Here is a 72,089-nt window from a genome sequence, read left to right as displayed (position 1 = left end):
CAGTTAGTACTGCACTCCTACCCTGTAGCCGCCATCTTCACATTGGCTCCCTGCTTGTTAGGGAGCCGATGACTCACTCGCCATACTTTAGCTCTGCAAGGGGGTGGCGGCATGCTGCTGGGGTGAGCGTTCCCCTGCGGCGGGGAGCGATCTGTCCTCTCTGGAGCTCAGTGTCCAGTCAGCGGAGACAGTGGCTCAGACCCCACAGGGTGGACACTGCTTCCCCCCCTCAGTCCCTCGATGCAGGGAGGCTGTTGCCAGCAGCCTCCCTGTAAAATAAAAAACTCTAAAATAAAGTTTACTAAAGAAGCTCTGTAGAGCTCCCCTAGCTGTGACCGGCTCCTCCCGGCACATTTTCTAAATTGAGTCTGGTAGGAGGGGCATAGAGGGAGGAGCCAGTCCACACTGTTAAATTCTTAAAGTGCCAATGGCTCCTGGTGGACCCGTCTATACCCCATGGTACTAAAATGGACCCCAGCATCCTCTAGGACGTAAGAGAAATGTAATCTTACTGAATGAAGAATTCGACACCGAAAAAAGCAAAGGTGGGGTACGGAACAAAATTTGTCCATGAGCAAGAGAGTTTCCATCAAGACCACAAACTGAAACTGGAGCCTCAAGGGGTTCAAAGGAAATATTCAAAGAAGAAGCAAAAGTGTAGTCCATAAAATTTCCTGCTGTTCCACAGTACAAAAAGGCTTGTACAGGGAACTTCTTTCCACCTGAAAAAAGTTCCACGGGAACTAAAATTGAATTTGAGGGGGTAATAGTGGAGATACCCAAATGATCCCCTCGGACTTCACTCAGGCCAGATCTTTTGCCGGTTTCTTAGGACAAATGCCCACAAGTGTCCTTGCACCTCACAATAAAGGCAAAGACCTTTGGCTCGTCTTTGCTTTTTTTCATCCGGAGTCAGCCAAGTAACCCCGATCTGCATGGGTATGGGCTGTTCTTCCTGAATCTCTGAACTAAATGGACGAGTAGGGAGTACCCCAAACTCCCTCTCGTGTTTCCGCTCACGGAAAAGATGGTCAATTTGAATGGCCAACTTCATTAGAGCATCTAAGGACTTAGCAGGTGAATAGTGCACAAGACTGTCCTTAATTTGCTCAGATAGGCCAATTCGGAACTGGCTCCAAAGAGCTACATCATTCCAACCGAAGTCTACAGCCCATCTTCTAAATTCAGTGCAGTTGGATGCTGCGGTCCCAGCATCCCTGCCTGAGAGAACAAAGATAAGCCTCGGCCGAAACAGCACGATCCAGGTCATCATATAACAGGCCCATGGCCTGAAAAAGGAATTGACTGAGGATAATGCCTCAAACTCGTAATCCAAATGCCCAAGTCTGGTGATTCCCTTGAAGCTAAGAAAAGGAGATTTATGGTAAGACTTATCATTGTTAAATCTCTTTCTGCAAGGTACACTAAATTCTACAGGGAATAACATCTGGGTGTAGAGTTGGATCTTGATCCGAGGCACCAACAGGCTAAAGCTTTGACTGTTCTCAAGATGCACTGCACCGCCTCCTCTATATCCCCGCTTCCAGGCACTGGAGCTCAGTTTTGTTAACCAGTCCAATGCAGTAGCAGGTAAAAGAGATGGTAGATGTTAGCCAATAGAAACACAGTCTCACGACAGGAGAAGGTACCAGCGGCTAATGCCATACAAACCCAAAGAAGCTAACTGCGTCAGGGTGGGCGCCCTGTGGTATCCAGTGTACCCTGCAGAAAGAGATTTAACAATGGTAAGTCTTACCATAAATCTCCTTTTCTACAGTGGGGTACACTGGTATTCCACAGGGAATAACATCGGGGCTGTCCTAAAGCAGTTCCTCATGGGAGGGGATGCACTGTAGCGGGCACAACCTGGCGTCCAAAGGAGGCATCCTGGGAGGCGGAGGTATCAAAGGCATAGAACCTTATGAACGTGTTCACTGAGGATCAAGTAGCCGCCTTGCACAATTGTTCTAGGGACGCGCCACGGCGGGCCGCCCAAGAAGGACCAACGGACCGAGTAGAATGGGCCTTGATAGCAGCAGGAGCTGGAAGTCCAGCCTGTGCATAAGCATGTGCAATCACCATTCTAATCCATCTGGCCAAAGTTTGCTTATTCGCAGGCCAGCCACGTTTGTGAAAACCAAAAAGGACAAAGAGAGAATCAGATCTCCTAAGGGAGGCGGTTCTCTTCACATAGATACGGAGAGCCCGTACCGCATCCAAAGACCGCTCTTTGGAGGACAAACCAGGAGAGATAAAGGCCGGAACCACAATCTCTTGGTTAAGGTGGAAAGATGACACCACCTTAGGTAGATAACCAGGGTGAGTTCTAAGAACCGCACGGTCACAGTGAAAAATCAGAAAGGGTGACTGACATGATAAGGCACCCAAGTCTGAAATCCGTCGAGCAGAGGCAATAGCCAGCAAAAATAAGACTTTAAGCGTAAGCCAGTTAAGGTCCACAGACTCAAGAGGCTCAAATGGAGACTCTTGCAGGGCATTCAGAACAACAGACAAATCCCATGGAGCCACGGGAGGTACATAGGGAGGTTGAATCCGTAAAACACCCTGAGTGAAAATGTGAACATCAGGAAGAGACGCAATCTTTCTCTGAAACCACACCGACAAGGCAGATAAATGAACCTTAAGGGAGGACAGACGACAGACGAAGGCCTAAGTCCAGGCCCTGTTGCAGAAAAGCCAAAAGTTTGACAGTACTGAACTTGTATACATCATAATTCTTAGCCGCACACTAGGTGAAGTAAGAATTCCAGACCCTATAATAAATCCGAGCCGAAGCTGGTTTACGGGCTTTAAACATAGTTTGAATGACCGCCTCAGAAAATACTTTGGCCCTCAGGAGTAAAGCTTCAAGAGCCACGCCGTCAAAGCCAGTGGAGCCAGATCCTGGTAGACACAAGAGCCCTGAACAAGGAGGTCTGGATGTTGAGGAAGTAGAAGAGGACAATCTATCGAGAGACCCTGCAGGTCTGAGAACCAGTGCTGTCTGGGCCACGCTGGAGCGAGTAGAAGTAGTATTCCTCCTTCTTGCTTGAACTTCCTTATTAGCTTGGACAGAAGTGACACCAAAGGGAACACGTACGGCAGCAGAAAGTTCCATTCTATTTGACCCTGACATATTTGTAATTATTTATATGGTGTGTTTGGGGTGCGGTGCCCCCTGTGTTGGCATGGCTGGGCTGATTTAGGTCAGCACACTCTAACACTTTATTAACTTATATTTTTCCCTATCACATTTTGTATATTTTTGTATTTTAATCACACCCATCACTTACATAGCACTTATGAGCTTCTTATAACCCTTACTAATTTTTACCAGTGTCCTGCCCTGGGGTGTCCAGACTGTGCTGACATGATGGGGTCCCTTACCCCACACCCATACCTAGTGTTAGGGACCCCCAGTGACAGAGACACCTTGCCGTTTGGCCTGGGGTCTTAGCCCTATATCTGCAGATATTCGCAACCAAGATCTCTGTATTATCTGATTATTATGTAGTGTTGTTTTTCAGTTAGTGTGCATTAGGAATCTGAAATGAACTGGAAACATGACAAGCTGATCCAATAGAAACAGATCATAACGTCTACTAGGAACTAGTGATAACACTAAGGCATAAGGGCCCTCATTCCGAGTTGTTCGCTCGCTAGCTACTTTTAGCAGAAATGCAAACACAAAGCTGCCGCCCTCTGGGAGTGTATTTTAGCATAGCAGAATTGCTAACGAAAGATTAGCAATTGCTAACGAAAGATTAGCAATTCTGCTAATATTAGCAGAATTGCTAACGAAAGCAATTTCCTTGCAGTTTCTGAGTAGCTCCAGACCTACTCCTAGATTGTGATCACCTCAGTCCGTTTAGCTCCTGGTTTGACGTCACAAACACGCCCAGCGTCCGAACAGCCACTCCTCCGTTTCTCCAGACACTCCTGCGTTTTTACCTGGCACGCCTGCGTTTTTTAGCACACTCCCTGGAAACGGACAGTTTCCGCCCAGAAACTCCCACTTTCTGTCAATCAGCAGAGCGATTGAAAAGCTTTGTTCGCCTGTGAGTAAAATAGCATAGTTTTGTGTAAATTTGCTTAGCGCGTGCGCCCTGAGCTGCATACGCATGCGCAAAATTGCCGGATTTTAGCCTATTAGCAATTCTGCTAAAATTAGCAGCGAGCGAACAACTCGGAATGAGGGCCAAGGTACGCAGACAACAATGCTGAGTATTATTTTAGCGCATAAAATGGCTTCCTCCACGGAGTCTAGGCAAAGTATGCTGCAATTTGTTTTCTTGCCCAAAATATCATTTTAAAATATAATGTAAATAAAAACAACAGGATTTTAATACCTAAATCCTTTTCTTCTAGTCCGTAGAGGATGATGGGGTCCACTTCAGTACCATGGGGTATAGACGGTTCTGCAGGAGCCATGGGCACTTTAAGACTTTTAAAGGGTGTGAACTGGCTCCTCCCTCTATGCCCCTCCTCCAGACCTCAGTATAGGAACTGTGCCCAGGGAGAGGGACATTTCGAGGAAAGGATTTACTTTTAATTTAACAGTGAGATTCATACCAGCTCACACCTCAACCATGCCGCACAACATGGCATTCAACATAACACACGCCAACAGGCATGAACCATTTGCAGCAACATGCTGAAAATAATTGTAACACAACACTTGTGTAACTACAACAAAGTAACTACTGCAGGTAAATTACGCACTGGGTTGGGTGCCCAGCATCCTCTACGGACTAGGAGAAAAGGATTTACCGGTAGGTATTAAAATCCTGTTTTCTCATACGTCCTAGAGGATGCTGGGGTCCACTTCAGTACCATGTGGTTATACCAAAGCTCCAGTACGGGCGGGAGAGTGCGGATGACCCTGCAGCACCGATTGACCAAACTTGAGGTCCTCATCGGCCAAGGTGTCAAACTTGTAGAACTTTGCAAACGTGTTTGACCCTGACCAAGTAGCTGCTCGGCAAAGTTGTAATGCCGACACCCCCCGGGCAGCCGCCCAGGAATAGCCCACCTTTCTAGTAGAATGGGCATTTACCGACTTCGTTATCGGCAATCCTGCCGTAGAATGAGCGTGCTGAATCGTCCCTCTGATCCAGCGCGCAATAGTCTGCTTAGAAGCAGGACACCCAATCTTGTTGGGAGCATACAGGACAAACAGAGCCTCTGTTTTCCTTATCCGAGGTGTTCTTTCAACATAAATTTTCAAAGCTCTGACCACATCAAGAGACTTTGACTCAGTGAAAGTGTCAGTAGCCACTGGCACCTCAATAGGTTGGTTCATATAGACGAAACCACCTTTGGAAGAAATTGTTGGCGAGTACTCAACTCTGCCCTATCTTCATGGAAGATCAGGTAAGGGCTCTTGTGAGACAAGGACCCCAACTCAGACACCCGCCTTGCGGATGCCAAGGACAAAAGCATCACCACTTTCCAAGTGAGAAACTTCAATTCTATCTCCTGTAGAGGTTCAAACCAATCCGATTGAAGGAACTGCAACACCACATTAAGGTCCCATGGTGCCACTGGAGGCACAAATGGAGGCTGGATGTGCAGCACCCCTTTCACGAATGTCTGAACTTCTGGAAGGGCAGCCAATTGTGTTTGAAAGAAAACTGACAAGGCCGAAATCTGAACCTTGATTGAACCCAATCTTAGGCCCGCATCCACACCAGCCTGCAGAAAATGGAGAAAACGTCCCAACTGAAACTCCTCCGTAGGAGCCTTCTTGGATTCACACCAAGACACATATTTCCTCCAAATACAGTGGTAATTTTTGTACGTTACTCCTTTCCTGGCCTGAATAAGAGTGGGGATGACTTCTTTGGGAATACCCTTTCGGGCTAGGATCCGGCGCTCAACGGCCATGCCGTAAAATGTAGCCACGGTAAGTCTTGATACATACATGGCCCTGCTGCAGCAGGTCCTCGCGAGGAGGAAGAGGCAGATGATCTTCTATAAGCAACTCCTGAAGATCTGGATACCAAGCCCTCCTTGGCCAGTCTGGGGCAATGAGGATTGCTCGAACCCTTGTTCTTCTTATGATTTTTAGAACTTTCGGTATCAGTGGAAGTGGAGGGAAGACATATACCGACCGAAACACCCACTGGGTCACCAGTGCATCCACTGCTATTGCTTAAGTGTCAGGAATCGACTTACCAGGCTGACATCCGTCCGCCGCTGCGGACTCCGTCCTGGCTCCCTGCGGTCACCTGTCACCTATGCCCCTGCCATGGGACATCATCAAGGGCCTGGGAACACTCCTGAGACAGCGGGCGTGTAGCGCGCCGCGTCCCCGCTAGGCCGCAGCGTGGGCGCCGCCATGACAGTCTGCAAACAGCCAGTATGCTGCGGCCAATCCGGTGCTTGGCCGCACCCACTTTCCTTCACTCACCCAATCCCTGTGCACCATGGGGTACATAAGAGACTGCAGGATCAGTCTGCAGGCATCCTGGACTTTGTGTCATTTCTGCGACCCATGTGAAAGGATCTGTTCCTGTTCCTCCTGTGTTCCTGGTTCTCTGGTTAAGAACTTGTACTCCTGGTTACTCTGCACAGCTCCGTGGAACTTCAAGGCCCAGCAATACCTGCAACCTGCAACAAGGCTTCACACTCATCACCACCTTGTGTGCTTCAGCCTGCAGTTGAGACTGACTCCAGGTGTGTTTCATTCCTCCACCTGTGATACAGCTTGCTGCTGCCAGTGCCTCATCACCTGCACTGTGAAGTCAGACTCCTGCCTCTGCTCAGGTTTGCCATTCTACACCTTGCTGCCTAAGTTTCCTGTTTTAAAACCTGCACTGGTTTCCAAACCAGAACCATTTCACAAGCACTTGTTCTTCTGTTTATATATTACCGGTTATTATTTTCTCAAGTCATCTGTCATCCATTGCCATAGACTTTCAGTTATCATGCTGAGTGATTGACTTTATTCATCTGTTATTATTGTTTCTGCTACCATCCTGTATAATATCATCTGCCAAATAAATACCATTGCGCTCATGCGCAGGAACGTTATCCAGCCTCCTCGTTTTCTCCCATCTACCTCCACTGACCCACTAGCGCCCCCTCCGGGGACACAGCCCAAACACAATCTGACAGTAAGTCCAGGATCGATGGACTCGGATGGTGGACGGAGTGTGGGGTCAGAGGCCTTGCAAAATCTGGTCTCCCGTCTGGATGGTCAAGAGGTTGCGCAGCAGCAGATGCTTCAATTCCTGCAAGGGATGTCCTCCCGATTAGATACACTACAGCAATCCCTGCCTAGTGTACTCTCTCCTACTGTTCCTGTTACTCCAGCACCTGCCAGTGCTGTGAGTTCTTCTATGCCGGCTGCATCAGCTCCAGTGTCACGTCTGCACCTGCCCGTGCCGAGCAAGTATGATGGCAGTCCAAAGTTATGTCGCGGGTTTCTCAACCAATGTGAAATACAGTTTGAGTTATTGCCACATAATTTCCCCACGCCAAGATCCAAGGTTGCCTACATCATCTCCTTACTCTCTGGATCTGCTCTGAGTTGGGTGTCTCCTCTGTGGGAACGTGCTGACCCTCTGATTAACAACTACACAGACTTCGTGTCAACCTTCAGACGGATCTTTGACGAGCCTGGTCGTGCAACATCAGCTTCGGCAGACCTGATCCAACTTCGTCAAGGTACCCGAAGCATGGGACAATATGTCATCCAGTTCCAGACGTTGGCTGCAGAGATTCAGTGGAACAACCAAGCTCTGGTAGCAGCTTTCTGGCACGGACTCTCGGATCGGATCAAGGATGAACTGGCGACCCGTGACATTCCTGTTCAACTGTCTGATTTGATCTCCCTGTGCATTAAGTTGAACTCTCGCATCCGCGAACGCAATAATGAACGCGCTCGGAGTGAGCCACGCAGATCAAGGTTCATACCTTCTGTACAGTTCCAGTCTCCCTCTTCTGACGAGCCTATGCAGATAAATAGGTCCCGCCTAACTCCTGAAGAGCGGGCAAGAAGAATACGTGAGAGACTCTGTCTATACTGTGCTGCTGCGGGCCATCAGATTAACTCCTGCACGGTGCGTTCGGGAAACGCCAGATCCTGACTTGTAAGGGAGGAGTCAAGTTAGGATCTTTCAGTCAAGCTCCTTCTCAACAAGACCTCATCCTTCCAGTGACGCTAGAGACTTCAGTTGGGCTCCAGTCTGCGTCAGCATTAGTGGACTGCGGTGCTGCAGGAAACTTTATCACCCAAGCTGCGGTAAATAAATTTTGCCTATCTACCTGTGAACTTTCTTGTCCAGTTTACATTACTGCTGTGGATGGTAGTCGAATCTCCAAGGGGAACATTTCTCATCAAACTGCCCCAGTGGTTCTGGGAGTTGGATTTCTCCATTCTGAACTGATTAAGTTCCTGGTCATCCCTCAAGCCACCCAGGAGATTGTCTTGGGCATGCCCTGGCTCCAGCTACATAATCCACAGTTTGACTGGTCAACGTTGCAGCTTACCTCATGGGGTTCACATTGTCATCAATCCTGTTTAGCCCAAGTGTGTCCCATAAAGTCTACCGAAGTAAAGACACAGTCAAGTCTCCCAGCAGCTTATCAAGACTTCTCAGACGTCTTCTGTGAAAAGGCTGCTGATATCCTGCCGCCCCATAGGGAATGGGATTGTCCCATCGATCTCCTTCCTGGCAAGAAGCCACCTAGGGGGCGCACCTACCCGTTGTCTGTTCCTGAAACTGAGGCGATGAGTGATTACATCAGAGAGAATCTTCAGAAGGGATTCATCCGTCCGTCATCATCACCCGCTGGTGCAGGTTTCTTCTTTGTTAAAAAGAAGGATGGAGGACTGCGTCCATGCATTGACTATCGGGGTCTCAATGACATTACCATCAAGAATAGTTATCCATTACCACTCATTACCGAATTATTTGACAGAGTTAAAGGAGCCCGCATCTTCACCAAGTTAGATCTCCGCGGTGCCTATAATCTCATCAGAATCCGGAGTGGTGACGAGTGGAAGACAGCTTTCAACACTCGAGATGGCCATTATGAATACCTGGTAATGCCATTTGGGTTGAGTAATGCTCCAGCAGTGTTCCAACACTTTGTGAACGAAATCTTTCGTGATGTCCTGTATAAGTACCTCGTTGTTTACTTAGATGATATCCTTATCTTCTCCCAAGACCTTCCATCTCATCGTCTACAAGTCTGTGAAGTTCTCCGACGTCTTCGTGAGAACCGGCTCTACGGGAAACTATCTAAATGCACCTTTGAAGTTCCCTCTATACCCTTCCTGGGTTATATAATTTCCGGATCGGATCTTCAGATGGACCCGACAAAATTGGAAGCTATTGCCAATTGGTCCATTCCAAACTCTCTCAAGTCTATCCAGCGGTTCCTGGGTTTCGCCAACTACTATAGAAAATTTATTCGAGGATTCTCCACTCTCATCGCTCCTATTACCAACCTGACTCGGAAAGGGGCAGACCATTCCAACTGGTCAGAAGAAGCCTTGGCAGCCTTCCAGAAGATCAAGCTAGCCTTTGTCTGCTCCAGTGCTGTCTCAGCCAGATGTTAACAGACCGTTCGAGTTGGAGGTAGATGCCTCTACAGTTGGGGTTGGAGCTGTTCTCTCCCAGAAGGGATCCGATGGGAAAGTCCACCCTTGTGGATTTTATTCTCGCAAGTTTCTTCCTGCAGAAGCTAACTACTCCGTGGGAGATCAAGAACTACTGGCGATCAAGCTGGCTCTCGAGGAATGGAGATATCTCCTAGAAGGGGCCAAACATCCGTTTAACATCTACACGGATCATAAAAACCTGCTATATTTAAAGGCAGCTCAGTGCCTTAACCCTCGCCAGTCCAGGTGGGCTATGTTTTTCTCACGTTTTAATTTCAAGCTTCATTTCCGCCCAGGTTCGCAGAATGTGAAAGCCGACGCGTTGTCCCGATCCATGGAATCTGAAGAAGGAACATCTGACTCAGTGCCACATTCCATCCTGAGTCCCGTGGTTTTCGCTGCATCTCAAGTCTCCCCAGCTCCTCCTCCTGGTAAGACTTTTGTTTCCCCAGAACTCCGTCCCAAGTTGCTATCTTGGGCCCATCAATCCAAGTTCACTGGTCATCCTGGTGTCCTGAAGACCTTCAAGTTCCTTTCTGCGACATATTGGTGGCCAAAGATGAAAATGGACATCCAGGATTTCGTGGCATCCTGTCCTAAATGTGTGCAGCACAAGACTCCTCGTCAGTCTCCAGCAGGTCAGTTACAACCATTGTCTGTCCCTAGTCGTCCCTGGTCACACCTGTCCATGGATTTTATCACCGACCTTCCTCCTTCTCAAGGACATAATACTATTTGGGTTGTAGTGGACAGATTCACCAAGATGGCTCATTTTGTTCCTCTCCAGGGTCTCCCTTCTGCCCCGAAACTTGCCCAAATCTTCCTACGGGAGATTTTCCGCTTACATGGTTTACCCTCAGAAATAATATCTGACCGGGGGGTACAGTTTGTAGCGAGGTTTTGGAGGGCCCTCTGTTCTGCCATGCAGGTCAAACTGAAGTTTTCGTCATCATACCATCCTCAGACGAATGGGCAGACAGAGAGGGTTAATCAAGAACTTGAGACTTTTTTAAGATTATATGTTTCATCTTCCCAGGATGACTGGTTCGATCTGCTCCCATGGGCCGAGTTTGCCCACAACTTCCGATACCATACTGCTACTGAAACGACACCATTCTTTGCAGTATATGGGCAACATCCCCGTGTTCCTGATTTCCAAGAACTCCCTCATATGGATGTTCCTGCTGCCACTACTGCTCTGACTCAGTTTTCATCTATTTGGAGAAAAATTCATGTTTCTCTCAAAAAGGCCTCCAGTCGGTACAAGTTCTTTGCCGACCGCAAGAGACGTGCGGTTCCTCATTTAAAACCTGGGGACAAGGTTTGGCTATCAACCCGTAACCTCCGTCTGAGGGTCCCATCCATGAAGTTTGCACCACGCTTCATTGGTCCTTACCCTGTCGAAAGAGTCATCAACCCAGTGGCCTACAAATTGAAGTTACCATCTTCCCTTCGTATACCTAACGCTTTTCATGTTTCTCTCCTCAGACCTCTAGTCCTAAACCGCTTTCAGAACACTCTTCCAGTAGGTCCCAAGGTTCGAACTCAGCGGGGCGTGGAATTCGAGATCAACAAAATTCTGGACTCTCGTTGCCGGTATGGACGTCTCCAGTACCTGGTCGATTGGTCCGGTTATGGCCCAGAGGAGAGAAGTTGGGTGAATTCGTCCGATGTCCATGCTCCTAGGTTGGTCCGTGTCTTCCACAGCACTCATCCCTCCAAGCCACGTGGGTGTTCGGTGTCCACCCCTAAAGGAGGGGGTACTGTCAGGAATCGACTTACCAGGCTGACATCCGTCCGCCGCTGCGGACTCCGTCCTGGCTCCCTGCGGTCACCTGTCACCTATGCCCCTGCCATGGGACATCATCAAGGGCCTGGGAACACTCCTGAGACAGCGGGCGTGTAGCGCGCCGCGTCCCCGCTAGGCCGCAGCGTGGGCGCCGCCATGACAGTCTGCAAACAGCCAGTATGCTGCGGCCAATCCGGTGCTTGGCCGCACCCACTTTCCTTCACTCACCCAATCCCTGTGCACCATGGGGTACATAAGAGACTGCAGGATCAGTCTGCAGGCATCCTGGACTTTGTGTCATTTCTGCGACCCATGTGAAAGGATCTGTTCCTGTTCCTCCTGTGTTCCTGGTTCTCTGGTTAAGAACTTGTACTCCTGGTTACTCTGCACAGCTCCGTGGAACTTCAAGGCCCAGCAATACCTGCAACCTGCAACAAGGCTTCACACTCATCACCACCTTGTGTGCTTCAGCCTGCAGTTGAGACTGACTCCAGGTGTGTTTCATTCCTCCACCTGTGATACAGCTTGCTGCTGCCAGTGCCTCATCACCTGCACTGTGAAGTCAGACTCCTGCCTCTGCTCAGGTTTGCCATTCTACACCTTGCTGCCTAAGTTTCCTGTTTTAAAACCTGCACTGGTTTCCAAACCAGAACCATTTCACAAGCACTTGTTCTTCTGTTTATATATTACCGGTTATTATTTTCTCAAGTCATCTGTCATCCATTGCCATAGACTTTCAGTTATCATGCTGAGTGATTGACTTTATTCATCTGTTATTATTGTTTCTGCTACCATCCTGTATAATATCATCTGCCAAATAAATACCATTGCGCTCATGCGCAGGAACGTTATCCAGCCTCCTCGTTTTCTCCCATCTACCTCCACTGACCCACTAGCGCCCCCTCCGGGGACACAGCCCAAACACAATCTGACATTAAGGGTCTTTCGACCTGGAACAATATCTCTGAAGCTTCTTGTTGAGACGAGATGCCATCATGTCTACTTGAGGAACTCCCCAAAGACTTGTCACCTCTGTGAAGACTTCTTGGTGGAGGCCCCATTCTCCTGGATAGAGATCGTGTCTGCTTAGGAAGTCTGCTTCCCAGTTGTCCACTCCCGGAATGAAAATTGCTGACAGAGCTCTTGCATGCCTTTCTGCCCAGAGGAGGATCTTTGTCACCTCTGCCATTGCCGCTCTGCTTTTCGTTCCGCCTTGACGGTTTATGTACGCGACTGCTGTTACATTGTCTGACTGGATCTGCACGGGTTGATATTGAAGAAGATGTACCGCTTGTAGAAGGCCGTTGTAAATGGCTCTCAATTCCAGAACGTTTATGTGAAGGCAGGTTTCCTGACTTGACCATTTTCCTTGGAAGCTTTCCCCCTGTGTGACTGCTCCCCAACCTCGGAGACTTGCATCCGTGGTTACTAGGACCCAGTCCTGAATCCCGAACTTGCGTCCCTCTAGTAGGTGAGAATTGTGTAGCCACCACAGGAGCGAAATCCTGGCTTTGGAGGACAGGATTATCTACCGGTGCATGTGTAGGTGGGATCCGGACCAGTTGTCCAACAGGTCCCACTGGAATACTCTGGCATGGAATCGGCCAAACTGTATGGCCTCGTAGGCTGCCACCATTTTCCCCAACAACCGAATGCATTGATGTATTGACACTCTTGTTGGTTTCAAAATCTGTTTGACCATTCTCTGGATTTCCAGAGCCTTTTCTACTGGAAGAAATACTCTCTGTACTTCTGTGTCCAGTATCATCCCCAGAAAGGACAATCTTGTCGTCGGTTCCATTTGTGACTTCGGAAAATTCATGATCCAACCGTGTTGTTGGAGTACTGACAGGGAGAGTGCAATGTTCTGCACCAACCGTTCCCTGAATCTCGCTTTTATCAGGAGATCGTCCAGGTAAGGCAATATATTGACTCCTTGTTGTCTAAGGAGGACCATCATCTCTGCCATCACCTTGGTGAATACCCTCGGTGCCGTGGAGAGCCCGAACGGCAACGTCTGGAATTGGTAATGGCAATCCTGTACTGCGAATCTCAGATAAGCTTGGTGAGGAGGATAAATGGGAACATGCAAGTAAGCATCTTTTATGTCTACTGACACCATGAATTCCCCTTCCTCCAGACTGGAAATCACTGCCCTCAGAGATTCCATCTTGAACTTGAACCTATTGAGGTAGAGATTCAGATTTTTCAGGTTTAAAATTGGTCTGACCGAGCCGTCCGGCTTCAAAAAGGCGAAAGGCTTGAATAAAAACCTTCTCCTTGCTGTGACAAGGGTACCAGGACAATGACTTGATCCTGACATAATTTTTTAATTGCAGCTGTTACGCATTCTCTGTCTGGAAGAGAAGCTGGCAAGGTCAATTTGATCTTGAAACTCCAGTTTGTATCCATGGGACACTATTTGTAAGACCCATGGGTCCAGGCCAGATTGAAGCCAGATCTGACCGACAAGTTTCAGACGTGCTCCCACCCGAGCGGACTCCCGCAAGGGAGCCCCAGCGTCATGCTGCAGATTTGGCAGAAGCAGGGGTTGATTTCTGCTCCTGTGATCCTGGAGACGCTGCAGATTTCTTTCCTCTTCCCCTTCCTCTATCTGCAAAGAAGGGGGAACCTTTGGTCTTTTTGTATTTGTTGGGCCGAAAGGACTGCATGTGAGAGTGCTGTGTCTTTTTCGCCGGTGCACGAGCATAAGGCAAGAATGTCGACTTACCTGCGGTAGCTGCAGAGACTAACGCATCCAGGCCATCTCCAAACAAGGCCTCACCTTTATATGGGAGAGCCTCCATATTTCTTTTGGAATCTGCATCAGCATTCCACTGGCGAATCCACAACGCCCTCCGAGCTGATACTGCCATGGTAGCGGCTTTTGAACCCAAGAGTCCAATATCTTTCATGGCTTCTAGCATGTATACAGCAGCGTCTTTGATATGATCTAACGTTAGGAGTATCTTGTCTCTATCTATCAAGTCAATTTCCGATGACAAGTTATCTGATCATTTTTCGATAGCCCTACTCACCCACTCGCAAGCAATGGTGGGCCTGAGCAACGTACCATTGGCCACATAGATTTTAACGTAGTCTCCAACTTGCGGTCTGCCGACTCCTTCAGTGAAGCCGTCCCAGGTGCAGGGAGAATCGCCTTTTTAGTTAACCTTGACAGGGCACTGTCTAATACGGGGGGTGACTCCCATCTTTTCCTGTCCTCTGCCAGGAAAGGATAAGGAACCTGAATCCTTTTGGGAATCTGAAATTTCTTTTCAGGGTTTACCCAAACTCCCTCAAATAGAGTATTAAGCTCATGAGAAGGAGGGAAAGTTACATTATTTTTTCTTTCTTTATAAAAATAAGCCTTCTCCTGAGGTACAGGAGGGGCTTCCGTAACTTCCAAAACTTCCTTTATAGCAACAATCATATGTTGAATGCTTTTTGCCAATTTAGGATCTATTCCCCTGGAATCACTATCGTCGACACAGGAATCAGAGTCCGTGTCGGTATCAGTATGTACTATTTGTGCAAATGGTTTCTTATGTGACCCAGAGGGGTCGCCTGCGGATGAAAAGGCAGAACTATGAAAAATCACATCTTCCACTGATTTTCTCCAGCTCTCTGCATGAGACTCAGACTTATCTAATCTCTTACTGATATGATTCACACTATCACGTAATTCTTTCACCCATTCAGGCTCGTGGTGTGCCGGCAGCGCCACCACATTACAACTCTGTGTCCCTAAAATGGCTCCCTCAGGGGAAGAGTTCCCTGCCTCAGACATGTCACACACGTGCACAAGCACACCACAGGTGTATAGGGGACAGAACCACAGTAAAATCTGTCAGAAGGACACAGATAGGATTTGGCAGTTCACAACCCAGCGCCAGTAATAAATTGTCTGTGAAACACAAAATGCCCACTGACATGCAGCGCTTTTATAATGGTAATCACACAATATATAGCACCAAATTTCACTGTGCCCCCCGTTTTGCACCCTGATACTTGGTTCAGCAGTGGAGGACCAGCGTTCTTCTCTGCAGCCTGGAAGGAGAGAAAATGGCGCTGAGCAGTGTGCTGGCTGACTGAGGAGGAAGCCCCGCCCCCGTAATGGTGCGTTTCTCCTCAGCATTTATGAGGTAACTTTTTATACTGGCGGGGGTAGGACTGTGCCTCAGCATCTTATGCCCCTTTATTTGCCAGTTTTCCTAGGTTTCATGCTGATCAGGGCACCCCCCCCCCCCCCCTGCAGTGCTTGTGTATGTGTGGGTAGCATGCCGCGCAACGTTCCCGCCCGCTGCGCGGTACCTTTTAGCCATCACGATGTCTGAAAGTTTCTTCTTACACTCACCTGTCTTCTGACTTTTGGCTCTGTAAGGGGGGTGACGGCGGGTTGTGGGAGCGAGCACATAGCTGCAGCTAGCGTTCAGTTGTCAGTCAGAAGCAGAGCCATAAAACTATTCAGGGAGTTGGTTCCTACTTCTGCCCTCTAAGTCCCACGAAGCAGGGAGTCTGATGCCAGCAGTTCTCCCTAAAAATAAAAAACCTAACATAAGTGTTTTCAGAGAAACTCAGTAGAGCTCCCTTGGAGTGCATCCAGTCTGCCTGGGCACATTTTCTAAACTGAGGTCTGGAGGAGGGGCATAGAGGGAGGAGCCAGTTCACACCCTTGAAAAGTCTTCAAGTGCCCATGGCTCCTGCAGAACCGTCTATACCCCATGGTACTAAAGTGGACCCCAGCATCCTCTAGGACGTATCAGAAAAAAAAGGTCCTAAATTTGCCATTTTTAACCTAAGAAAATATGTTCCCTGTCATTCTGCCTAGCTACCAAGGGGGGTTTAGTAATTATCTCATAGCAACACAAATTTTTTTATTTTTCTGTTTTTCTGGTAAGTATAAAATAAAGTACATCTGTCACAAGTTATGGAGTCAAGCTACCAAGTAGAAGACACTGTCCCACCATTTATGCCCTTAACATGTATCCATAATCTACACTAGAGGCGGCCACGGGATACAAATGGTATTCCGGCAGACGGGATGTCGGCTGTCACTATAGCAACAGTGGCATTCCACCTGCCGGAATCCCGACAACGAGTCCCGTCGTGGGCTGGCAATAATTGTGGTCACATATGATGAAACATACAAAATGACACCCCAAAAAAACTTTAAACCTTGTGTCGACCATTTCCTGTGTCGACATTTTGACCTGTGGACCATATGGGGTCAAACTTAAGGGGCGGACTAGATGGGCCAAGTGGTTCTTATCTGCCGTCAAATTCTATGTTTCTATAAACTAATGACTGTCTGTGTAATTACTGTGTAATCGCCCTATGTAAGAAACCGCTCTGGAATGCGGTTGTCAGATGAGTGCCCAATAGCGCAGCAAATGGAAAGTAAGCGAGATTTGGCAGGCCCCAAGGCAACCAGGCAGAGTACGGTCTGAGGGACAGGAAGGAGGGTTTAGGATTAGGGTGGGAGGAGATAGGGCTGGGCTCACCTGGGATTGGAGATGCTGGTTGAAGATAATTGGGCTATCTTCTCTGTTAACCCTTTGCTGAGCAGTGGGGTTGGGTTAAAAATGCAGAAACACTCCTTGCCACATTTTTTATGAGAGATTGAAAGTCCTGAATAGAGTCCAGTGTACACACAGTATAATAGCTCCTACCAGGACATAGTTTAGATGTATATTCCATGATTAGACACATATAAGCTAACACATCCTTCCCAGGCGATATCGTCCTGTCACACCACTATTCCGTAAGTTTAGCTGTGATCAAAGTGTGTATAACTCTGCAAATCCACATTTGCGCATGCCTACTTTCTGGCGCAAATGTACACTAGATGCACTTTGCTGAAGGGCGTACAGTATATTAGGGTGATCATAATATCAATTTAATCTGGTACACATATGATTTACACAGGTTCTGTGGCTGGCTAAAACCAGGTGAAATTCAGGCTAGAGTATAGCCAGCCACAGAACCTGTGTAAATCATAGGTGTCCCAGATTAAAGGGATATTATGGTCACCCTAGCGTATATTAGGGGTCATTCCGAGTTAATCGCTCGCTGATGATTTTCGCAGCGCAGCGATCAGTTAAAAAAACAGCAAAACTGCGTATGCACCGCAATGCGCACGCGCGTCGTATGGGTACAAACAGCATCGTTGCTGTGCAATGCTTCTAGCGAAGAATCCATTCGCACAGCCGATCGCAGGAAGATTGACAGGAAGAAGGCGTTTATGGGTGTCAACTGACCGTTCTCAGGAAGTGGTTGGAAAAACGCAGGCGTGTCCAAGCGTTTGCAGGGCGGGTGTCTGACGTCAATTCCGGGACCAGACAGGTTGAAGTGATCGCAAGGGCTGAGTAAGTTCAGACCTACTCAGAAACTGCAAAAACTTTTTCGTCTTGCTCGGCTGCACAAGCGTTCGCACACTTGCAAAGCAAAACTACACTCCCCTAGAGGCGGCGACTATCTGATCACTGCTCTGCAAAAAATAGCTAGCGAGCGATCAACTCGGAATGAGGGCCATTGTACTTTGCATCAGCCTCGAAGCATCTATGAACAAGAGAGAAAATGAATCATTAAACCAATAACAGATAAACTTCTAGTTGCAGAATTCTCATAAAAATCCACTGTCTCAAAATCATAGGATCATGGTATATATTAATTTAGTTTTTACGTAATACGAATTGAAACCAGGACGTGCGATATTAGAGGTCTTGAGTGAAAAATTCTAGGGTTGTTTTCAGGACCCATTTAAGGAGAGGTGTTAAAGTTTTGGTTTGGTCATTAACGCAATTAACATAAGGCTCAACGAGGACAAATAGAGAAGGCTGCTCTCTACTGGTCACTCTTGGGACACGCACCCTTGTAGCAGACGTTCACCTCTCACATCAATGGCACGTGGTGCTCTGCAGTTTCCAAGTCGGTTATTTGCAATGGTGCCATTTGTCCAGTTACAGTACACCTTGACCGCAGCAGCACGCGAACACTTCACAAATTGCGCTGTTTCAGATATACTGCCACCCTTGGCCCGAAAGCAGATAATCATCCCTTTTTGCAACTCGATTTCAAATGTAGGAGGTGGTCATATTATTGTGACTTGTCCGTATATGTCGGAATACATACATACCATAATGAGATATCAAGTAAATACATGAAATGCATTGGTTTCATATATACCATATACACATAGCCTAATAAAATGTGTAATCATTTTGTGCATGAAACAGTTTGTGTACATTGAACCATCAAAATGCAAAAGTACCACTACTGTATCTGTCACATTGGGGGGAAAAATAAGATTTTACTTACCGGTAAATCTATTTCTCGTAGTCTGTAGTGTATGCTGGGGACTCCGTAAGGACCATGGGGAATAGCGGGCTCCGCAGGAGACTGGGCACTCTAAAGAAAGATTTAGTACTATCTGGTGTGCACTGGCTCCTCCCTCTATGCCCCTCCTCCAGACCTCAGTTAAGGAAACTGTGCCCGGAAGAGCAGACATTATAAGGAAAGGATTTTGGAATCTCGGGTAAGACTCATACCAGCCACACCAATCACACCGTATAACTTGTGATACACTTATCCAGTCAACAGTATGAACAACAACAGGGCATCAACAATGGATGCCAACATAACATAACCCATTAGTAAGCAATAACTATGTACACGTATTGCAGAAAGTCCGCACTAGGGACGGGCGCCCAGCATCCACTACGGACTACGAGAAATAGATTTACCGGTAAGTAAAATCTTATTTTCTCTGACGTCCTGGTGGATGCTGGGGACTCCGTAAGGACCATGGGGATTATACCAAAGCTCCCAAACGGGCGGGAGAGTGCGGATGACTCTGCAGCACCGAATGGGCAAACTCAAGGTCCTCCTCAGCCAGGGTATCAAACTTGTAGAATTTTGCAAATGTGTTTGAACCCGACCAAGTAGCAGTTCGGCAAAGCTGTAATGACGAGACCCCTCGGGCAGCCGCCCAAGAAGAGCCCACCTTCCTTGTGGAATGGGCTTTCACTGATTTTGGATGCGGCAATCCAGCCGCAGAATGAGCCTGCTGAATCGTGTTACAGATCCAGCGGGCAACGGTTTGCTTTAAAGCAGGAGCACCCAACTTGTTGGGGGCATATAGGATAAACAGCGAGTCAGTTTTCCGGACTCCAGCCGTTCGGGCTACATAAATCTTCAAAGCCCTGACTACATCAAGCAACTTGGAATCCTCCAAGTCACGAGTAGCCGTAGGCACCACAATAGATTGGTTCAAATGAAAAGATGACACCACCTTTGGCAGAAATTGGGGACGAGTCCGCAATTCTGCCCTGTCCATATGAAAAACCAGATAGGGGCTTGTACATGACAAAGCCGCCAACTCTGACACACGCCTAGCCGAAGCTAATGCCAATAGCATGACCACCTTCCACGTGAGATACTTCAGCTCCACGGTCTTAAGTGGTTCAAACCAGTGAGATTTTAGGAAACCCAACACCACGTTGAGATCCCAAGGTGCCACTGGTGGCACAAAAGGGGGCTGAATATGCAGCACTCCCTTAACAAACGTCTGAACTTCAGGAAGAGACGCCAGTTCCTTTTGAAAGAAAATGGATAGGGCCGAAATCTGGACCTTTATGGATCCCAACTTCAAGCCCATAGTCACTCCAGACTGTAGAAAGTGCAGAAATCTGCCCAGTTGGAATTCCTCTGTAGGGGCCTTCCTGGCCTTACACCAAGCAACATATTTTCGCCATATGCGGTGATAATGCTTTGCTGTCACGTCCTTCCTAGCCTTTATCAGCGTAGGAATAACTTCCTCCGGAATGCCTTTTTCCGCTAGGATCCGGCGTTTAACCGCCATGCCGTCAAACGCAGCCGCGGTAAGTCTTGGAACAGGCAGGGCCCCTGTTGCAACAGGTCCTGTCTGAGAGGCAGAGGCCATGGGTCCTCTGTGAGCATTTCTTGCAATTCCGGGTACCAAGGTCTTCTTGGCCAATCCGGAACAATGAGTATTGTTCTCACTCCTCTTCTTCTTACTATTCTCAGTACCCTGGGTATGAGAGGAAGAGGAGGGAACACATAGACCGACTGGAACACCCACGGTGTTACCAGGGCGTCCACAGCTATCGCCTGAGGGTCTCTTGACCTGGCGCAATACCGTTGCAGCTTTTTGTTGAGACGGGACGCCATCATGTCTACCTGTGGCAGTTCCCATCAACTTGTAATCTGAATGAAGACTTCTTGATTAAGTCCCCACTCTCCCAGGTGGAGGTCGTGCCTGCCGAGGAAGTCTGCTTCCCAGTTGTCCACTCCCGGAATGAACACTGCTGACAGTGCTTGTACGTGATTCTCCGCCCACCGAAGAATCCTGGTGGCTTCCGCCATCGCGACTCAGCTTCTTGTGCCGCCCTGGAGGTTTACATGAGCCACCGCGGTGATGTTGTCTGACTGAATCAGCACCGGTTGGTTGCGAAGCAGGGGCTCCGCTTGACTCAGGGCGTTGAATATGGCCCTTAGTTCCAGGATATTTATGTGCAGACAAGTTTCCTGACTTGACCACAACCCTTGGAAGTTTCTTCCCTGAGTGACTGCCCCCCACCCTCGGAGGCTCGCATCCGTGGTCACCAGGACCCAGTCCTGTATGCCGAATCTGCGGCCCTCGAGAAGGTGAGCACTCTGTAGCCACCACAGAAGAGACACCCTGGCCCTGGGGGACAGGGTGATCAGCCGATGCATCTGAAGATGCGATCCGGACCACTTGTCCAACAGATCCCATTGAAAGATCCTCGCATGGAACCTGCCGAAGGGAATGGCTTCGTACGATGCCACCATCTTTCCCAGGACTCGTGTGCAGTGATGCACCGACACCTGTTTCAGTTTTAAGAGGTCTCTGACTAGAGTCACAAGCTCTTAAGCCTTCTCCGTCGGGAGAAACACCTTCTTCTGGTCTGTGTCCAGAATCATGGCCAGAAAGGGCAGACACGTCGTAGGAATCAGCTGCGACTTTGGAATATTCAGAATCCAGCCATGCTGTTGCAACACTTCCTGTGAGTGCGCTACGCTGATCTGCAACTGCTCCCTCGACCTCGCCTTTATGAGGAGATCGTCCAAGTATGGGATAACTGTGACTCCTTGCTTTCTCAGGATCACCATCATTTCTGCTATTACCTTGGTAAATATTCTCGGTGCCGTGGAGAGCCCAAACGGCAACGTCTGGAATTGGTAATGACAGTCCTGTACCACAAATCTGAGGTACTCCTGATGAGGCGGATAAATGGGGACATGCAAGTAAGCATCCTTGATGTCCAGAGACACCAGAAAATCCCCCTCTTCCAGGCTTGCAATGACCGCTCTGAGCGATTCCATTTTGAACTTGAATCTTTTCAGATAAATGTTCAGGGACTTTAAATTTAATATAGGTCTGACCGAACCGTCCGGTTTCGGTACCACAAACATTGTGGAATAGTATCCCTTCCCCTGTTGATGAAGGGGAACCTTTACCACCACCTGCTGGAGAAATAGCTTGTGAATTGCCGCTACCACTACTTCCCTTTCTATGGGGGAAGCTGGCAGGGCCGATTTTAGGTAACGTTGAGGGGGCATCACCTCGAATTCCAGCTTGTATCCCTGAGACACAATCTGTATAGCCCAGGGATCCACCTGTGAGCGAACCCACTGGTGGCTGAAATGTCGGAGACGCGCCCCCACCGCTCCTGGCTCCACCCGTGGAGCCCCAGCGTCATGCGGTGGATTTAGTGGAAGCCGGGGAGGACTTCTGTTCCTGGGAACTAGCTGTAAGGTGCAGCTTTTTTCCTCTGCCCCTGCCTCTAGCAAGAAAGGAAGCACCTCTGATCTTCTTGCTTCTTTGTGCGCGAAAGGACTGCATTTGGTAATACGGTGCTTTCTTCGGTTGTGAGGGAATATATGGCAAAAAGTTTGACTTCCCAGCAGTAGCTGTGGAAACCAGGTCCGAGAGACCGTCCCCAAACAATTCCTCACCCTTGTAAGGTAACACCTCCATGTGTTTTTTGGAGTCGGCATCACCTGTCCACTGCCGAGTCCACAGGACCCTCCTGGCAGAAATTGACATTGCATTAATTCTAGAGCCCAGTAGGCAAATGTCCCTCTGGGCATCCCTCATATATAGGACAGTGTCTTTTATATGCCCCAGGGTCAGCATAATGGTATCCCTGTCTAAGGTATCCATTTCCTCAGATTATCTGTCCACGCTGCTACAGCACTACACATCCACGCCGACGCAATTGCCGGCCTCAGTAGAGTCCCTGAATGTGTATAAACAGATTTCAGGATACTTTCCTGCTTTCTATCTGCAGGATCCTTTAGGGTGGCCGTATCCTGCGACGGCAGGGCCACCTTCTTAGATAAGCGTGTCAGAGCTTTATCTACCCTAGGGGAGGATTCCCAGCGCACCCTGTCCTCTGGCGGGAAAGGGTACGCCATAAGTAACCTTTTGGAAATCAGGACTTTCTTATCTGGGGAATCCCACGCTCTTTCACATAACTCATTTAACTCATGTGAAGGTGGAAAAGTCACCTCTTGCTTTTTCTCCCCATACATATAAACCCTCTTGTCAGGGACAGGGTTTACCTCTGATATGTGTAAAATATCCTTCATCGCTATAATCATGTAACGTATAGCTTTTGTCATTTTTGGTTGCAATTTTGCATCATCGTCGTCGACACTGGAGTCAGAATCCGTGTCGACATCTGTGTCAACCATTTTGGATAGTGGGCGCTTTTGAGACCCTGAGGGCCTCTGCGCTGTAGGATCAGGCATGGGTTGAGACCCTGACTGGCCCGAGGTATCAGCTTTATCCAACCTTTTATGTAAGGAGTTTACATTATCATTTAACACCTTCCACATATACATCCAATCAGTGTCGGCACCGTCGGCGGCGACACGTCAGTCAACTGCACTTGCTCTGCCTTCACATAGCCCTCTTCGTCAAACATGTCGACACACACGTACCGACACACCACACACACAGGGGAAGCTCTAAATGAGGACAGGACCCCCACAAGGCCTTTTGGAGAGACAGAGAGAGAGTTTGCCAACACACACCCCAGCGCTATATAACCCAGGGATTACACAGTAACTTAGTGTTTACCCAGTAGCTGCTGTATTATGATTATTTGCGCCTAAATTTATGTGCCCCCCCTCTCTTTTTTACCCTTCTACCGTGATTCTGCAGGGGAGAGCCTGGGGAGCTTCCTCTCAGCGGAGCTGTGGAAGGAAAATGGCGCTGGTGAGTGCTGAGGAAGAAGGCCCCGCCCCCTCAGCGGCGGGCTTCTGTCCCGCGATTTCTTGTAAAACAAATGGCGGGGGCTCATACATATAACAGTGTGCCACTGTTTATATGCAGCATTCGCCAGGAGGTAACAATTGCTGCCCAGGGCGCCCCCCATGCGCCCTGCACCCTACAGTGACCGGAGTGTGTGGGTTAGTGTGGGCGCAATGGCGCACAGCTGCAGTGCTGTGCGCTACCTCATGTGAAGACAGGAGTCTTCTACCGCCGATTTCGATGTCTTCTCCGCTTCTGCCGGCTTCTGTCTTCTGGCTCTGCGAGGGGGACGGCGGCGCGGCTCCGGGAACGGACGACAAGGTCAGGTCCTGTGTTCGATCCCTCTGGAGCTAATGGTGTCCAGTAGCCTAAGAAGAGCAACCTAGCCGCAGTTACTAGGTTTGCTTCTCTCCCCTCAGTCCCTCGTAGCAGAGAGTCTGTTGCCAGCAGAAGCTCTCAGAAAATAAAAAACCTAACTAAAATACTTTCTTATTAGCAAGCTCAGGAGAGCTCACTAAAAGCACCCAGCTCTGTCCGGGCACAGATTCTAACTGTGGTCTGGAGGAGGGGCATAGAGGGAGGAGCCAGTGCACACCAGATAGTACTAAATCTTTCTTTAGAGTGCCCAGTCTCCTGCGGAGCCCGCTATTCCCCCTGGTCCTTACGGAGTCCCCAGCATCCACTAGGACGTCAGAGAAAAATCGAATTTTTGGCTGTGGGAGACTCAACCTGTATTGAAAATAACAAAACAAGCATATACGTACAGAGACGTATACGGCCAAAACACAAGGGAGATGTCCAACTGCAGACCCCTAGACTCTTTAAGGGAAAGATTTATCAAATATTGGGGAGAGAGAGATAAAGTACCAACCTATCAGCATTTCAGGCAAATCGGTTTGAACTTTCGAAGATTTTATACATTTCCCCTTTAACAAGACAGGAGTGGATGAAGTGTCTGCAGGTGGGGCACTAGTTTGGAGGTGCAGGTAGCTAGTTGGGAACATTAACTGTTTATTCAGGTCAGTCATGGCAGGAGAAACCCCAAAGCAGCCTTATATTATGTAATATGGACGTCTGCCTGCTGGTGACCGATGAGGTTTTTCAAGAAACAGGGATAGATGAGGACCTCAACCTTAGATATCACGACTAAACCATTAGCCAACTGAACTGTCCTGCCATTGAAGCTTTTGACATAAGCACCCCACTTTCTGGATCATTGCAATCTAATTTTTGGAGCCACGCTAGCCAGAATCTTAGGCAACCTGGACAAGACCACCATTTTCATATATGGTACTGATCACGCAGGCCTGTTGTCTGCTTTGCGACATGAGGAACACTAGTATATAAGCTCTGCTTTCAATGGTCATACTACCCTCATTTACTGGTTTTTTTGGGCAGCTACCTGTATTAATTGCAATAGGATACAAGTCTATGTGGCCTGTTTATCAACGAATGATAAATAAGATTTTACTTACCGGTAAATCTATTTCTCGTAGTCCGTAGAGGATGCTGGGACTCCGTAAGGACCATGGGGAATAGACGGGCTCCGCATGAAACATGGGCACTTTAAGAAAGCTTTGGATTCTGGGTGTGCACTGGCTCCTCCCTCTATGCCCCTCCTCCAGACCTCAGTTAGGGAAACTGTGCCCAGAGGAGATGGACAGTACGAGGAAGGAGTTTTGTAAATCTAAGGGCGAGATCCATACCAGCCACACCAATCACACCGTATAACTTGTGATAAACTACCCAGTTAACAGTATGAACAACAACATAGCCTCGGTTCAACCGATAAACTATAACATAACCCTTATGTAAGCAATAACTATATACAAGTCTTGCAGAAGAAGTCCGCACTTGGGACGGGCGCCCAGCATTCTCTACGGACTACGAGAAATAGATTTACCGGTAAGTAAAATCTTATTTTCTCTAACGTCTTAGAGGATGCTGGGACTCCATAAGGACCATGGGGATTATACCAAAGCTCCCAAACGGGCGGGAGAGTGCGGATGACTCTGCAGCACCGATTGAGCAAACAGAAGGTCCTCCTCAGCCAGGGTATCAAACTTATAGAACTTTGCAAAGGTGTTTGACCCCGACCAAGTAGCTGCTCGGCACAATTGTAATGCCGAGACCCCTCGGGCAGCCGCCCAGGAAGAGCCCACCTTCCTAGTGGAATGGGCTTTAACCGACTTAGGCAATGGCAATCCTGCCGTAGAATGCGCCTGCTGAATCGTGTTACAGATCCAGCGAGCAATAGTCTGCTTTGAAGCAGGAGCGCCAACCTTGTTGGCCGCATACAGAACAAACAGAGCTTCAGTCTTCCTGATCCTAGCTGTTCTGGTCACATAAATCTTCAAAGCCCTGACCACATCCAGGGACTCGGAATCCTCCAAGTCCCGTGTAGCCACAGGCACGACAATAGGTTGGTTCACATGAAAAGATGAGACCACTTTTGGCAGAAATTGAGGACGAGTCCTCAGCTCTGCCCTATCCACGTGAAAAACCAAGTATGGGCTTTTATGTGATAAAGCCGCCAATTCTGAAACACACCTTGCCGAAGCTAATGCCAACAACATGACCACTTTCCACGTGAGGTATTTCAACTCCACTGTTTTGAGTGGTTCAAACCAAGGTGACTTGAGGAAACGTAATACCACGTTAAGATCCCAAGGCGCCACCGGAGGTACAAAAGGAGGCTGAATATGCAGCACCCCCTTCACAAAAGTCTGTACTTCAGGAAGAGAGGCCAATTCTCTTTGAAAGAAAATGGATAAGGCCGAAATTTGGACCTTTATGGACCCTAATTTTAGGCCCAAATTCACTCCTGTTTGAAGGAAGTGAAGTAGACGGCCCAAATGGAACTCCTCCGTAGGAGCAGCTCTGGCCTCACACCAAGAAACATATTTTCGCCATATACGGTGATAATGTTTCAATGTCACGTCCTTCCTAGCCTTGATCAGGGTAGGAATGACCTCCTCCGGAATCCCTTTTTCCGCCAGGATCCGGCGTTCAACCGCCATGCCGTCAAACGCAGCCTCGGTAAGTCTTGGAACAGACAGGGCCCCTGCTGCAGCAGGTCCTGCCTTAGAGGAAGAGGCCACGGTTCTTCTGTGAGCAACTCTTGCAGCTCCGGATACCAAGTCCTCCGTGGCCAATCTGGAACAACAAGGATTGTTCTGACCCTGCTTATTCTTATTATTCTCAACACCTTGGGTATGAGAGGAAGAGGAGGAAACAGATAGACCGATCTGAACACCCAAGGTGTCTTGACCTGGCGCAATACCGCTTTAGCTTTTTGTTGAGACAGGATGCCATCATGTCTATCTGAGGCAGTCCCCACCGACTCGTGATCTGTGCGAAGACTTCCTGATGAAGCCCCCACTCTCCCAGATGCAGGTCGTGCCTGCTGAGGAAGTCCGCCTCCCAGTTGTCCACCCCCGGGATGAACACTGCTGATAGTGCGCTTACATGGCCTTCCGCCCAGCGTAGAATCCTGGTCGCTTCTGCCATGGCCTCTCTGCTCCTTGTTCCGCCTTGGCGGTTTGTATGAGCCACTGCCGTGACATTGTCTGACTGAATCAGAACCAGTTTTACCCGAAGCAATTCCTCCGCTTGACGTAGGGCGTTGTATATGGCCCTCAACTCCAGGACGTTGATGTGGAGACAAGTCTCTAGATTTGACCAGAGACCTTGGAAATTTCTTCCCAGTGTGACTGCTCCCCAGCCTTGGAGGCTTGCGTCCGTGGTCACCAGGACCCAGTCCTGAATGCCGAACCTGCGACCCTCTAGTAGGTGAGCACTGTGCAGCCACCACAGGAGAGATACCCTGGTCCTGGGAGACAGGGTGATCCTTTGATGCATTTGTAAATGGGACCCGGACCACTTGTCCAAGAGGTCCCATTGAAAAGTCCTCGCATGGAACCTGCCGAAGGGGATGGCCTCGTATGAAGCCACCATCTTCCCCAGAACCCGTGTGCAATGATGCACTGAAACCTTTTTTGGCTTTAATAGGTTCCTGACCAGGGCTATGAGCTCCTGAACCTTTTCCATCAGAAGAAAAACCTTTTTCTGGTCTGTGTCTAGAATCAGGCCCAAAAAGGTCAGACGCATTGCAGGGACTTCGGTATATTGAGAATCCAGCTGTGCAACTGCAACGTCTTCATGGACAGAGACACGCTGTCCAGCAACTTCTCCCGAGATCTCGCCTTTATGAGGAGATCGTCCAAGTATGGGATAATTGTGACACCCTGCTTGCGCAGGAGCACCATAATTTCCGCCATTACCTTGGTGAAACTTCTCGGGGCCGTGGAAAGCTCAAACGGCAACGTCTGAAATTGGTAGTGACAGTCCTGTACTGCAAATCTCAGGAACGCCTGGTGAGGGGGGAATATCGGAACATGAAGGTATGCATCCTTTATGTCCAGGGACACCATCCAATCCCCCCCCTCCAGGCTGGCGATGACCGCCCTGAGTGATTCCATTTTGAACTTGATCCTCTTCAAGTACAGGTTCAGGGATTTTAGATTTAAAATGGGTCTGACCGAACCGTCCGGTTTCGGGACCACAAACAGGGTTGAGTAATATCCCTCTCCTTGCTGGAGATGAGGAACTGTGACTATCACCTGTTAAATATACAATTTTTGGATTGCGGCTAACACTAGCTCCCTCTCTGACGGGGAAGCCGGCAGAGCCGATTTGAAAAACCGGCGAGGAGGCAAGTCTTCGAATTCCAGCCTGTATCCCTGAGAAACAATCTCTAATGCCCAGGGATCCACCTGCGAGTAAACCCAGATGTGGCTGAAAAACCGAAGACGTGCCCCCACTAGATCTGCCTCCCCCCGGGAAGCCCCAGCGTCATGCGGTGGACTTTGTAGATGTAGGGGAGGACTTCTGCTCCTGGGAACTAGCTGTGTGCAGCTTTTTTCCCGTGCCTTTACCTCTGGCAACAAAGGACGATCCCCGTACCTTCTTGTTCTTATTGGAACGAAAGGACTGCATTTGATAATGAGGTGCCTTTTTTGTATGCTGCGGGGGGACATAAGGTAAGAAATTCGATTTACCAGCCGTAGCAGTAGAGACAAGGTCCGAGAGGCCGTCTCCAAACAACTCCTCCCCCTTGTAAGGCAAGGACTCCATATGCCGCTTTGAATCGGCGTCTCCCGTCCACTGTCGGGTCCACAAGAGCCGCCTAGCAGAATTAGACATAGCGTTTATTCTGGAGCTTAATAAACAAATGTCTTTTTAAGCATCTCTCATATACAAGGCAGCATCTCTGATATGCTCTATGGTCATTAAAATGGCATCCCTATCTAAGGTGTCAATCTCCGTAGATAAGCAATCTGCCCATGCCACGACAGCACTACAAACCCAGGCCGACGCCATAGCCGGTCTAACAATAGTACCTGAATGTGTGTAAATGTGCTTCATGGTAATTTCCTGCTTGCGATCAGCAGGATCCTTGAGGGAAGCTGTATCCTGAGAAGGCAGTGGCACCTTTTTGTATAAGCGTGTCAGCGCCTTGTCTACTTCAGGCGAAGATTCCCATCGTATCCTATCCGTTTGTGGAAAGGGATACGCCATAAGAATCCTTATGGAAACTTGTAGTCTCCTATCTGGATATTCCCAAGCCTTTTCGCACAATTCGCTTAGCTCAAATGAGGACGGAAAAGTGACCTCAGGCTTTTTCCCTTTATACATGTGTACAATCGTGTCAGGGGTAGGGGGTTCCTCAGTAATATGCAAAACCTCTTTAATGGCAATAATCATGTACCGAATACCTTTTGCCACCCTCGGCTGTAATTTTGCATCTTCATAGTCGACACTAGAGTCAGTATCCGTGTTATCGATCTGGGATATGGTGCGCTTCTGAGACCCCGAAGGTCCTGGCGCCACAGGGACAGGCATGGACTGGCTACCTGACTGATCCCTAGCTTCAGCCTAGTCTAACCTTTTATGCAGTAGATTTACATTTGCATTTAAGACATTCAGCATATCCACCCAGTCCGGTGTCGGCGTTGCCGAAGGCGATCTGACATTCAAGCACTCCCCCTCCACATTAAGCGAGCCTTCCTCGTCAAACATGTCGACACACGCGTACCGACATACTTCACCCACACAGGGAAACTCTTTTCTGAAGACAGTATCCCCTTTAAGGCCCTTTGGAGAGACAGAGAGAGTATGCCAGCACACACCCCAGAGTTATACCCCCTGGAAAGAAACACAGAATGCCTTTTCCCAGAAGCGCTGTGTAGTAATTAAACGCCAAATATGTGCCCGCCCCCCTCCTTCAAAACCCCCTTTCACCGTGTGTAAAGCAGGGGAGAGTCCGGGGAGCTTCCTCTCAGCGGTGCTGTGGAGAGAAAATGGCACTGGTGAGTGCTGAAGGAGAAGCCCCGCCCCCTCGGCGGCGGGCTTCTGTCCCGCTCAAAGTTATTAAAAAATGGCGGGGGCTCTTTTATATACATGTACAGTGCCCACCTGTACATGTATATAGTATTTTGCCATAAGAGAGGTGTTATATTGCTGCCCAGGGCGCCCCCCCTGCGCCCTGCACCCTTACAGTGACCGGAGTGTGTGAGGTGTATGGGAGCAATGACTCACAGCTGCGGTGCTGTGCGTTACCTCAGTGAAGCTCTGAAGGCTTCTGCCGCCTGAGACGTCTTCTGACTTCGTTTCTTCTGGCTCTGTGAGGAGAACGGCGGCGCGGCTCTGGGAGTGAACGCCCAGGACGAACCTGTGTTCACCCCCTCTGGAGCTAATGGTGTCCAGTAGCCGAGGAAGCAGAGCCTATCATTTAGGTAGGTCTGCCCCTCTCTCCTCAGTCCCTCGATGCAGGGAGCCTGTTGCCAGCAGTGCTCCCTGTAAAAATACTGAAAAAATCCAAACAAAAATGCTTTCTAGGCAGAGAACTCAGGGGAGCTCCCTGCAGTGCACCCATTTCCCTCTGAGCACAGTGTAAAACTGAGGTCTGGAGGAGGGGCATAGAGGGATGAGCCAGTGCACACCCAGAATCCAAAGCTTTCTTAAAGTGCCCTATCTCCTGTGGAGCCCGTCTATTCCCCATGGTCCTTACGGAGTCCCAGCATCCTCTAGGACGTTAGAGAAAAAATAAGAATTTACTCACCGGTAATTCTATTTCTCGTAGTCCGTAGTGGATGCTGGGAACTCCGTAAGGACCATGGGGAATAGCGGGCTCCGAAGGAGGCTGGGCACTCTAGAAAGATTTATGACTACCTGGTGTGCACTGGCTCCTCCCACTATGACCCTCCTCCAAGCCTCAGTTAGGACACTGTGCCCGGACGAGCAGACATAATAAGGAAGGATTTAGAATCCCGGGTAAGACTCTTACCAGGCACACCAATCACACCGTACAACTCGTGATACTATATCCAGTTTGACAGTATGAAAACAACTGAGCCTCTCAACAGATGGCTCAACAATAACCCTTTAGTTAACAATAACTATTTACAAGTATTGCAGACAATCCGCACTTGGGATGGGCGCCCAGCATCCACTACGGACTACGAGAAATAGAATTACCGGTGAGTAAATTCTTATTTTTCAGGGCCCTGACAACGTCCAGCAACTTGGAGTCCTCCAATTCACTAGTAGCCGCCGGCACCACAATAGGCTGGTTCAGGTGAAACGCTGACACCACCTTAGGAAGAAATTGGGGACGAGTCCTCAATTCTGCCCTATCCATATGGAAAATCAGATAAGGGCTTTTACATGATAAAGCCGCCAATTCTGACATTCGCCTGGCTGAAGCCAAGGCCAATAACATGACCACTTTCCACGTGAGATATTTTAGATCCACGGTTTTTAGTGGCTCAAACCAATGTGATTTTAAGAAAACTCAACACCACGTTGAGATCCCAAGGTGCCACAGGGGGCACAAACGGGGGCTGAATATGCAGCACTCCTTTCACAATGCCTGAACTTCAGGTACTGAAGCTAATTCTTTTTGAAAGAAAATCGACAGAGCCGAGATCTGTACTTTAATGGAGCCTAGACTTAGGCCCATATTCACTCCTGCTTGCAGGAAATGTAGAAATCGACCTAGTGGAAATTCCTCTGTTGGGGCCTTTTTGGCCTCGCACCATGCAACATATTTCCGCCACATGCGGTGATAATGCTTTGCCGTAACATCTTTCCTGGCTTTAATAAGCGCAGGAATGACTTCTTCCGGAATACCCTTTTCCTTCAGGATCCGGCGCTCAATCGCCATGCCATCAAACGCAGCCGCGGTAAGCCTTGGAACAGACAGGGCCCCTGCTGAAGCAGGTCCTGTCTGAGCGGCAGAGGCCATGGGTCCTCTGATATCATTTCCTGAAGTTCCGGGTACCAAGCCCTTCTTGGCCAATCCGGAACCACGAGTATCGTTCTTACTCCTCGCCATCTTATTATTCTCAGTACCTTTGGTATGAGAGGCAGAGTAGGGAACACATAAACCGACTGGTACACCCACGGTGTCACTAGAGCGTCCACAGCTATCGCCTGAGGGTCCCTTGACCTGGCGCAATATCTCTTTAGCTTTTTGTTGAGGCGGGACGCCATCATGTCCACCTGTGGCCTTTCCCAACGGTTTACCAACAGCAGGAAGACTTCTGGATGAAGTCCCCACTCTCCCGGGTGTAGGTCGTGTCTGCTGAGGAAGTCTGCTTCCCAGTTGTCCACTCCCGAACACTGCTGACAGTGCTAGTACGTGATTTTCCGCCCATCGGAGAATCCTTGTGGCTTCTGCCATTGCCATCCTGCTTCTTGTGCCGCCCTGTCGGGTCACATGGGCGACTGCCGTGATGTTGTCTGACTGTATCAGTACCGGCTGGTTTTGAAGCAGGGGTCTTGCCTGACTTAGGGCATTGTAAATGGCCCTCAGTTCCAGAATTTATATGTAGGGAAGTCTCCTGACTTGACCATAGGCCCTGGAAGTTTCTTCCCTGTGTGACTGCTCCCCAGCCTTGAAGGCTGGCATCCGTGGTCACCAGGACCCAGTCCTGTATGCCGAAACTGCGGCCCTCTAGAAGATGAGCACCCTGCATCCACCACAGTAGAGACACCCTGGTCCTTGGAGACAGGGTTATCATTTGATGCATTTGAAGATGCGATCCCGACCACTTATCTAAGAGGTCTCACGGGAAGGTCCTCGCATGGAACCTGCCGAATGGAATTGCTTCGTATGAAGCCACCATTTTTCCCAGGACTCGTGTGCAACGATGCACCGATACCCTTTTTGGTTTTAGGAGGTCTCTGACTAGAGATGACAGCTCCTTGGCTTTCTCCTGCGGGAGAAACACTTTTTTCTGTTCTGTGTCCAAAATCATCCCCAGGAACAGTAAGCGAGTGGAAGGAACCAGCTGTGACTTTGGAATGTTCAGAATCCAGCCATGCTGTTGTAGCACCTCCTGAGATAGTGCTACTCCGACCAGTAACTGCTCCCTGGACCTTGCCTTTATAAGGAGATCATCTAAGTATGGGATAAATAAAAACTCCCTTTTTTTTTGAAGGAGTATCATCATTTCTGCCATTACCTTGGTAAACACCCTCGGTGCCGTGGACAGTCCAAACGGTAGTGTCTGGAATTGGTAATGGCAATCCTGTACCACAATCTGAGGTACTCCTGGTGAGGAAGGTAAATAGGGACATGCAGGTAAGCATCCTTGATGTCCAGGGATACCATGTAATCCCCCTCGTCCAGGCTTGCAATAACCGCCCTGAGCGATTCCATCTTGAACTTTGTTATGTAAGTGTTCAAGGATTTCCATTTTAAAATGGGTCTCACCGAACCGGCTGGTTTCGGTACCACAAACAGTGTGGAATAGTAACCCCGTCTTGTTGAAGTAGGGACACCTTGACTATCACCTGCTGGGAATACAGCTTGTGAATTGCCTCTAGCACAGCCTCCCTGCCTGAGGGAGTTGTCGGCAAGGCAGATTTGAGTAAACGGCGGGGGGGAGACGCCTCGACTTCCAGCTTGTACCCCTGAGATACTACTTGAAGGATCCAGGGATCCACCTGTGAGCGAGCCCACTGATCGCTGAAATTTTTGAGGCGGCCCCCCACCGTACCTGGCTACGCCTGTGGAGCCCCCGCGTCATGCGGTGGACTCAGAGGAAGCAGGGGAAGAATTTTGATTCTGGGGACTGGCTGCTGGTGCAGCTTTTTCCCTCTTCCCTCGTTTGACCCGCCTGCTTTTTTGAAGCCGAAAGGACTGTACCTGATAATACAGTGCGTTTCTTAGGCTGTGAGGAAACCTGAGGTAAAATATTTTCATCCCAGCGGTTGCTGTGGATACGAGGTCCCAGAGACCATCCGCAACCAATTCCTCACCCTTATAAGGCTCTATGTACCTTTTAAAGTCAGCATCACCTGTCCAGTGTCGGGTCTCCAATACCCTCCTGACAGAATGGACATTGCAATAATTCAGGATGCCAGCCGGCAAAATATTCCTCTGTGCATCCCTCATATATAAGACGACGTCTTATGTTCGCAAAATAGTATCCCTGTTTGAAAGGGGTACAGACCACGCTGCAGCAGTCTGCAGGTCTCAGTCTAGTACCTGAGTGTGTAATTACAGACTTCAGGATAGCCTCCTGCTATTTATCAGCAGGTACCTTCAAAGTGGCCGTATCCTAAGACGGCAGTGCCACCTTGACAAACGTGTGAGCGCCTTATCCACCCTAGGGGATATCTCCCAGCGTAACTTATCCTCTGGCGGGAAAGGGTACGCCATCAGTAACTTGTTAGAAATTACCAGTTTCTTATCGGGGAAACCCACGCTTTTTCACACTTCATTCACTCATTTGATGGGGGAACAAAACACTGCCTGCTTTTTCTCCCCACACATAAAACCCTTTGTTTTTAGTGGTACTTGGGTTAATGTCAGAAATGTGTAACACATTTTATATTGCCGGGATCATGTAACGGATGTTCCTAGTGGATTGTGTATATGTCTCAACCTCGTCGACACTGGAGTCAGACTCCGTGTCGACATCTGTGTCTGCCATCTGAGGGAGCGTTGATGGCCTTTGAGACGTCTGGGCAGGCGCGGGCTGAGAAGCCGGCTGTCCCATAGCTGTTACGTCATCCAGCCTTTTATGTAAGGAGTTGACACTGTCGGTTAATACCTTCCACCTATCCATCCACTCTGGTGTCGGCCCACAGGGGCGACATCTCATTTATCGGCATCTGCTCCGCCTCCACATAAGTCTCCTCATCAAACATGTCGACACAGCCGTACCGACACACCGCACACACACAAGGAATGCTCCAATGAGGACAGGACCCACAAAAGCCCTTTGGGGGGACAGAGTGAGAGTATGCCAGCACACACCAGAGCGCTATATAATGCAGGGACTAACTGAGTTATGTCCCCTATAGCTGCTTTTATATAATTTATACTGCGCCTAAATTTAGTGCCCCCCCTCTGTTTTAACCCTGTTCTGTAGTAGACTGCAGGGGAGAGCCAGGGAGCTTCCCTCCAACGGAGCTGTGAGGGAAAAATGGCGCCAGTGTGCTGAGGAGATAGGCTCCGCCCCTTTTTCGCGGACTTTTCTCCCGCATTTTTATGGAATCTGGCAGGGGTTAATATACATCCATATAGCCCTGGGGGTTATATGTGATGTATTTTTGCCAGCCAAGGTGTTTATATTGCTGCTCAGGGCGCCCCCCCCCCAGCGCCCTGCACCCATCAGTGACCGGAGTGTGTGGTGTGCATGAGGAGCAATGGCGCACAGCTGCAGTGCTGTGCGCTACCTTGGTGAAGACTGATGTCTTCTGCCGCCGTTTTTCCAGACCTCTTCTTGCTTCTGGCTCTGTAAGGGGGACGGCGGCGCGGCTCCGGGACCGAACACCAAGGACTGGGCCTGCGGTCGATCCCTCTGGAGCTAATGGTGTCCAGTAGCCTAAGAAGCCCAATCCGGCTGCAAGCAGGCGAGTTCGCTTCTTCTCCCCTTAGTCCCTCGCTGCAGTGAGCCTGTTGCCAGCAGGTCTCACTGAAAATAAAAAACCTAAATCTATACTTTATTTCTAAGGGCTCAGGAGAGCCCCTAGTGTGCATCCAACCTCGGCCGGGCACAAGATCTAACTGAGGCTTGGAGGAGGGTCATAGTGGGAGGAGCCAGTGCACACCAGGTAGTCATAAATCTTTCTAGAGTGCCCAGCCTCCTTCGGAGCCCGCTATTCCCCATGGTCCTTACGGAGTTCCCAGCATCCACTAGGACGTTAGAGAAATGTATTGTGAATGCTAAGACTTGTTGCGTATGATAAATGGGGCTCCATGCAAGCAGCTTCCAACTGTCATTTTTCCATGTGGTTGTGTACACACCCTTTACTAAAAGCCCCAATGTCTCCCTACATATCTAAGAGTAGGAACAATTCTGAGAAAGAGAAATCCAATTCCTTTTGATTTATGGCTGACCGTGTGGTCAGTTGGTCTCATGATGATGTCATGGCGATGGGCCTATTTTATGCGGAGGCCTGGGACTGCATTGCTCATCTGGCCCTGTTGTGTGGTCTTACGTGTAGTGCCAACAGTAAGAATGAAAGACCACAATGAAACGACACAGACAACCAGGTTCTAAAAAACAAAGTACAAACATTTTTATTTTGTTTCTTTACAAAGGCTGCTGCCTTGCAGGGTTTTTTTATGTCACTTTCTTAACAAAATATAAAATAGCTTTTTTTCTCAATAAACACAAGAGCTGAAATGGTTAAAAAAATATGACAGGAAGATCAATCTTCGGTGAAGAGGGGGAGGAGTGCTGGGAATAGCTGGGGGCAAGTTTCGAAGCTGGGGCGTCCTCCCACTTCCTATGCTGAAGAGAAGCGAGCTGCGAATTACGGTGGTGCAGGCTTTACACGTGCTCAGTGTCGTAACATCACCAGCACCCATTGACGCCGGCCATTTTATAGGCTGAACCAATGGTCAAGATTAGTTCAGGGCACAAAATGGCACCTCCCGCCACTGGGTGTAGGCGAAAGATCCACTTAAAACAGAACTTCCCTTTAAAAACAGGACACTGGTCAGTATAACAAAAACAAATCTGAAATATAGCCCAGACGTATGAGGTTTAGCAGATATCTCATATTAAAAGAAGGGTTATCTAGAATTCTATAGGTCCACTAAGCCAGATTAAGAGCCGTAGAACATATACTGGCTTCAGTCCTCTACATTTGCAAAAACATAAAAACCCAGTCATCTTGTGACCCACAAATTCACTAGGAACCTCACTGAGGCATAAAGCACATAGGAGCTGGCTTCATGGCGTCACTGGCGATAAATTGATCCTTGGCACTGCCCACAAATGGCTGCCTGGACTTTGTGCAGCAGACAGATGCATACATAAAGTTTATTTCATTGTCAGTACAGGCCTTACATTTGTACTAGACAATTTGAGCCAATTGCATTGCAGGACGTTGTCCGCAGAGTGACGCCGGAAGATTATACCACCGTCGCACTTCTCAGACTATTGTGTCCCTTCCCAATGTATGTGAGAATATAAAATAAATAAATATATATATATATATATATATATATATATATATATATATATATATATATATACACACACACACACACACACACACACACACACACATTTTGAGTACAACTATATTTTAAGACAAAGTGTTCTATGGAAAATAACCCCCGCCCACCCCCTGACTCAATATGGAATCATATAAAAAATATGCTGGGATGATTCTGTAGCTAGATAAATGGCCTGCACCACGGTAAGTCACAGCACGCTCAATTGCAGAAAACAATGAGACAAAGCTGAAGTGTTTTCCAGCTGCCACTAAGGAGGAACAACAGCAGTCTACCTAATCTTTCCCATCGTTACTGGCAGAGATATCCCTAGCAAACAGGAAACATAAAATTAAATTTAAGTGCTTATGATTTGAGGGAAAAAAACAAAAACAAATAAAAACGTCGAGAAGTTTTCTGAGGAGTTTAAATACAGCCTGCAACTTTCCCCCAAAAAAGCGTTAAACTTCTACCCACACCACCAATGGCAGAGCAACAAATCTCATGAGTGTAAACAGTCACTAGATAGCCTTTCATACTGTAAAACACATACTGGCACAAAATGGCTGCCTGACTCCATTTTCTTGGCTCAGTCAGGGGGAACTAAAAACGGTACAGGATAAGGTAGAATGAAAGTTATCACAGCGAGGCCACCATTTTATGGGCTGAAATCATTTTTCATAACCCTGATCTATTTACTGGGAACTAGTGATAACACGAAGGCATAAGGTAACCATGCTGAGTATTATTTTAGCGCATAAAATGGCTTCCTGCATGGAGTCTAGGCAAAGTACGCTGCATTTTGTTTTCTTGCCCAAAATATCATTTTAAAATAAAATGTAAAAAAAAAAGTTCTAAATTGGCCATTTTTAAGCTAAGAAAATACATTCTCTATCATTCTCCCTAGCTACCAAGGAGGAGGGTTTAGTAATGATCTCATAGCAACACAACATTTTTTAAATTTTTCTGGTAAGTATAAAATAAAGTACATCGGTCACTTAGTTGGTAGCGTGGACCCACCAACCGAGTGGGAAATCCGACCATGTGTCGGCATTTCGCCGGCTGGTCTCCTGATCGCCGAGGATTCCGACAGCCGGTATACTGACTGCATCCCATGGCCATTTATAGGCTAAAACTATAGTAAGAAGAATGCGGCCTCCATCAATTCAACGCCTTTTCTGCCTCAGCGACGGAACTACTTCATAGTGAATTCATGGGCTGAATTATTTATCCGCACTTTGAGAAGGGACCTGCACTCAGAATTTCGTTTTAACCTGCCAACATTCATTTATACTGTGACAAACGGAAATCTCCATCAAGTACAGTTTAGCGTTACCTGTAACTCCGGGCAGAGGTACGCAGGGAGTTACAGTGGTAGCAATACATTTATTACCCATATCCATCCAATCCTGACTTCAGTTCTGATGCACAGTCAACTAAAATGATTAAAGGCCATAGCAGCAAATGGAATCCAGAATCTAATGTAGTGCTAGGACTTTGTGTGGTCTGTACAAGTGTCAGCTAGGGGTCACTATGACTTTATGAAAGCAAGTTAAACATGTTAGAATACTAGATCCTAAATGCTTAACGCTCTGGTCTCCACAGTGCCACCATGTGGTGTAAAGGCCTGCACAATGTTTTTTTGAGGCAGATAAAAAAAAAAAAAAAACACAGATAGGGTTTGTTATACCCACAGCAATGGCCTATTCTAGTCTTTTTTTTTTTTGTTTTTTTGTTTTTATCGACAAGTTTCCTTTAAAAGAAAGAAACCAATGTCAAATATAGGTATAATATACACACAGCGAGGTCTATAAAATATATAGAAGTATAAAATGTATTTATAAAGTTATAAATCGGAAAAGAATGGTTTGTGTGGCATTATAAGAGGTCTCCACTTAATTTAAGAACTGTAGTGGGGATCACTAGTGGGCCCGATACATTCTTTATCGAGCAGCTTTCCAGCGCTCATACATACAAAGGCCTCAGCCAATCACCTTTGGTGTTACTTGGCTCTCTACATCACAGGAAAGATCCAAGTCAACGCTCTAACTTGAACACCTCCACGTCAGGTCTCTTCTGTTAACACAAAGGCTGGGCCCCTGCTAAAGAAAGCCAAGGACGAGGTCCCCACCAAAAGTTCTTCTAAATAAAGTGGAAGTTACCCTTTATTACCATAGCTCGTAGATATCTTGGAAGTCCAGGACTATTACGTGGTAACCTAGGACTCCAAAATCGGCAATTAGCAACACTTCACCAACAAGTCTCTACCGCATCTCTAACCAGTGCAGGCCTAAACCCCCTTCTGCCGGGAAAGCTTTAAGAAAAATAATTCAGGTATTGAGGGACTGTGGTACATTTTAGGAATAAAAAAAATAAAAAATAAAAGTAAGCACCCCTACTATGACACTCCTCCATTGTCTAACAGACCAGGGCAATCCCTTAGTGCTTTAACCCCTTCTCCCTCAACAACCTCATTACAGTATCTTTGCGGTCAGCAGTAGACCCCCCCCCCACCTCCCCTATAAACCCTACGCATTTGGGGGAAGGAGGCTGGCAGAGGGTAGCCCCTGACAGAGCTCCCTCAAGTACCCTCAAGGCCTCCTCCTGCCCTCCAGTTTCCCCAGTCTCTTGCCCACTCCTGGGTAGGGCAGCAGATGTCAGGGGTCCTCCATGGCGTCATCCTTGCTTTGCTCTGCTTCGCTGTCATCGCATTCTGTGTCCGAGGCAGTGTCCGAATCTTCGCATGGGCGTGCAACGTTAACGATGACCGCCCTCCGCTGCTCCTCTTCCTGCAGCTGCTTCTCCCGTGTGCCCTCTATGTGCTGTATGGCCTGGGGAGAGGGAAAGGAAGGAGAGCGTAGGTTAGAAAAGTGTAAGAGCACTTACACAAATAAAGTAAATATTCTACATATAACCGCATTTTTTGTTTCACTATTAAATTAAAGCAAGACTGCACCAGTACAACCCGATCCCACCTCGTTACATTCCTCTGTCCAACACTGGGATCGAGATTACACTAATTAGCCTTAGCCAGGAGCGCCAATAACAGCTGGTATAAAGTATGTAGGCCTGGGCTGGCAAATAATATGGAGACACACCCCCCAACATGACAAGCCACGCCTCCATCAGTGTGGTGCAAAAAGAGAAATCATGCGGCCACACCTCCCTTTGTAACAGTCCTTAACATTTCTCATGACAGCTCCAATCCTATCTGAACCAACAGCGCAAACAAAACACATGTGCGGCAACCATAACTCCCTGACTACAGAAAACAATTGTTTCATAGGCACTATAGCACCGAACACCTGGCTGGTAATTAATAGTTACAGAAGGCTCTTCGTTTATTTCTTATTAATGCGGATAGAGCAGAAAGGTCTGATAACAGCCCACAGTACTCGTACTCAAACTGTTGAATGACTAAGAATAAATGTCGTATTGTCCATCTTAGACCGATTCCAACCGCTGCGCTCCTTATTGCACACCCACCTGCACAATGGTGTCCAGGTTTTGCCGGGATGTGGACACCGAACTGATTACGGAGGAATGTCCCATAGTCACGACATTGACGTGGTGAGAAGGTGGAGGTGCGGGAACGATTACCGTGGGGTGGTGAGTGGGCGCCAGGGGCAGATGTGGTGCCAGGAGCTGTAGGGACAGGATGGGTATTAAATGAAACAACAGCACACAAAAAACAATAAAACACACTAAAACCAAAAACAACAAAATATGATGAACTTGCACAATGGTGCAATAAAATAAACAAAAATTAGAAAATAAAATGTATGTATACATAAAGCTACAGTTTGTAAACCCTTTAGAATGTTCAGGATTTCTGCATAAATGCAACCAGAAAAGTGTGTAACTTTTTACTGATCAAAATGATCCAAAATCAAATCTGTTGGAAAAAGTTCTGAACACGGATGTCACCGTCTCCTAGAGTGCTTGTCCATCAAAAATCACTCCAAGAGCAAGTCATAATATCCCATGGGTATCGTCCAAGGATCTGCAAGACCTACCGGCTAAAGGTAGAGAAGTATTAGAACTCGAGGACATACACTGAGACTGGAGGGGGGGTGGGGAGGTTCAGGGGAAATTTAAGGAAAAATTACTTCACAAAAAGGGTAGTGGATAAGTGGAATAGCCTCCCATCAGAGGTGGCAGAGGCTAAGACTGTAGAGCAATTTAAACATGCTTGGGTTAGGCATATGAATATCCTTACAAAGAATTAAGGTTCAAAAAGGGTTGAGATTGCCTAAAGGATAAAAAAAAAAAAGGGGCAGACTAGATGGGCCAAGTGGTTCTTATCTGCCGTCAAATTCTATGTTTCTATGTTTTTAAGGAAATGTCTACAGGAGACCATTATCGGGACGGTGCAAAGGCCAGAGTGCATGGGAGGATGGCAAGGAGGAAGCCGCTAGTCTCCAAGAAGGTTACTGCTGAAAACCATCTGGATGGGCAAGGCGACGAGTATAAATAGAACTTTCTGCTTTGTATGAGAACCTCATGCTAGGAGAGAACTAAGCATGAGAACCACCGCATTCCAACAGAAGCAACATTTGGGGCTGTTTTGCTGCCATGGGAACAGGACGTTTTGCCATCATTGATGAAGCTATAAATTTTGGCCCAGCAACCTCTAAACCAATAGAGATGTTGCGGTAGGACCTGAGGCAGGATGCCCATGCAAGAAAGCCCACCAGGATCTGGGAGTTGAAAGACTTCTCCAAGGCGGAATGGACCAAAACTACTCAAGGGGGAGGTCACACAAGTCACTCAATCCTTGAGGATCACTTTTTTCCCCAACAAAATAAAAATGTAAATCATTTTGATCAATAATTGGATTAAAATTTATATCATGTTGCATTTTATTTTGTTTTACTTTTCCAGTCCTTTGTCTTAGTAGATCTGAAGACATTTAGGGCCGGACGTATTGACGCCCGAGTTCAGTGGCCGAGCAGGATGCCAGCCAAGCAGGGATGTTTTTTAAAGGGGCAATCACTTATAAGGCAAAACCATGAAATTTAGGGCCGGACGTATTAACTCCCGAGTTCAGCAGCCGTGTGGAAGGCCGGACGAACTTGGATGTTTTTTTTTTTTTTTTTTTAAAGGGACAATCACTTACAGGGCAAAACTATGCCTTGTAAGTGATTGCCGTTATAAAAAAACATCCCAAGTTCAGCCGGCATCATGGACGGCCGCTGAACTCTGGTGTCAATACATCCGGCCCTTAATATCTGATTTATGCAGACATTCAAGAAGTTTGAAAGGGTTTACAAACTTTCCAGCACCGCTGTATAAGGTGCTCCAATGTATAGATAAGACAGTGTCTAGACAGACAGTCAATAGGTCGACATGATATGGTCGACAGGGTCAACAGGTAAAAAAAGAAGACAGTGCTTAAGGTCGACAGGTACAAAAGGTCAACATGACAATGGGGATTTTCCACATATTTTTCCACTTTAGCTTGATTTACCATCCACATGGACTACGATTGGGAATAGTATCCTGCCCGAACCATGGCGTGCCCGCAAGTGTATACATATGCAGTAACTGCGGTCACACATGAAACATACAAAATAACACACAAAAAACACGTCGACCATTTCCATGTCAATCTTTTGACCCTGTCGACCATATGGGGTCGACCTAATGACTGTCTGATTACTGTAGAACTTCTATACCACACCCTGTGTAGGAAACAGCTTTGGAATGAATGTAAATGTTGGCGGTGGTCAGATGAGTGCCCAATAGCGCAGCAAATGGGAAGCAAGCGAGGTTTGGCAGGCCCCAAGGCAACCAGGCAGTGTAAGGTCTGAGTGACAGGACGGATGAGATTAGGGTGGGAGGAGATAGGGCTGGGCTCACCTGGGAGTGGAGATGCTGGTTCGCCCTGTCCAGTGACTCCAGCTGCTGGCCCTGTGCCTGCCCCCCCTCTTCCTCTTGCTGGATTTGTTGAGCTATAGCCTTCAGCTTCTCAGGGTACATATGAGCTTCCACAGCCCGCACCTGTCAGTCAGTCATAGCAGTCAATCACAGAGAGTCCGGCCAATGGGATGCCGTCACGGCATGCTTACAGACCGGCAGCTTCGCATTCCGAGAAAACGCTCTCTCTACCAAACATGCAGCATGCCAATTACCCTACTGTGACATCCTAAACTGCTAGGACCACTCTCAGTCTAGCCAGCTGAAACAAATAGCGATGCACCCGTATGCCGTTACCCAGGCTACTTTGCATGCACCCGGACAGTCTATGGCCAAATCATTTACCTGCTCCTCCAACATCATCCGCACGGAACGTTCCTTGTCCAGCTGCTGTCTCAGTTCAATCATCTCTCTCCGCAGATCATCTGCTTTCTCCTCCTCCCAGATATCCGGGGAACCGATGCCCTCGTCCTTGTCTTCCGCCCGTCGCCGTTTAGGGGATGAGCCATTGAACTCCTGCAATACACAGGCACCATCATGAGATGGATATTACGGATGGAGTAAACGGGAACGCGGAATATCATACATAACATACAGAAAGCTTCAGGCCGACTTCCAGACGGTTGACAGACCTTTAAAGTCTATCTTTGCACTGTATCTCCCAGCAAGCTCTGCGGTTTAGGGACAGCAATAAACAGTACAGCTCGGCCAAGTCAGACATACAATGGAGATACAGGTATAGATCCAGGACATTGCGTGGCTTCCTTACCTGGATAAACCGCTTGAGCTGGGTGTTCTGCTGCAATAACCTGGTCTTCTCCTGCTCCAGGGAGAATATATAGTCTGCCGTCTGCTGCAGGATTGCTGCCTGTGCAGGGGAGACAGACAACAAACAGCGTCAGTTTAAAAAGACTGCTCACAATTACTCCAGAAGCGTCAGCAGTAGCCTCTTTGGACGGGTGGGGAGGGTGAGGGGGGTCAGAAGGGCTGGAGTCTTCCTGCACATATCCATGCAATACTAATTTACAAATTGAAGGAGATTAGGCAGAATACAAAGACCTAAGCTCAAAACACATGACATAAAAAGACCAACACAAAAAATACCTCCCCCGTATACTGCCTACGTACATACAGATTCTTGTACCGAAAACCCTGATTCTGTGGTTCCTCACCTTGCTCAGCTTCTCCCCATCTGTATGAGGGATTAGGGTTTTCAGGGACTGGAAGCCTGCGTTGATACTCTGCATGCGTCGACGCTCGTTGCTATTGGCAATTTCCCGGCGTATCCGTCTTTCCTGGTCTCGTTGGGTCTCTGGTGTCAGTGGGATGTTGGCTAGGCTGAGAGAAAAATAAAAAGGGGGGGGGGGGATAAGGATCAGGCCAAATTTCAGGAAGAAAAAAAAATAAATCTATCTCATTCTGTATATATGAGACGACACGTGAATAAATAATGCACACAGGTCCTCCGACACCAGAGGGGTTAAGGTGGGTGAGGCTCCTATTCCGGCCTGCATAGTATGACCTATTAGGCAACTCCGTGTGTGGCCCCTCTCAGGGAAGGATGGAAGCCGGATCTGAGGACCCCCCTTTCATCCCCTCCTGTCTGCCCTGAGGGCGCTGTAATAACTTCCAGATGACAATACAGGAGGAGATGGAAGGCAGCTGACCCCTCAGGGCTGGATGAGGGAACTCCAGCTTCCTGCCCCCACCAAATATTTTCCCCTCTCAATTGTTGGGATTAGGACAGAGCACAGCAATAAAACACCTCACAGAGACCTGGGATATTAAAGTCTTCACTAAGTTCCATGCGTAGTAATAATAATGTCTGTCTTGCACTTGGCTCCGATGACAATGACGTGTTCATACACCCACTGCCACTTCCAGCTGACAGGCTGTGTACTGAAGTGCACCTACTCACAGCGGAGGCAGGACTTGGCGAGAGTCTGATCAATTCATAAGCAACTAGCCATATCAAAGTGTACCTCGTGCCTCACTCATACCACTACAGTGCCTCATGAATGAGGTAATATTCTATAGAATATGTACATACACTGTGATGACTATAGTCCGGGGTAGAGGGGTGCAATAATGTCACGGGCCTAGGATAATAAACAGATCCACCTATTCCATTCGCTGGATCTTTTTGTTTTGTTTTTTTCCCCTACAATGGGTCAGTAAAAAAAGTTCTGAAATTATCTTATTTAAATAGTTCATAACCTTGATAAGGACGGACGCGTAGATACTTCATTTTTAATAATCTACTCCAGTCTTCTCATTATTAGCGAAGGGTGTTAAGTTATCTGCCAATAGAGGGACCTGGAGCACCAGGCCCGAAGCCAAAATCCCTACCGTGCGCTGCACAGATGGCCGTAGCCGGAACCCTAACAGCAGATTGTTATGTGCTAGACAGAACATATACTGTGCCATACACACACACACACACACACACACACACACACACACACACACACACACACACACACACTGCAACAACGTACAGGCCTGTAGCACAGGATTCTGTATCGGGTCCTGACCTTTTTAATAGTTATACTGCTCACTTTGCAGGTGGCACTAAATGACTTTGCTATTAATATAGAGAAGGTAGAAACGATTTGGAACAAAGGGAAAGTTTGGCTGAGGAACAGCGAATGAGGTAGAGGTAGTTCTGGTGTGGTGCCTGCACATTACATATGATACAACTGGAGACAGGTGTGAGGGAAGAGGAGGTTGGAATACAAGCAGAATGAACGCTAAGTAACCCAATGTATGACAGGTGCCTGCTGCAGGGGCCAGTATGTTCCTAGCACAGGATACAGGTCTGCGGGCACACCAGGACCCCCCATGCCTGCGCTGCCTCTAATCACCCTACCTATGGCACTTTTAGTTCTATCAGGGAGGCAACTTGAGCACCCCAATCTTTTGATAAAGTGGGCTCCAATGTATACATAAAGCGTGGCACAGATGTTGTACCAAAGATATAAGGCAACTACTGGAAATCGGTTCCGAAAGAAGGACAGGAGGGTGAGTGGCACACGGGCAGACTTAGGGGTCTATTTACTAAGCCTTGGATGGAGATAAAGTCACTGGAGATGAAGTACCAGCCAATCAGCTCCTAGTTGTCATTTTTCAAACACAGCCTGTGACATGGCAGTTAGAAGCTGATTGGCTGGTACTTTATCTCCAGCCAGGGCTTAGTAAATAGACCCCTAAGTGAGGGAATACAATGGTTACAAATTCAAAAAGGCACCTTAGAGGCTACAGCACATCTGATGTCATAATGCCTTGCACAGTGAGCTTTAGGCCATTACACCTAGGTGGTTTCACCATAATCACACAGATGGCTTCTTCTAAGGGGACAATGGTACATCCACTGCACATAGAGAAGAGTTCTTCTCTGTAAGGGCACTACAGTACATCCACAGCGCAGAGATGGATTCTTCTGTGTAAGAGCATTCCGGTACATCCACTGCACACAGAGATGGATTCTTCTGTGTATAGGTATTACGGTCCATCCACTGCACACAGAGATGGGTTCTTCTGTGTAAGAGCATTCCGGTACATCCACTGCACACAGAGATGGATTCTTCTGTGTATAGGTATTACGGTCCATCCACTGCACACAGAGATGGATTCTTCTGTGTATAGGTATTACGGTCCATCCACTGCACACAGAGATGGGTTCTTCTGTGTAAGAGCATTCCGGTACATCCACTGCACACAGAGATGGATTCTTCTGTGTATAGGTATTACGGTCCATCCACTGCACACAGAGATGGATTCTTCTCTGTAAGAGTATTCCAGTCCATCCACTGCACACAGAGATGGATTCTTCTGTGTATAGGTATTACGGTCCATCCACTGCACACAGAGATGGATTCTTCTGTGTATAGGTATTACGGTCCATCCACTGCACACAGAGATGGATTCTTCTGTGTATAGGTATTACGGTCCATCCACTGCACACAGAGATGGGTTCTTCTCTGTAAGAGTATTCCAGTCCATCCACTGCACACAGAGATGGGTTCTTCTGTGTATAGGTATTACGGTCCATCCACTGCACACAGAGATGGATTCTTCTGTGTATAGGTATTACGGTCCATCCACTGAACACAGAGATGGATTCTTCTGTGTATAGGTATTACGGTCCATCCACTGAACACAGAGATGGATTCTTCTGTGTATAGGTATTACGGTCCATCCACTGCACACAGAGATGGATTCTTCTGTGTATAGGTATTACGGTCCATCCACTGAACACAGAGATGGATTCTTCTGTGTATAGGTATTACGGTCCATCCACTGCACACAGAGATGGATTCTTCTGTGTATAGGTATTACGGTCCATCCACTGAACACAGAGATGGGTTCTTCTGTGTATAGGTATTACGGTCCATCCACTGCACACAGAGATGGATTCTTCTGTGTATAGGTATTACGGTCCATCCACTGCACACAGAGATGGGTTCTTCTCTGTAAGAGTATTCCAGTCCATCCACTGCACACAGAGATGGGTTCTTCTCTGTAATGGCATTACGGTACATCCACTGCACAGAGATGGGTTCTTCTCCGTAAGGGCATTACGGTACATCCACTGCACAGAGATGGGTTCTTCTCCGTAAGGGCATTACGGTACATCCACTGCACACAGAGATGGGTTCTTCTCTGTAAGGGCATTACGGTACATCCACTACACACAGAGATGGGTTCTTCTCTGTAAGTGGGCTATGGTACATCCACTGCATGTAGAGAAGGGTTCTTCTCTGTAAGGGCACTACGGTACAGCCACTGCACATGAAGAGGCCATGAACTTTGACCACATGACAAGCTCTCTTATGAGTATGGTCCTAGCTGACCTGTCTTTTCAATGTATGAATTAATTTGACTGTAGGTCCTTGTTCTAAGTATTTCCCAACTTCCCAGCACTATGGTGCATACGAACCAAACCACTACTGACTGAAATAGCAGCCACGAATATTAAAAAAAAAAAAGGTAATATATGTATTGAAATGTATGATTAAGTCTAATATTTGTAAAGCAGATCTAAAATAATAACGCAACATTGCAAACCTACCCATCCCAGGCTGTGGATTCATTCTGCGGATTGTCTGAATCACACACAATGCAATTCTAGAAGCCAGTTAGACTGTTTTACCCTCAACATAGCAGGGTAGTGGTCCCAAACGGCCCAGGGATTCCAATCATCAGCAAAATAATGGTTACATCTGACAGTGTATAAGGTCATCACCAGACAGCGTTCATAAAGGCCCTTCAGACTTAGCCCGACTGCCAAATGGCGGATCTTTCCCAAATGTCCACACACGTGTAACCAACACATATCTGGCTGCGCAGTGACCGATTTACTGGCAGGCACTGACACTAAGAGACTACTGCATCGTTACTACCATTAAATAGAAGTTCATATATGTATGTTTTCATAGGTTAGTGCAACATATGTATGTAAACTAATAGGAAGATATAACAATGGATTCACTAAACAACAACAACAACAACATCTCATATACTAGAGAGAATGAAGCACAGTACTTTGTGTGCTGCGACACCGCCACCTAGTGTCCCTCGGTGATGTCATCAGACTAGTGAGAGCTGCATATTTAAGGAATACGGTTAACATAAAATAAATGAATTGCTGGTTACAATTCATTCTGTATATTTGTATTCAGTAACACAAGTTGCACATTGTGTACATATTTCCATTTAACAGTACATGACCTGCCAGTCACAACACATCCACACGTGCTTTTTAGAAGTTTATACAAGTTTACCCCTTTGATTCTAGGTCTACATCACTGAAGCACAACGATACTCAAACACAACCCACAGCGTTCAAACATGGTTACTCACGGTTAAACTTCCCAGCTCCTTAAATATACCGCATCTCCAAACGCCCAGGTAGATTTGTACAGAAGATGCTACAAAACGCCACAGTGACGTTCAACGGCTTGAGAACATGCTGTCATTTACAGGCTTCTATTGGCCAATATGCAAATGCAGGGGACCCAGGGCTACGGAATAAGCATGTGTACCCTGCGCTGGATTGGGCGACGCTAGTATGGGGTAGCGTTTTGTCATACATTCAATTTACTATGTGATGGGGCAAGGATAAGTAAAATATATTCTTTTTAAATAAAAATGTAAAAACAAAAAATGTAATTCACACCGATAATTAAATTGCGCAGTATCCCCTGAAGCGCTGTATATAAATGCCGCTAAGAAATATTATATCGTTTGGAATCAGTCTACCCACTTTTTTTGGTCGACATGAGTTTTTTACATTTTTATACTTTTTTTGGGAACTTTTTCATACTTTACAATCCACGTGGACTATGATTGGGAACGGTAACCTGGTGAAGCGAGCCATGAGAGGGGACATGGTGCATTAATTGGGGTTCCCTGTCACTTTACGCAGAAAACGACACAAAAAAAAAAGTTGTTTTTTTAAAAACCACGCATGTCGACCTTTTTCATGTGTCGACCAATTGTCTATGTCGACCATGTCAATGTTGAACAATAGTGTTCGACCTAATGAGTGTCGACCATTCATACCGGAAAACCTTTTTTTCCCCGGTGTGGTATGACTTGTCTACATTCTAAGATCCACAGTCAAAATGTTGACCACAGATCAACAACGAATATTTTGGCATACATGTTGACATAGAAACATAGAATTTGTCAGCAGATAAAAACCGCTTGGCCCATCTAGTCTGCCCCTCGTGTTCAGAACGTCGACATAATTTTTAGAGTTAGGCTAAAATAAACAAAAACCAACCATGCTTAAAATGCTGACTCGTTCAGAATGTGGAAATTTAAACACGTCGACATTTTAACCATGCCGATCATGTTGACTTTGGTTGCCAGTCTAACATCTATGTCGACAAATGGACTGGAGAGCTTTTTGTCTAGTCTGAAAATGCTGCATCACTGGTAAACTAGACTCATTTCTATAAGCATCCTTATACTATAACGTTACTGCGGCATTTGTGCTTGGTGTCCTATGATGAGGTCACAATTTGGTACGGCTGCGTGACGAGTCATGTACCACATTCATACAAAGCAATTAAACATGTAGGTGAGCCCGTGTAAATCTGTACGCATTAGGCAAAAATCTACCTAAGGTAAATCACCATTTACGTAGATAAAAAGTTTTTTTTGACAAAAAATTTTAAAATAAGGTTTGCTTTTGTTTTTTTTAAGGATGATGCCGCACATTGTTGATACATTAAGGATATCTAAATAATCATTGATCTGATAGGTTAAACCTCATACTATGTGGAAGGGCAGTCATGGTCTGCTTTGTATCAGGTAAATGATAAGAAGCTACCCAATATAAGAGTTAATAAAAAACAAAAAGATTGTTGCGCTGCAGGTGGGGCAGATGTAACATGTGCAGAGAGAGTTAGATTTGGGTGGGGTGTGTTCAAACTGAAATCTAAATTGCAGTGTAAAAATGAAGCTATCTTAACATTTGTGGGCTACATGCAAAATCCACCAGTATTTACCCTGCACAGAAAAAAATATAACCCACCCACATCTAAATCTCTTTGCACATGTTACATCTGCCCCACCTGCAGTGCAACATGGTTTTACCCAGTTGTTTGCTTTTTTGCTTTACTTACAAACATGAACCAGGCACTATGCATTGTAGCACCTATCCTTGTGTATCAACGCCTATTTCCCTATAGAGTGTGAGCCTGCATGCAGGGCCCTCTTACCTCTGTCTATTATTACCCAATCTTGTTTTATTACTGTTTGTTCCCAATTGTAAATGTGCAAAGGGATACGCTGCGCTATATATAAGTAACTTAATAATAATATATTTGAGACATTGGGCCTAATTCAGATCTGATCGCAGCAGCAAATTTGGTAGAAGTTGGGCAATGTGCACTGCAGGGGGGGGGGGGCAGATATAACATGTGCAGAGAGAGTTAGGTTTGGGTGGGGTGTGTTCAAACTGAAATCTAAAATTGCAGTGTAAAAATAAAGCAGCCAGTATTTACCCTGCACAGAAACAATATAACCCACCCAAATCTAACTCTCTATGCACGTTATATCTGCCCCACCTGCAGTGCACATGGGCCCTCATTTAGAGTTGATCGCTCGCTAGCTATTTTTTGTAGAGCAGCGATCAGATAGTCGCCGCCTCTAGGGGAGTGTATTTTCGTTTTGCAAGTGTGCGAACGCTTGTGCAGCCGAGCGGGACGAAAAGGTTTTTTGCAGTTTCTGAGTAGCTCTGGACTTACTTAGCCCTTGTGATCACTTCAGCCTGTCCGGTCCCGGAATTGACGTCAGACAACCGCCCTGCAAACGCTTGGACACGCCTGCGTTGTCCCTACCACTCCCAGAAAACGGTCAGTTGACACCCATAAACGCCCTCTTCCTGTCAATCTCCTTGCGATCGGTTGTGCGAATGTATTCGTCTCTAGAAGCATTGCACAGCAAGGATGCTGTTTGTACCCATATGGCGCGTGTGCGCATTACAGTGCATGCAAAGTAGTAACCTGATTGCTGTGCCGCGAAAAACGGCAGCGAGCGATCAACTCGAAATGAGGGCAATGGTTTTGGCCAAATGCTAACAAATTTGCTGCTGTGATCAGGTCTGAATTACCCTCATTGTTGGCTAAGTCACATCTATTTTGTGCTGCGCTCCCGTTTTATGTCCATTTCTCCTTTTCCTTATAAGCATTAATAAGCAGGGACCTCTCATTGTTTTCTCCATGTAGTTATGCAGTAAGTGGATGTAAATTATGTAAACCTCTATAGCTGTGTAAATCTTTCACCATGTATTAACGTCATTGTGCTGTATGTTCTTTCCCCGTGTACGCTGCTACGAAACACTTGCGGTGCTAATATATATATATATATATATATATATATATATATATATGTATGTCCAAGTGGTCGGCACTCCTGATTAAATGAATATAATGCCTGGTGCCTTCTCTTGCAGAGTTATCCACTGTATAAACAAATAGAATTGAGCGGCACTCTCAGGACTTTAACAAAGAACGGGTCCTCAGCCCATCATAAGTTAGCAACGTTTCGGTAATTTTATTTCAACCGTCGTCAGGCATAATATATATATATATATATATATATATATATATATATATATATATATATATATATATATATATATATATATATATACACACACACTTTTCAGCTGCTACTACCTGCAAGCAGATTACACAGGATGAATGGCTTCAAATCAATTGTCTTCCATTATTGCATGATATAGTTTTAATGGTGTGTTAAAAGCTTTAGAATGTGGCATGATGTACTTCTGACGGGTTACTGCATGAGTGCGATATAATGGGCAGTAAACACTTACAGCATGGGAGCGTTTCCAGTTTCCATGCATGTGTGCGAGCAAGCCTTAATACCTGCTGCTGTATAGGAGACACACACAGGCATGTGCCGGGAGCAGGGCTTACCACTCACTGCAGGATATGCCAACACTTCATACATGAGGATCAACATCAATAGTGACATAAGGAGAAGATTCCACCCTTCAGGGTATCCCAGGCCAGGTAAGGACACATAAGAGGCTTTTGGTTCCAGAAAACTTGTGACAGCTATTTACTTATTAAAACACGGCTTTTCACACATATTCCTTGTCGTGTCCAATACTTTAGACAGGTATGGTCATTTTGCGCATCTAAACCCCATGCTTTGGGGCGTGAGAGGTGTGAAAAACAATGGGCGTCCAGCACCGGAACAAACATTTTCAGATCGCCCCGTGTAAAAGTAACAGGCAATATGCCGCAACCAGGTGAGCAAAAACATTTTAAAAACCTCCCTATGTGTTAGTGCAGTGCAAAACTAAATCCCGCAGGTTTCCTTCTGTCAGTGTCGTCTGCTGCTGTACCTATGTTTATTTACCCTGCAGTTGTCCTATATTATCTTCAACTGTAATGGTGTGTACACACGGTGAGATTCGGACTAACCCCGATTCTCACTCTGCAATAGGGGCTAAGTCGGTATCGCAAGCATATAATGACTGTGCTTGCGATACTGACTATGTGCGATTTTGGCTGTCAATTTTGACTATCTTTTCTACGAGATAGTCAAAATCGACCTGCCTGCACAGTCTATCTAGGCTTGCGATGCCGACCGCGCGGGACCGCGCATCGGCATCTCAGCGGGATCGCAAGGTGACTTTCACCTTGTGATCTGCACTAACCTTTCATACGATTTTGACTATATAGTCAAAATCGTAAGAAAATATCTCACCGTCTGTACACACCATAAGTCACTGTTTTCCTGTTTTGATTATCTTGTTTATATACTCTATAATTGGGCGCTGCGTATCCCTTGTGGTGCCATATAAATAAAGGATAACAACAACAACAACAACAACAACAGGAATAGGAGCTGTTCAGATGCAAAACTGTTACCCCGTGTGAGGAACATCTACACCAGGCATGTCCAAACTGCGGCCCTCCAGCTGTTGTGAAACTACATATCCCAGCATGCCCCGACACAGTTTTGCTGTCAGAGAATGCTAAAGCTGTGCCAGGGCATGCTGGGATGTGTAGTTTCTCAACAGCTGGAGGGCCGCAGTTTGGACATGCCTGATCTACACAATAATAGCACTCTTGCCGCATGTGTAACTTATGGCCCCCTGTCCCCACAGCTTCTGAGGTTGTGTAATAAATGACACGTGAGCTGTAGTATAGCATTACATACATAGCATGAGCTGTTATTAGTATATACACACACACACGATATAGCGAGCTGCAATACATGATATGAGCTGTATTATTACACCCTATGTATATATGATAAAATGAACTGTTATTACACCATACACACATATAGTGAGCAGTGTTATATTGCACGATAGGAGTTATTACCCTACGTCACATTGTATGTGCTGTTATCACACCATAGGTGTGATATGAGCTATTACACTACATATACATTTTATATAATGACCTGTTATATGACAGTGATGCGAGTTATTACAACCTATATAGAAGATATAATGATGTGTGTTATTAATTATACTATTCACTTTATATAATAAGGTGTGTTAATGCACCATGTGCAGTGTTATTGCCTACCTCCCAACATGACCCTCTCCAGGAGGGACACAATGCTCTGCTTCTGGACTTTTTTCTTAATTTGTGATTGCCAGCACCTGTTTTGAACAGGTAAATTAATAAAGAAATGTGTTTCAGCACAGGTGCTGGCAATCATACAGTAAGAGGGAAGCCCAGGAGCAGAGCATTGTGTCCCCCCTGGAGAGGGTCATGTTGGGAGGTATGTTATTACACCACAGGTACACGAGGTACAGCAGCAGTGCACTCAGTTAAGTATAGTGTGTGCGAGGGGAGAGCCTGCTGCTGGTCACATGACCCGCCCCCTCGGCCGCGGCAGCACGCTTTGTGCTGGGGAGACAGCATGGCCAGGCAGCGACTACACTTCCCGGCCTGCCCCGCGCCGCCGAACTACATCTCCCGGCGGCCCGTGCGCCGCGACACTCCTACTCCAGGCGGGCTGCAGAGTCACGGCCAGGCCTGTCTGCGTGACTCTTCCTCAGCCGACAGCCAGGCTGCAAGGTCACGGGTGGGAGAGCCCGCGGGCTGCCAGTGCGGACCCCCGGCCAGTCAGCGCCCCTGCCTTGGTGCCCGTGTGGTGACAGGGCTCCGTCCGTGCTGCCCCGGGGGCTTTTATTCTAACCCCCCTTTCCCTCACACTCCTCCGATAGTGACAACAACAACACGAGCAGCAGCGGCAGTAACAATGCTGAGGGGGCGTGTTACACAGCAGCTGTGCTGCCATCATCATCACACTCCTCACACACACCGCGGCCGTGCTGCGTGACCTTGTCTGCTGGCGCTACTCTCTCTGTGTATTACTGTATATACCGTGCCGCCCCCTCCCACCGCCTGCTCCATAGCAACGTGACCTTGTGCGCACACGCCGCAGCACCACAACCCCCAGCATCGGGGGCGTGCTGAGACTTGTAGTCCCCTCCCCAGTCACTGTGTATATATGCAGCCCGTGCGGCGTGTTTATGCGGCCCCGCCCCCTGACGGGTGGCCCAGGGCGAGATTGTACCCGGGTGTCCCTGGCTGGCAGCGCTGTGCCCCCTCCTCCCCTGGTCGCAGCGCTGCAGCATGGCCGGGGCACCGCCGCCGCCACCACGTGGGTCTGTTTGCAGCTGACAAACCTCCAGCGCCCCCCTTACCCCCTCCCCTGCCGGGCCATGCTGCATGATGGGGTACAGCCCACCTACCCCCCCCCCCCCCCCCCAAATCCCAGCTGCACCCCCGCCCGCCCCCTGCCAGGTGATGTAAGGAGAGCTGCAGAGCAGCCAGCATGCACCATGTGCTGCACCATGCACACACACACATACATACAGACACACACATACATACAGACATACATACATACATACAGACAGGCACCTACCTGCACAGACCCCCAATCACCTCCTTCTCCGTCTTCCTGAAGTGCTGCAGGGAGGACACTTTCTGCGCGGGCATCATGAAATACTCCATAGCAATCGGCAGCAGCAGGGAGATCCACAGCCACCTCCACACCCCCCCACTACTCCCCAAATCTAGTGTGCCCCCCCTCCCCACCCCCCTCTGTACTCCTGCCCCCCAGCTGCTCCCCCTCTTGCAGTGCCGGGGTCCCCCCGATCAGCCCTATTGATTAGGTGATGCTGTGTGCCAGGGATCAATGGTGTAGTGTGTGTAGGATGTCCCAGATGATCAGGGGGAGGTGTCTGTCTGTCTCTCTCCTTGTGCTCGCTCTCTGTCTCTCTCAATGTGAGTGTGTGTTTGCAGCTGATGTCTGTTTCAAGGCGGGAAACAGCTGGTGAGAGATCAGAAACAGCACCCCTCCCCCCTCCCAGCAACCCCCCGCTACCCCCCCTTCTTCCACCCTGAGCCAAATCCCAGCCCTTCTTCCGCAGAGTAAGGCATTGCATGTAAACAAAGGACTATTTGCAGAGCATTGCATGGCCTCCTGCAGCAGGGAGAGGGCAGGCTTTTGCAGAACTGGCACGAGCATGGTGCAGCACGGGTTCCCAGGGTATTTTGGGGATAGGTTCTGGGTGCAGGGGGCTGTCGGGGTAGCGGATGGGGAGGCAGAAGCTTGAATGGGGAGGATTGAGGGCTGGAGCTGGGTGCTTGCGCCACGCTTGGGTGATCAGTCCCATCAGCTGACAGCTTGGCAGGGGAAGGAGAGAGAAGAAAGAAGAAAAGACCTGAGCACATGTTCTCTGCCTGCATCATTCCTAACCCCTGCACTGCCGGAGATTCCTGGTGCTGCACAGAGATCACTACTTCCAGAGAGCTCTGGTGCAATAGAGAGATTACTACTCTGCTAGACAGCCCTAGTGCAATACAGAGACCACTACTGCCAGAGAGCCCTGGTGCAATACAGAGGGCTCTGGTGCAATAGAGAGATTACTACTCTGCTAGACAACCCTAGTGCAACACAGAGATCACTACTGCCAGAGAGCCCTGGTGCAATACAGAGGGCTCTGGTGCAATAGAGAGATTACTACTCTGCTAGACAGCCCTAGTGCAACACAGAGATTACTATTACTAGAGAGCCCTGGTGCAATACAGAGGGCTCTGGTGCAATAGAGAGATTACTACTCTGCTAGACAGCCCTAGTGCAACACAGAGATTACTACTGCCAGAGAGCTCTGGTGCAATAGAGAGATTACTACTCTGCTAGACAGCCCTAGTGCAATACAGAGATCACTACTGCCAGAGAGCCCTGGTGCAATACAGAGGGCTCTGGTGCAATAGAGAGATTACTACTCTGCTAGACAACCCTAGTGCAACACAGAGATCACTACTGCCAGAGAGCCCTGGTGCAATACAGAGGGCTCTGGTGCAATAGAGAGATTACTACTCTGCTAGACAGCCCTAGTGCAACACAGAGATTACTATTACTAGAGAGCCCTGGTGCAATACAGAGGGCTCTGGTGCAATAGAGAGATTACTACTCTGCTAGACAGCCCTAGTGCAACACAGAGATTACTACTGCCAGAGAGCTCTGGTGCAATAGAGAGATTGCTTCTCTGCTAGACAGCCCTAGTGCAACACAGAGATCACTACTACCAGAGAGCCCTGGTGCAATACAGAGAGCTCTGGTGCAATAGAGAGATTACTACTCTGCTAGACAGCCCTAGTGCAACACAGAGATTACTACTGCCAGAGAGCCCTGGTGCAATACAGAGAGCTCTGGTGCAATAGAGAGATTACTACTCTGCTAGACAGCCCTAGTGCAACACAGAGATCACTACTACCAGAGAGCCCTGGTGCAATACAGAGAGCTCTGGTGCAATAGAGAGATTACTACTCTGCTAGACAGCCCTAGTGCAACACAGAGATTACTACTGCCAGAGAGCCCTGGTGCAATAGAGAGATTGCTTCTCTGCTAGACAGCCCTAGTGCAACACCGAGATCACTACTGCCAGAAAGCTCTGGTGCAATAGATTACTTCTATGCTAGACAGCCCTAGTGCAACACAGAGATCACTACTTCCAAAGCTCTGGTGCAATAGAGAGATTACTACTCTGCTAGAGAGCCCTAGTGCAACACAGAGATCACTACTGCCAGAGAGCTCTGGTGCAATAGAGAGATTACTTCTTTGCTAGACAGCCCTCGTGCAACACAGAGACCACTACTACCAGAGAGCCCTGGTGCAATAGAGATTACTACTCTGCTAGACCGCCCTAATGCAACACAGAGATCACTACTGCCAGAGAGCTCTGGTGCAATACAGAGATTGCTTCTCTGCTAGACAACCCTAGTGCAACACAGAGATTACTACTGCTAGAGAGCCCTGGTGCAATACAGAGATCATTACTGGCAGAGAGCCCTGGTGCAATAGATATCACTACTGCCAGAGAGAGCCCTGGTGCAACACAGAGATCACTACTGCCAGAGAGCCATGGTGCAATCCAGAGATCATTACTGCCAGAGCACCCTGCTGCAATACATAGATTTACTACTGCCAGAGGACCCTGGTGAAATCCAGATTACTGCCAGAGCACCACAGTGCAACAGAGAGATTGTTACTGGCAGAGCACCCTGGTGCAATATAGAGATCATTACTGCTAGAGAGCCTAGGTGCAATACAGAGATCATTACTCCCAGAGCACCCTGGTGCAATACAGAGATTTTCTCTATCGTCCTAGTGGATGCTGGGGTTCCTGAAAGGACCATGGGGAATAGCGGCTCCGCAGGAGACAGGGCACAAAAAGTAAAGCTTTATGATCAGGTGGTGTGTACTGGCTCCTCCCCCTATGACCCTCCTCCAAGCCTCAGTTAGGTTTTTGTGCCCGTCCGAGAAGGGTGCAATCTAGGTGGCTCTCCTAAAGAGCTGCTTAGAAAAGTTTAGCTTAGGTTTTTTATTTTACAGTGAGTCCTGCTGGCAACAGGATCACTGCAACGAGGGACTTAGGGGAGAAGAAGTGAACTCACCTGCGTGCAGGATGGATTGGCTTCTTTGGCTACTGGACATTAGCTCCAGAGGGACGATCACAGGTACAGCCTGGATGGTCACCGGAGCCTCGCCGCCGGCCCCCTTGCAGATGCTGAAAAGAGAAGAAGGTCCAGAATCGGCGGCAGAAGACTCCTCAGTCTTCTTAAGGTAGCGCACAGCACTGCAGCTGTGCGCCATTGCTCTCAGCACACTTCACACGGCAGTCACTGAGGGTGCAGGGCGCTGGGGGGGGGCGCCCTGGGAAGCAATGTAAACCTATTTTTTGGCATAAAATACCTCACATATAGCCTCCGGGGGCTATATGGAGATATTTAACCCCTGCCAGAATCCGTTAAAGAGCGGGAGACGAGCCCGCCGAAAAAGGGGCGGGGCCTATCTCCTCAGCACACAGCGCCATTTTCCTCACACAGCTCCGCTGGTCAGGAAGGCTCCCAGGCTCTCCCCTGCACTGCACTACAGAAACAGGGTAAAACAAGAGAGGGGGGGCAAAATTGTGGCAAAATTATATATATTAAAGCAGCTATATAGGGAGCACTTATTATAAGGCTATCCCTGTCATATATAGCGCTTTTGGTGTGTGCTGGCAAACTCTCCCTCTGTCTCCCCAAAGGGCTAGTGGGGTCCTGTCTTCTTTAAGAGCATTCCCTGTGTGTCTGCTGTGTGTCGGTACGTGTGTGTCGACATGTATGAGGACGATATTGATGTGGAGGCGGAGCAATTGCCAAATATGGGGATGTCACCCCCTAGGGAGTCGACACCAGAATGGATGGCTTTATTTATGGAATTACGGGATAGTGTCAACACGCTAAAGCAGTCGTTTGACGACATGAGACGGCCGGACAATCAATCAGCACCTGTCCAGGCGCCTCAAACACCGTCAGGGGCTGTAAAACGCCCGTTACCTCAGTCGGTCGACACGGACCCAGACACAGGCACTGATTCCAGTGGCGACGGTGACGAATCAACCGTATTTTCCAGTAGGGCCACACGTTATATGATTTTGGCAATGAAGGAGGCGTTACATATTGCTGATACTACAGGTACCACAAAACAGGGTATTATGTGGGGTGTGAAAAAACTACCTATAGTTTTTCCTGAATCAGATGAATTAAATGAGGTGTGTGATGAAGCGTGGGTTGCCCCCGATAAAAAACTGCTAATTTCAAAGAAGTTATTGGCTTTATACCCTTTCCCGCCAGAGGTTAGGGCGCGCTGGGAAACACCTCCTAGGGTGGACAAGGCGCTCACACGCTTATCAAAACAAGTGGCGTTACCCTCTCCTGAGACGGCCGCACTTAAAGATCCAGCAGATAGGAGGATGGAAAATATCCAAAAAAGTATATACACACATACAGGTGTTATACTACGACCAGCTATAGCGACAGCCTGGATGTGCAGTGCTGGGGTAGCTTGGTCAGAGTCCCTGATTGAAAATATTGATACCCTGGATAGGGACAATGTTTTACTGTCTTTAGAGCAAATAAAGGATGCGTTTCTTTATATGCGTGATGCACAGAGGGATATTTGCACACTGGCATCACGGGTAAGTGCTATGTCCATTTCGGCCAGAAGAAGTTTATGGACGCGACAGTGGTCAGGTGATGCGGACTCAAAACGGCATATGGAAGTTTTGCCGTATAAAGGGGAGGAGTTATTTGGTGTTGGTCTATCGGATTTGGTGGCCACGGCTACAGCCGGGAAATCCACCTTTTTACCTCAAGTCACTCCCCAACAGAAAAAGACACCGACTTTTCAGCCGCAGCCCTTTCGTTCCTTTAAAAACAAGAGAGCAAAGGGATATTCATATCTGCCACGAGGCAGAGGAAAGGGGAAGAGACTGCAACAGGCAGCTCCTTCCCAGGAACAGAAGCCCTCCCCCGCTTCTACAAAAGCCTCAGCATGACGCTGGGGCTTCTCAAGCGGACTCGGGGGCGGTGGGGGGTCGTCTCAAGAATTTCAGCGCGCAGTGGGCTCACTCGCAGGTGGATCCCTGGATCCTGCAGATAATATCTCAGGGTTACAGGTTGGAACTAGAGACGTCTCCACCTCGCCGTTTCCTGAAGTCTGCTTTACCAACGTCCCCCTCCGACAGGGTGACGGTCTTGGAAGCCATTCACAAGCTGTACTCTCAGCAGGTGATAGTCAAGGTACCCCTTTTACAACAAGGAAAGGGGTATTATTCCACTCTATTTGTGGTACCGAAGCCGGATGGCTCGGTAAGACCTATTCTAAATCTGAAATCCTTGAACCTGTACATAAAAAAGTTCAAGTTCAAGATGGAGTCACTCAGAGCGGTGATAGCGAACCTGGAAGAAGGGGACTTTATGGTATCCTTGGACATCAAGGATGCGTATCTCCACGTTCCAATTTACCCCTCACACCAGGGGTACCTCAGGTTCGTCGTACAGAACTGTCACTATCAGTTTCAGACGCTGCCGTTTGGATTGTCCACGGCACCTCGGGTCTTTACCAAGGTAATGGCCGAGATGATGATTCTTCTTCGAAGAAAAGGCGTATTAATTATCCCATACTTGGACGATCTCCTAATAAGGGCAAGGTCCAGAGAACAGCTAGAGATGGGACTAGCACTGTCTCAAGAAGTGCTAAAGCAGCACGGGTGGATTCTGAATATTCCAAAATCCCAGTTAATTCCGACAACACGTCTGCTGTTCTTAGGGATGATTCTGGACACGGTTCAGAAAAAGGTTTTTCTCCCGGAGGAAAAAGCCAAGGAGTTATCCGAACTTGTCAGGAACCTCCTAAAACCAGGAAAGGTGTCTGTACATCAATGCACAAGAGTCCTGGGAAAAATGGTGGCTTCTTACGAAGCAATTCCATTCGGCAGATTCCACGCAAGAGTTTTCCAGAGGGATCTGCTGGACAAATGGTCAGGGTCGCATCTTCAGATGCACCAGCGGATAACCCTGTCTCCAAGGACAAGGGTATCTCTTCTGTGGTGGTTGCAGAGTGCTCATCTATTGGAGGGCCGCAGATTCGGCATACAGGATTGGATCCTGGTGACCACGGACGCCAGCCTGAGAGGCTGGGGAGCAGTCACACAAGGAAGAAACTTCCAGGGCGTGTGGTCGAGCCTGGAAACGTCTCTTCACATAAACATTCTGGAACTAAGAGCAATCTACAATGCTCTAAGCCAGGCAGAACCTCTGCTTCAAGGAAAACCGGTGTTGATCCAGTCGGACAACATCACGGCAGTCGCCCATGTAAACAGACAGGGCGGCACAAGAAGCAGGAGTGCAATGGCAGAAGCTGCAAGGATTCTTCGCTGGGCGGAGAATCATGTGATAGCACTGTCAGCAGTGTTCATCCCGGGAGTGGACAACTGGGAAGCAGACTTCCTCAGCAGACACGACCTTCACCCGGGAGAGTGGGGACTTCATCCAGAAGTTTTCCACATGCTTGTAACCCGTTGGGAAAGACCAATGGTGGACATGATGGCGTCTCGCCTCAACAAAAAACTGGACAGGTATTGCGCCAGGTCAAGAGATCCGCAGGCAATAGCTGAGGACGCGCTGGTAACGCCTTGGGTGTACCAGTCGGTGTATGTGTTTCCTCCTCTGCCTCTCATACCAAAAGTATTGAGAATTATACGGCAAAGAGGCGTAAGAACGATACTAGTGGCTCCGGATTGGCCAAGAAGGACTTGGTACCCGGAACTTCAAGAGATGATCACGGAGGATCCGTGGCCTCTACCTCTGAGAAGGGACCTGCTTCAGCAGGGTCCCTGTCTGTTTCAAGACTTACCGCGGCTGCGTTTGACGGCATGGCGGTTGAACGCCGGATCCTAAAGGGAAAAGGCATTCCGGAAGAAGTCATTCCTACCTTGATTAAAGCAAGGAAGGAAGTAACCGCGCAACATTATCACCGCATTTGGCGAAAATATGTTGCGTGGTGCGAGGATCGGAGTGCTCCGACGGAGGAATTTCAACTGGGTCGATTCCTACATTTCCTGCAATCAGGATTGTCTATGGGTCTCAAATTGGGATCTATTAAGGTTCAAATTTCGGCCCTGTCGATTTTCTTCCAGAAAGAATTGGCTTCAGTTCCTGAAGTCCAGACCTTTGTTAAGGGAGTACTGCATATACAGCCCCCTGTGGTGCCTCCAGTGGCACCGTGGGATCTCAATGTTGTTTTGGACTTTCTCAAATCTCATTGGTTTGAACCACTAAAAAATGTGGATTTGAAATATCTCACATGGAAAGTGACCATGCTACTAGCCCTGGCTTCGGCCAGGAGAGTGTCAGAACTGGCAGCTTTATCTTACAAAAGCCCATATCTGATTTTCCATTCGGACAGGGCAGAACTGCGGACTCGTCCGCATTTTCTCCCTAAGGTGGTGTCAGCATTTCATCTGAACCAGCCTATTGTAGTGCCTGCGGCTACAAGCGACTTGGAGGACTCCAAGTTGTTGGACGTTGTCAGAGCTTTAAAAATATACATTTCAAGGACAGCTGGAGTCCGGAAATCTGACTCACTGTTTATACTATATGCTCCCAACAAGTTGGGCGCTCCTGCGTCTAAGCAGACTATTGCGCGCTGGATTTGTAGTACGATTCAGCTTGCACATTCTGTGGCAGGCCTGCCACAGCCAAAATCGGTAAATGCCCACTCCACAAGGAAGGTGGGTTCTTCTTGGGCGGCTGCCCGAGGGGTCTCGGCATTACAACTCTGCCGAGCGGCTACGTGGTCGGGGGAGAACACGTTTGTAAAATTCTACAAATTTGATACCCTGGCTAAGGAGGACCTGGAGTTCTCTCATTCGGTGCTGCAGAGTCATCCGCACTCTCCCGCCCGTTTGGGAGCTTTGGTATAATCCCCATGGTCCTTTCAGGAACCCCAGCATCCACTAGGACGATAGAGAAAATAAGAATTTACTTACCGATAATTCTATTTCTCGGAGTCCGTAGTGGATGCTGGGCGCCCATCCCAAGTGCGGATTATCTGCAATAATTGTACATAGTTATTGTTACCTAAATCGGGTTATTGTTGTAGGGAGCCATCTTTCAGAGGCTCCTCTGTTATCATACTGTTAACTGGGTTTAGATCACAGGTTGTACGGTGTGATTGGTGTGGCTGGTATGAGTCTTACCCGGGATTCATAAATCCTTCCTTATTGTGTACGCTCGTCCGGGCACAGTATCCTAACTGAGGCTTGGAGGAGGGTCATAGGGGGAGGAGCCAGTACACACCACCTGATCATAAAGCTTTACTTTTTGTGCCCTGTCTCCTGCGGAGCCGCTATTCCCCATGGTCCTTTCAGGAACCCCAGCATCCACTACGGACTCCGAGAAATAGAATTATCGGTAAGTAAATTCTTATTATTTCTGCCAGTGAACCCTGGTGCAACACAGGGATCATTAATGCCAGAGAGCCCTGGTGCAATACAGAGATCATTACTGCAAGAGTACCAAGTGGCAGTACAGACATTACTACTGCCAGAGAGCGCTGGTGCAATACAGAGATCATTACTGCAAGAGCACCCTGATGCAATACAGATATTTACTACTGCCAGAGAGCGCTGGTGCAGTACAGACATTACTGCTGCCAGAGAGCGCTGGTGCAATATAGAGATCATTACTGCAAGAGTACCCTGGTGCATTACAGACATTACCACTGCCATAGAGCGCTGGTGCAATACAGAGATCATTACTGCAAGAGCACACTGATGCAATACAGATATTTACTACTGCCAGAGAGCGCTGGTGCAATACAGAGATCATTACTGCAAGAGTACCCTGGTGCATTACAGACATTACTACTGCCATAGAGCGCTGGTGCAATACAGAGATCATTACTGCAAGAGTGCCATGTGGCAGTACAGACATTACTGCTGCCAGAGAGCGCTGGTGCAATATAGAGATCATTACTGCAAGAGTACCCTGGTGCATTACAGACATTACTACTGCCATAGAGCGCTGGTGCAATACAGAGATCATTACTGCAAGAGTACCATGTGGCAGTACAGACATTACTACTGCCAGGGAGTGCTGGTGCAATACAGAGATCATTACTGCAAGACCACACTGAGGCAATACAGATATTTACTACTGCCAGAGAGCGCTGGTGCAGTATTTATTTATTTATTTATTTATTTATTAACAGTTTCTTATATAGCGCAGCATATTCCGTTGCGCTTTACAATTAGAACAACAGTAATAGAACAAAACTGGGTAAAAACAGACAGACCTAGAGGTAGGAAGGCCCTGCTCGCAAGCTTACAATCTTTAGAAGTACAGACATTACTACTGCCAGAGAGTGCTTGTGCAATACAAAGATCATTACTTCAAGAGCACCCTACTACTGCCAGAGAGAGCGTTGGTGCAATACAGAGATCATTACTGATAGAGCACCCTGGTGCAATACAGACATTACTACTGCCAGAGAGCGCTGGTGCAATAGAGAGATCATTACTGCTAGAGCACCCTGGTGCAATACAGAGATTTACTACTGCCAGAGAGCGCTGGTGCAATGCAGAGATCCTCACTGCCAGAGAGCGCTGGTTCAATACAGATACCATTACTGCTAGAGCACCCTGGTGCAATTCAGACATTACTACTGCCAGAGAGTGCTGGTGCAATACAGAGATCATTACTGCCAGGGAGAGCTGGTGCAATACAGAGATCATTACTGCAAGAGAGCGCTGGTGCAATACAGAGATCATTACTGCAATAGCACCCTGGTGCAGTACAGATATTACTACTGCCAGAGAGTGCTTGTGCAATACAAAGATCATTACTTCAAGAGCACCCTACTACTGCCAGAGAGAGCGTTGGTGCAATACAGAGATCATTACTGATAGAGCACCCTGGTGCAATACAGACATTACTACTGCCAGAGAGCGCTGGTGCAATAGAGAGATCATTACTGCTAGAGCACCCTGGTGCAATACAGAGATTTACTACTGCCAGAGAGCGCTGGTGCAATGCAGAGATCCTTACTGCCAGAGAGCGCTGGTGCAATACAGATACCATTACTGCTAGAGCACCCTGGTGCAATTCAGACATTACTACTGCCAGAGAGTGCTGGTGCAATACAGAGATCATTACTGCCAGAGAGAGCTGGTGCAATACAGAGATCATTACTGCAAGAGAGCGCTGGTGCAATACAGAGATCATTACTGCAATAGCACCCTGGTGCAGTACAGATATTACTACTGCCAGAGAGTGCTTGTGCAATACAAAGATCATTACTTCAAGAGCACCCTACTACTGCCAGAGAGAGCGTTGGTGCAATACAGAGATCATTACTGATAGAGCACCCTGGTGCAATACAGACATTACTACTGCCAGAGAGCGCTGGTGCAATGCAGAGATCCTTACTGCCAGAGAGCGCTGGTGCAATACAGATACCATTACTGCTAGAGCACCCTGGTGCAATTCAGACATTACTACTGCCAGAGAGCGCTGGTGCGATACAGAGATCATTACTGCCAGAGAGCGCTAGTGCAATACAGAGATCATTACTGCCAGAGATAGTGTACTATTACTGAACGGAAACCATCCGTGGCCATGCTGTGCTATTCTAGCTGGACTCTCTTCCAAGCTTTAGAAAGACAGACTCCACCTGGATAATTCTAGTTTTATTTTTAATGTGTGATTCATTTTAATGAGTAAGATATAGTTTAGCTATTTCATGTACAGCATATCCTATATAATAAAAGGCTAACATTGCTCCTCACTTCTATGGGGGAAGTCAAGTGTGTTATGCACCGGCGACCATTAGATGACGCCCAACGGAGCAATTCAAGTGTTGTCAGTTTGGGCGCGCACAGCTACCGGCTCTCACATTACTTTTATGTTGTTCTGTCACTTTTGACGAGCTGGTAACTAGTTAAAATGTAATTTTGGTTAGTTTGGCATGGGTTGTGTTTACTGTTTTAGTTATAAAAAACTGGGAGAGTCATTTAGGCAAATAAATACAGTATATAAATTTATTAATAATTATTATTATTTCACATAATGGTCAGTCGAAATCCATTTATTCTAAACAGCATAATGCCCCTGTCAAGACCTTAATTAGATTCCTAATTATGGCAGGGATAAGGGCGTTTCGGTATGTTATACGCCTTCTCTGTATTTTGTCCATCGCAGCACCCACCGTCAGTAACGATGGTTTTAACCATCGGCAACAGATGGTTAGTGGCTGTACATGTGAAAATTGTGAACCATCGAGCACCCGCCACCCATGGTAAAATAATCCACCATAAACTGTTACTAACCATCGATGGCCAGTCCAACTGTAAACAAGACACTTCTTTTTAGGGGGGGGGGAGAACCGAGCACTTGATTAGGCCTAATAGGAACTGTATGCTAACTTTATTGAGCGCACAATATAGTATAACAGGATGTCCATTTATAAGGTTCTGCCCCAAAATGAGTGTCCATATTCTATAACTTTATGCTTGTATGTAGTTCTAGTTGTTGCTAACCTACCTGGTGGAAGCCCTTCCTGACTGTGGATGGGGGTACAAGCCAAAATACCGTCAGTCTGGCCATGCACCATTCTTCTGAGGTCCACGTTCTGGCCACTAACAGCGGAGATGACCACTGCACTTGTTACTTCTGCTGGCACCGATCCTGAGATCCAGGACTGCTGTGAGCGCTAAGCAGTGCCTACAGATAGTACAGGGACAAAACATCTTTGAGGAGCAGGGCACAATGATAGGCTTAGTTGTGGTCTCCTTTAGAAGCCATTATTACCACAGAGCTAGGTCCTGAGTTGCTATGTGGTCTTGCACATGTAGCTATAGTTGGCTGACCAATATGGCTACAAGTAGTGACCAACAAAAGGATGAAAGAGGTTAGACAACTCAAGTCATAAACAGCAGATGATGTGGAACAAAGTCCGCCGGTGACCATCAAGTCATGACAGGCCCTAAGGTCAGGTCATATGGCGAGGAACAGGGGTCAACAACAAAGTGATGGTCAGTAGCTGTAAATCCAGTGAGATGATAGCACCCAGGTTGTGAAGCAAACCCTTATAACAGATCCAAAGAGGTATATTTACTAACTGCTGGTTTATCAAAACTGCCGGTCGGTGGCGGCTTTGACCAATAGTTTTAAAACGGCAATAGGAATTAATGTTAAACAAGCATGATTTAGCATTGATCCCTGTTGCCTTTTTAAAACCGACGAAGAGTACGTAAATATACATCCAAAAGTGATGCAAGGCTTGTCTGACATGGGTGCATGTCCCGTTAAGTCCCAAGTGCACGACTTGGCAAGCCCTATAAAATGAAAGTAGTCATGGGTGCATGCACATAAACTTCCAGGCTTTTTAAATGCTCTGCCTTTATATCTTTAGTAGACACCAGTGACTGCTCCTCAGGACCATGGCCCTCATTCCGAGTTGTTCGCTCGCTAGCTGCTTTTAGCAGCATTGCACACGCTAAGACGCCGCCCTCTGGGAGTGTATCTTAGCATAGCAGAATTGCGAACGAAAGATTCGCAGAATTGCGAATAGAAATTTCTTAGCAGTTTCTGAGTAGCTCCAGACTTACTCAGCCATTGCGATCAGTTCAGTCAGTTTCGTTCCTGGTTTGACGTCACAAACACACCCAGCGTTCGCCCAGACACCCCCCCGTTTCTTCAGACACTCCCGCGTTTTTCCCAGAAACGCCAGCGTTTTTTCGCACACGCCCAGAAAACGGACAGTTTCCGCCCAGAAACACCCACTTCCTGTCAATCACAGTACGATCACCAGAACGATGAAAAGACCTCGTTATGCCGTGAGTAAAATACCTAACTTTTGTGTAAAATAACTAAGCGCATGCGCTCTGCGAACCTTGCGCATGCGCAGTAAGCGACTAATCGCAATATAGCGAAAATCAGCAACGAGCGAACAACTCGGAATGACCCCCCATATCCTTTCCTATGCATACTAATAATGAGCTTTCTTAGAAAATATTCTATAATCTACTGCATACAGTACTTCGATTGACTGTCTAACACAGTGTTTTTCAACCGCTGTGCCGCGGCACACTAGTGTGCCGCGAGCGGTTGCCAGGTGTGCCGCCGTCTGCCAGAGATGCCGCTGCCCTCCGCCAGAGATTCCGCTGCCGCCCGCCAGAGAGAGACCTGCGCCGCCGACAGAGAGAGACCTGCTTCCGCCCGCCAGAGAGAGACCTGCTTCCGCCCGCCAGAGAGACCTGCTTCCACCCGCCAGAGAGACCTGCTTCCGCCCGCCAGAGAGACCTGCTGCCGCCCGCCAGAGAGAGACCTGCTGCCGCCCGCCAGAGATGCCAGCACAGCTGCCGCTGCAATCAGTAGCCGGTTCGGCAGTGCTGTGCACTTCCGCTACCCACCCATGACCTATGGCGAGACATAGGTCACGCACGGCCCACCCACTGCTGCTCCGTGCTGCTGCTGCGCCGTGCTGTTGCTGCCACTGCCTGGTCCATCCACTCAATGCTCCTCACTTCTGCCAGATCAGGTTATTTATATATATTTTTTTCCATTATGTATGTGTGGAATTACTGTGGGGTGGGGGCAGATATTGTATGGAATTACTATTGGGGGGCAGTGTGTGGAATTACTGGGGGGGGGGGCAGTGAGTGGAATTTCTATTTGGGGGGCAATGTGACATTACTGTGGGGACAATGTTTATGCAATATGGAGCTGTGCATATACGAAGTGGCAATTTTGTACTGCTGGTGGGGAATTTTAGACGTGGTCCTGATGACTCCTTCTGCATTATACAGTTATAAATAAGGAGTAAATAGTGGCCAGGTTAAGTTGCAGGTGAAATTAGTTGGGGAGGCAGTGTGTGGTTGAATTACTCTGGGGGACAGTGTGTGGCATTATTATAAATTAGTTTTAGTACTGTGGGGGCCAATGTGTTTGCACTTCTGTGGGGGCCTGTGTTTTTGTTTAATTGCCATGGGGGCCAATGTGTGTATATGCGGTTTTTATCCCGTGGGGCACTGATGGTGTGCCTTGGCAATTTTAAAGTCTTGTAGGTGTGCCGCGAGTGGAAAAAGGTTGAAAATCACTGGTCTAACAGAATAGGGGTTTAATCAGGATGATGATTTGAGAGTACTATGGAAAGTATTAAGCTGTATAGGATAGTTTAAGATGATATATGTGAAGGAGTGTAAAGGGGGAGTTAGGTTCAGCACCATGGACCCCATTTGAAGTTCTACAGTACATTGCAAATGTTGCCCTGTAGCCCATAGAGGAGCACAGGTATGCAATGTCAGGCTACAGTGTAATGGGGCTGATTCCAAGTCGGATGGATCTCTGTGCATGGATGCAAATGAAAAGTCAGCTTCCCGCTGACAGACGCACAGTATTGGGGTGATATTCAGAATAATGAGAATGAGTTAAAATATATGGGACAAGTTTGTGGGAGAGCTTTATGGATGGGACAGGTGTTTGTAGGCCTGCAGTGGAGAGTCACAGTTTCGTTTAAACAAATTTTCTCTTACATCCTAGAGGATGCTGGGGACTCCGTAAGGACCATGGGGTATAGACGGGCTCCGCAGGAGATAGGGCACCTAAAAAGAACTTTGACTATGGGTGTGCACTGGCTCCTCCCTCTATGCCCCTCCCCCAGACCTCAGTTACATCTTGTGCCCAGAGGAGAATGGGTGCACTGCAGAGAGCTCTCCAGAGTTTTCTGTTGAAGAAGAATTTTGTTAGGTTTTTTATTTTCAGGGAGTCCTGTTGGCAACAGGCTCCCTGCATCGTGGGACCGAGGAGAGAGAAGCAGAGCTGGCTTGTCAAGTTGGGCTCTGCTTCTAAGGCTACTGGACACCATTAGCTCCAGAGGGAGTCGGAACACAGGTCTCACCTGGGGTTCGTCCCGGAGCCGCGCCGCCGTCCTCACAGATGCCGAAGATAGAAGCCGGATGAGAAGGCAGAAGACATCTTAGGCGGCAGAAGACATCAGATCTTCATGAGGCCATTGCTCCCAGTCACACACACACAGAGCAGCACTGAAGGGTGCAGGGCGCAGGGGGGGGGGGGCGCCCTGGGCAGCAATAAACCTCACATTTGGGCAAATGCAGATTGATTAGGTTGCGGAGGCAGTAAATCTATGATCCCCCCTCCATTTTTATTGAAAAATCACTGGGACCGAAGCCCGCCGTCGGGTGGGCGGGGCTTGATCCTCAGCACTAACCAGCGCCATTTTCTCCACAGAAGCTGCATGAGGAAAACGCTGGCTCCCTGGTCTCTCCCCTGCTGAACTTCACTGGCTGGAAAAAAGAGGAGGGGGGCACATTAGCGACGCAGTGAGTGGAAATTGGCATATTATATATAGAAAAGCGCTATCTGGTCATATTTTTCCAGGGTTTTTAAGCGCTGGTGTGTGCTGGCATACTCTCTCTCTGTCTCTCCTTAGGGCCTGGTTGGGGTTTTGTCCCCTTATAGGTTAATCCCTGTGTGTGTGGGGTGTCGGTACGTGTGTGTCGACATGTCTGAGGCGGAAGGCTTCTCCAAGGAGGAGGTGGAGCAAATGAGTGGTGTGTCCCCGTCGGTTGTGCCGACTCCGGATTGGATGGACATGTGGCATATGTTGAATGCAAGTGTGACATCTTTGCATAAAAGGCTTGATAAGGCTGAATTAGGGGGGACATCAGGGGGTCAATCCTCGGATTGGACCGACTCACAGGGCCCGTCAGGGTCTCAAAAGCGTCCCTTAACACAAGACACTACTACCGACACGGATTCTGATTCCAGTGTCGACTACGACGAAGTAAAATTGCACCCTAGGGTGACTAAAACCATTCAGTGTATGATTGTGGCAATAAGGGATGTGTTGCATATTGAGGATGAACCCTCGGTCACCGACACAGGGTACACATGTTTAAGGAAAAGAAACAGATTATTAACTTTCCCACATCTCATGAATTGAATGATTTCTTTGGAAAAGCTTGGGAGACTCCGGATAAGAGACCGCAGATCCCCAAAAAAATTTATATGGCATACCCCTTCCCTAAGCAGGACAGGGAGATTTGGGAATCACCCCCCACTGTGGACAAGGCCCTGACGCGCTTGTCCAAGAAGGTGGCGCTACCGTCTCCTGACACAGCGGCCCTTAAGGACCCTGCAGATCACAGGCAAGAGACTACCTTAAAGTGTATTTATCTCATACGGGTGCTGTGCTAAGACCGACAATTGCGTCGGCATGGGTGTGTAGCGCAATTGCAGCTTGGACAGATGAGCTGACAGATCAATTTGATAATATGGATAAGGATACTATATTCTAACTCTAGCCCATATTAAAGACGCAGTCTTATTTATGAGGGATGCTCAAAGGGACATTGGATTGCTAGCTTCTAGGGCCAATGCCATGTCTATCTCAGCGAGAAGATCCTTATGGACTCGCCAATGGACGGGTGATGCGGATTCCAAAAAACATATGGAAGTACTACCCTATAAGGGTGATGTATTGTTTGGGGATGGGCTGACGGACCTGGTCT

General features: G+C 47.8%; 1 protein-coding gene across 2 annotated transcripts; it reads right to left on the bottom strand.

Annotated features, from left to right (window-relative positions):
* Positions 1–36,281: 36,281 nt before the first annotated feature.
* On the bottom strand, positions 36,282–55,737 carry TFAP4 (transcription factor AP-4). 2 transcript variants are annotated; one of them, XM_063935019.1, is made up of 7 exons: positions 55,589–55,737; positions 44,323–44,488; positions 43,920–44,018; positions 43,496–43,666; positions 43,094–43,234; positions 40,718–40,876; positions 36,282–40,062 (listed from the first exon to the last, which is right to left on the bottom strand). In XM_063935019.1, the coding sequence occupies exons 1-7, from the start codon at positions 55,675–55,677 to the stop codon at positions 39,889–39,891; spliced, it is 999 nt and encodes a 332-aa protein (XP_063791089.1). In that variant the 5' UTR covers positions 55,678–55,737; the 3' UTR covers positions 36,282–39,888. The 2 variants fall into 2 exon arrangements, with proteins under 2 accessions (XP_063791089.1, XP_063791090.1); XM_063935020.1 differs by lacking the exon at positions 43,094–43,234.
* Positions 55,738–72,089: the final 16,352 nt, after the last annotated feature.

This window comes from Pseudophryne corroboree, chromosome 7, assembly GCF_028390025.1.
Source record: "Pseudophryne corroboree isolate aPseCor3 chromosome 7, aPseCor3.hap2, whole genome shotgun sequence".
NCBI classification, from domain to species: Eukaryota; Metazoa; Chordata; class Amphibia; order Anura; family Myobatrachidae; genus Pseudophryne; species Pseudophryne corroboree.
Note: the sequence above shows the minus strand (reverse complement) of the source record. Positions and strands in the feature narration are given on the sequence as shown.

What these genes read in the sequence shown, in the direction of transcription:
- TFAP4 (XM_063935019.1), bottom strand. Translation starts at nt 55,677, where the DNA reads ATGGAGTATTTCATGATGCCCGCGCAGAAAGTGTCCTCCCTGCAGCAC. An exon ending in ATGGGGAGAAGCTGAGCAAG is followed by an intron (nt 44,019 to 44,322) that starts GTGAGGAACCAC and finishes TCCCCTGCACAG; the next exon opens with GCAGCAATCCTGCAGCAGAC. An exon ending in AGCTCAAGCGGTTTATCCAG is followed by an intron (nt 43,667 to 43,919) that starts GTAAGGAAGCCA and finishes TGTGTATTGCAG; the next exon opens with GAGTTCAATGGCTCATCCCC.